General features: G+C 45.9%; 2 protein-coding genes across 2 annotated transcripts in view; both read left to right on the forward strand.

Moving 5' to 3' along the window:
- Positions 1-4,764: 4,764 nt before the first annotated feature.
- Positions 4,765-28,058, forward strand: LOC311204674 (nischarin-like; the record flags this gene model as incomplete). The annotated part of the gene is given in 19 exon segments (XM_084281067.1): positions 4,765-4,947; positions 9,255-9,303; positions 10,830-10,840; positions 10,844-11,002; positions 12,559-12,654; positions 14,160-14,255; positions 14,797-14,949; positions 15,523-15,591; positions 15,992-16,177; positions 16,378-16,506; positions 16,910-17,023; positions 17,827-17,935; positions 21,534-21,562; positions 21,564-21,656; positions 22,509-22,567; positions 23,795-25,120; positions 25,519-25,693; positions 27,489-27,642; positions 28,045-28,058. Coding segments are annotated over 19 exon segments (3,204 nt in total), but the record flags the coding sequence as incomplete, so codon positions are not given.
- Positions 28,059-55,251: 27,193 nt separating this feature from the next.
- LOC311204673 (hydrocephalus-inducing protein homolog) overlaps positions 55,252-70,595 on the forward strand; it is a gene marked incomplete at both ends in the record, with an annotated part of 64,825 nt that continues 49,481 nt past the window's right edge. Inside the window, 12 exons of the mRNA XM_084281066.1 lie at positions 55,252-55,350; positions 56,872-56,991; positions 57,808-57,942; positions 59,737-59,936; positions 62,830-62,954; positions 63,369-63,556; positions 64,886-64,955; positions 65,025-65,262; positions 65,773-65,884; positions 68,466-68,565; positions 69,607-69,725; positions 70,011-70,234. Of these exons, the coding sequence (XP_084137192.1) occupies positions 55,252-55,350; positions 56,872-56,991; positions 57,808-57,942; positions 59,737-59,936; positions 62,830-62,954; positions 63,369-63,556; positions 64,886-64,955; positions 65,025-65,262; positions 65,773-65,884; positions 68,466-68,565; positions 69,607-69,725; positions 70,011-70,234 (1,730 nt within the window). The remainder of the gene's footprint in view (positions 55,351-56,871; positions 56,992-57,807; positions 57,943-59,736; positions 59,937-62,829; positions 62,955-63,368; positions 63,557-64,885; positions 64,956-65,024; positions 65,263-65,772; positions 65,885-68,465; positions 68,566-69,606; positions 69,726-70,010; positions 70,235-70,595) is intronic.

The raw sequence follows: 70,595 nt of genomic DNA on the forward strand, positions 1-70,595 counted from the left end.
AAAGAGACTTGCAGGTGCCATGAATAAAATTTGGATCATCCAGATGATTGACATTTCCCCTTTCAATGGTTTTGATCTCTGGTAAAAGCATCCTGAGTTTAGCAACACAAGTCAGCTTTTATCCTGGAAACTAACAGCCACTGCAGTTCTTAGTAAGACATCTTGAGTACAGGGCATTACTATATGCACGTGGCTTCCAAAAGGGATCTTGCATACATCTGGCTGAGTAGAGGCTTGGTGTTTGTGACTAGGCATTCTAGACTCCAGTAGAGTTAGATCATGGTACCTTGGTACAACAAGGTGCTTTGAGTAAAAGGATAACGTCACTTTATCTGACAAATAGGAAAATATTTTCATTAGGCTTTGAAATTGCTGATGTTGAATCTTATCATGGTTCTCTTTCAATTCCCTCTTTCTGAAGTTACTCTGCTCTTACACAAGTTCTTCATGTTTCCGAATTGTTTATCAAGATGAGAACCATCCCCCAGAACCATATTATGACCTTTAACATATACAGAAATTTACCATTTATCACAGGTTTTGTTTTCCCTCCCTTAGTCAATTTTTTCATGAGATTGTGTCGTGGAATTCTCACAAAGGTCTCAATTAGTTTAAATGGAAAAAAAAAATAAATTGCTTCCATGAAATAGATTTTGAGCACAGAAACAGTCACAGTCCTCCTGTTAGAGATCCTCCTACTATATTGTCAGATGTTTACAGGCAGAGGGAAGCTTCAGAAATACCCCCCCTGAAAAACAAGTTGCACAGGTATGACTAAGGAGCACCCAGTAATTGTATAAAGAAGGCTTTTGTTTTTTAAAATACAGTAATTGCCCATTCACGGGTGATGATTAGTCAGGAGAGACAGGTGCTGGGGAATTAGAGGAGATGCATGACTTTTGAGGCATGACAACTGTATGGAGGGACTAAGATCTCTAATATCTTAAAAAACCACTAAGTACTAGTCAGTGTTCTTGACTTATAGAAAATACATTTTAGGACCTTTACCAAAAAAACCCCATATATCTTTTCTTTACAATCCTGTAAAAACAAAAAATCTGTAACTGTGGGTGCATGGTGATTTTATCTTGAAGTCTTTCAACTGATGAAGAAAGAATTACAAGTACAATTAAAATAAACATTACTATCTGAAAAACTATGATATTTTAGGAAAAACTAAAATTTCCTAGAACCTCTTACAATTACAATATGGTCAGCTGATACAATCCACAAAACATTTCATTTTCATCTACACTCAAATATTTTCGATAATGCCCTGTGATTAAAATGATAAAAAACACCCCCAGACAGTCTGAAGACTATCTGAGTGACAGCAGGTCAAGTCAGGTGGCCACAATCAGAAGCAACATGGCAAAGACAGATTATGAAACAGTAAAGAAATCTTGACTCCAATATAATTTAAGTTAACTTTTTGGAGGTCTCATGGTTGTTTGTATATTTTATCTTATAAATTTGAGGCATGAAGTTCAAAGTCATTTATATAATATTGAGGCCTGAGTTGAATATTGGATATTAGCGGAATTATATGGTTAATAAAACCCCTAAATACTATGTGGTCTTCTAACCAAAACATCAAATAAGGTCTTGCTCATTATTTTTTTTTCAAATTAGTGAAAACATTTCCTTCATTGCTGCCTACTGCAAGCATCACTGGGGTTTGTGTAATTTTTGTCCTTGCCATTGCTAGATTCAGGGACAAAGAAATACATTTTTTATCTGGGGATAAAAAAATGGATAAAATGGATAAAACCCAAAAAATATTTCAAAGTAATTACTCTGAGCTAATCAGATTTGATCTGTAATCTGGAATACTGTCTACTTGTTACAGATATTCTCCTCTCATTGAGCTAACTCTACCACAGTGAAAAAGTTATGAAAACTAGGTTAACACTAAGGACAAAATGGCTTCAACCCTGAATAGCAGCTAAACTTTCAGCCATACATCAGATTGGATACTATCAGCAAAATAATTATTTAATTAAAAGAATTTGTGTAGCTTTTAACAGCAACTGAAAACCCCAAGTTTCACACTGCCTGAAATAAAGGCAACAAAATAAAGTGCCTAGTTTCTAGTAACGAGAGTATTCTGTCACTGACACAATGCATTTCAGTAACTTTTAGGGCTTAACCTTCACCCTATACTGTACCACAGCGTAGTGAAACACAGAGATATACAGAAATGTGGCTAGCTGAGAAAAAACAAACCCTTTTCCAGAAAACTAAGCTTTAAATAGCTTCTTACCCTAGAAGCTACAGAAATGCATGAATCAGACTAATATATGCATAATGGACTAAAATTCATGTGAATTCATTCTGCAGAGTTACATTGTGTGTACCTAAACAGTCTTTGAGACAGAAGTATCAATGTAATTTAAGGAAGTTTCCCATTTACTGTGTTTTGTTTTGCATTGTGAAGACTTCCTAGAAAGTTTAAACTGGATTTTTGTAACAGGGGTTTTTTATATTAAACTGAAGTAGAAGATGGAATCACGTAATGCACTCCAGCTGCAAACAGGCATTGGGTCTTTGGAACCAGGCTACAGGGAGTCTGAATTTAAACAAAATAAAATTTTATGTGTATTGTGTGAAGACCATACGTGTAAGTATGAATTTTAGGAACATCTTGAGAAACCTAAAAAAAGTTAGCGATACTGTCATATTAAGGTCTAATATTTGAACTAGTCTGAAGCCAAGTGTAACTACTGCATTCCCAATGTCATAAAACAATTTTTGAAGTTGATAGTTCACAAAATGTCAGATCTTGAGGTTTTTTATTAACCTATGAGTAAATGTTCTCTCTTGTATCCCTGCCCAATGTCATTGAGAGCAGAGGATTCCAGTTAGGGAAGGAATATGCCAAGGTGATGGCTTAATCAAATTATAATTATTTAAAAACTGCTCAGAAGCTTGAAATTGTAGGAAACATTTCTATGGAATTACTGAACACAATTCATATAAGACAAAATGAGTGATAAATACTTCTCAATTAACTAAAAGAACAAGTCCTTATCATTTGTGCAACAAATATATATGTAAATATATTTACATTTAAAGATACCAAACTGGATACATTAAAATGGTTAAAAGATTTGATTCCGTCTCAGTTCTTACCTATGTGGGTATTTGTTTTTCTTAATGGCTATGAAAGAAAATATTGGAACTGAGTTCATATATGATAAATTAGATTCTAAATAAATAAGAACTGGGTTTAAACTTCTATCTGATTTCCTGAATTCTTGAGGAAAATGAAACATTAATTGTGCATTATTGATTCAACAAGGAAGTGCAATCATTCAAAATCTATAGACCTGCATATATCCAGTGAAGTATCTTGCTCACTACCTTCAAAAGGAAATGAATGAATATAGAGTAGTTTCTAAACCTCAGACTAATTCTATGAATGAATGTCCAGAAGTTAAGCCAGTCTACACCGGAGAGTCTAAACATCTTCCTACAAACACACAAGAGGGCATGAATGTTCATGAAGCAAACACTCAAATAAGAAAGGGATATTTAACAGTGCTTGGGATTCTTCTGAGATTCATGCATTCACTTCCAGATCTCCCTGTGTTTTCTCTGGAAGTCTCTTTATGTTGGAGAAATATGTAGTTGATAGCTAAGGGAAGGTCTTACTGCAGGCATGTCTTTCATGTCTGAGAATGAAATGAGTACAGAGACTGGAAAATATGTAATCTCTCTAGATAGTGCAAAAGAAGGGGGGGAAAAAAAGTCCTTGACTTCAAGAGCCTTAGTAAATGATCACTTGCAAAGCAAGATATGCGTACAAGATAGCTCAAAAGAAATTGGTTATTGGTAAGTGTGGAAAGTGCTAAGAAATGTTGCTTTTGCAAACTGAAAAATGTTATTGTATTATTTACTGGCTTAAAGGATTTAGGAAAATAAGGGGGAATATTGTTCTCAAGGGTTCAATTTGAGTACATAGCTCTGCTAAAAGATGGAGATGATCCTGGATAATGAGATAAGGGGTTAAATCGTGACTGAGGACATGGGCTGGAATTTAAGGAAATCAGGCTCAACGAACAGGCTTCAATCATGTTGATTGTACATCAAGTCAAACAGGAAAAACGATGTGGGGTCTCGATAAATCTAATAATTTTGATCAGGAGTGAACAAACCTTTCACAAAATTAACATGTGCAATCTGAAACCTGTATGGAGCTTTGACTTCCTTCAGCCCAGGGCCATGTCAGTTGCCGGGAAAGTTAAGATAAGGACAACTACTTGCCAGTAAGCAGTTGTCCCAGACAAAAGGACTCATACATTTTAATTTACTTCACCAATGGAAGTGGGAATGTCCCAGACATGCCATGTGTATTATACTGTGTAGTGCTGTGGATGGGGCGCCTGGGTTGAGCCTGTAAAATCCATAGTCAAACAGAGGAAGGAGGTGAAAGGTTCAACCTGAGGAAGACTCGGAGCCTTCATCGCTGAGACCCCCGACGACCACTACCACAGGACAACGCGCAGACGCAATTGGGAGGAGTTTATGGAAACCACCTCTTTGAACTCATCTTAATACGAAGCGGGACAGGTGATGAATATGTATAGATGTATGGTATAAAAAGGCTGCAGGCACTGACCAAAAGTGTCCTACTTTGTTGGGTCACCCGTTCTTGCAAGAATGTATAATAAATTACTGCTTCACTACTTGTCTACCTTAAGTTCTGTTTTTAGGACCTTTTGTCATTTCTAACAGGTCGTAACTCTGGTCTTTGTCTTTCAGCTTGTTTCAGAAAAGAAAATAGATAAAAATCTCCTACCTCCCAAGAAGATTATTGGGAAAAATTCCAAAAGCCTGGTGGAGAAAAGGCAAAAGGAGTTGGAGGTCTACCTGCAAACTCTGCTAGTCAAGTTCCCTGTCACTGCTCCGAAAGTTTTGTCACACTTCCTACACTTTCATTTCTATGTAAGTTATGTTTTTAGCATATAAAAACGGAGGCCTGAGGGTCTTGCTTGGAGAGACCTGTGTGGAATCTTCACAAAGTAGCTGGAGCTGCTCTTTTTCTGCCTTTTGCACGATGCAACAAAGCATACTTTTCAGATTTTTGACAGCACTTTTTGTTGCAGTAGGTGCTGTGCTGACAAGTAGTGTGGGTAGGGACTCAAAGAGGAGGAAATAAATGCTGGCAGGGTAGCTGGAAGCTGTGAATAAATCTGCAGCTGAATTGGTTGTTAGGCTGAAGTCAGTAGTGCTGGCTCTCTGAAGGAGCATTGCAGAAGCGATCCACATGCACCCCTACTTAGTGGTTACTGCTTAGATCTGTGGTTCATTCTTGGAACAGTTTCCAGTAGCCTGAATGAAGAAAAATGGTGCTTCTCCATGAGAAGCTCACTGATGGAGTGGCCTCTAGAGAAACAGCTCCAGCCAGCAGACAGAATGTTAGGGTAAAGGAAAATAAGCAGTGGCTTGCTTTTGTGTTCAGATTGTGATTTGTTCATTCATCTCTTGTGGATAATTGGGCTTTTTTACAGTATGGCATCGTGTTGTAAGGGGGAGATTGAACTTCATGAAGAGGAAAATGCACTGGAGAACTCTGTGGAAAGGAGGACCAGTAATTGCTTCAAGGTGGGATGTGCTGAGATGGCTCTTCATGGTTTCATATAAAGGCTTCAGAAGTAGTGGGTCATTAGATGCGTTGATAAAGCTTTAGCAACAAAGAAGAACCTGCTTTTGTTGTATTCCATGAATGTAATTCCCCTGCTGAGGCCTGAGTTTGACTTGCATAAACTGTTCATGGTGCTGCTATTGCCCTGCAGATGTGAGCAAGGAGGACTAGTTTGTCATGAGGGAGCTTTTGTAAGTTGATTGGTGGTTTTAAATCTGTTAAATGTGTGTGATAACATAGGGAGAATTCTGTTAAGATGGAGCAAACTTCCGGATCACCAGGAAGTTTCTCTCTTAAATGGTGTCTGTTTCATTAACGTTTTGGTCCAGTAACTTCAACAAAGATTTTTATGCAGGCAGAAATTCTTCCAGTCATTCTCACTTTTCAGTTGGATGATTTCTTTCTTGCTGTAATGTTCATCCCTTTTCACTTCTTCAAAGCACTGCTGTTACTTGCATATGAATGCTTCCATGCTTGTGTATTGTGTTTGTGTATTATCATAGAATGACAGAATCCAAGACTGGTCTGGGTTGGAAGGGACCTCAAGGGTCACAGAGCTCCAACCCCCTGCCACAGGCAGGGACACCAACCTCCAGGCCTGGAGCTACACAAGTTGCCCAGAGCCCCATTCAACCTGGCCTTGAACATCCCCAGGGATGGGGCACCCACCCCCTCTCTGGGCAGCCTGTTCCAGCCCCTCACCACTCTCTCTGTAAAAAGCTTCCCTCTAATATCTAATCTAAACCTTCCTTCCTTTAGTTTTAATCCATAAATGAGTGAAGCTGTTGTTTAATCTGCATTTCTTTGTTTAGGGGAGTCTGGCTTGAGGTAGAAATGCAATTGTTTGGGACTTGAGAGTACTTTTTAAATATTTACCAAAAGTAGTTAGCTATTCAGCAGAAAAGCTAAATATTTGCCACAGGAATTCAACTGGGGAATAATCTTCCTGCAGAACTTTGGTCTTCTAAAATATCTTTACAATATTAGCCCATGTGCATGCTTGAGGCTTCATAATGCCTGATACTGCCTCCTTAGTTTATATAGGAAGGCTGGTGATGGCACCAAGCTGTGTGACACGCTGGAGGGAAGGGATGCTGTCCAGAGGGACCTTGACAGGCTTGAGAGTTGGGCCTGTCCTGAAGGTCAACAAGGCCAAGTGCAAGGTCCTACCCGTGGGTCATGGCAATGCCGAGCACAGCTCCAGGCTGGGTGGAGAACAGATGGAGAGCAGTCCTGAGGAGGAGGACTTGGGGATGTTGGGGGATGAGGAGCTCATAGTGAGCTGGCAGTGTGCACTTAGAGCCCAGAAAGCCAACTGTGTCCTGGGCTGCTTCACAAGAAGTGTGACCAGCAGGTCAAGGGAGGGGATTCTGCCCCTCTGATCTGGAGTGACGCCCCCTGCAATGCTGCATCCAGCTCAGTGGTCCCCAGCACAAGACAGGCGTGGAGCCCTTGGAGCAAGGCCAGAGAAGGCTGGAGCACCTCTGCTATGGAGGCAGGCTGAGAGAGTTGGGCTGGTTCAGCCTGCAGAAGAGAAGGCTCTGGGGAGACCTTATAGCGGCCTTCCAGTCCCTGAAGGGGCTACAGGGAAGCTGGAGAGGGACTGGTGACAAGGGCAGGGAGGGACAGGACAAGGGAGAATGTTCTTAAGCTGGAGGAGGGGAGAGTTAAATTGGGTATTAGGGGAAAAAAATCATCTTCCCAGGGACAGTGATGAGGCCCTGGCACAGGGTGCCCAGAGAAGCTGGGGCTGCCCCTGGATCCCTGGCAGGGTTCAAGGCCGGGTTGGATGGGGCTTTGGGCACCCTGGGCTGGTGGGGGGTGTCCCTGCCCATGGCAAGGGGTTAGAACCAGATGGGCTTTAAGGTCCTTTCCAGCCCAAAGCTGCCTGGGATTCTGTGATTATTTTTTTTCTTGTCTATTCTTATTTGTAGCATTTCCAGTAGGGATTATTTAATCTTATTCCCTAGGTTAATGGAACTAAACTGGTGTAGAAATAACCACAGTAAATACACTACAAGTGCTTTGCAGCCTTTGTGTTCCAGGGGAAAGCTGTGTCTGGCTTGGCAAAGAGCAGCAGTTGGATGTGACAGCAGTGTACAACCTTATTGTTGCTTTGGTGTTGAACAGGGGTGTGCAGTGATATGGGGGTGCTTACTTCCTTGCAGTGTCTTATACTTTGTCATCTTAGATTTGGTTTCTTAACTTCCAGATAGAAGCTTTTAAAAGAAAATAATTGAGTACCCAGAAGCTGCTGTTCAGAGACACCTGCAAACAATGGATTTCTGTGGGATTGGTGCATATAAGAGAGCGAAGACAGAGGCCTCTTGTAGGTCTGACAGAGGACTAGAGCTCCTTTTCTGTGGGCTACAATACTCCACGTCATGACCTTGTTTCGATTATAAAGGTAGGAAAATTCTGCTGTGTCCCCCAGATGATGAAGGGAACACAGAGCCTGGGTTTCAGTCAGATCTCTGCATGCCAGGTGAGTGTAACTGGCTTTATCCAATAACAGAACTGTTGAATTTTGTTCGGAATGCAGCTTCGAGCTGCTTCTCCAAACTGTTCATCCTCAGTGAGTGGGGTTTCAGTTATACTAAGAATGTGCTTGTCTGAAATGTTTGCCTCATCAGATGAGCTGAACTGTGCTGCAGATGGCCCATGGATTTATTTCCTTGTCATGAATCATGAGGGGTTTGTCAGTGAAGTAAACTCCTCAAATACTCATTTCATGATGATCTGTAATGCCTGTTTGTCCTTTGCAGCTACCTTAAAATGAGATGTGTGTGCCTAAACTATCACAGGTAGTTTTTTGTTCTTCTCGTGAGCCTTAGAGAGAGCTCTTGGAAGAGCTCAGAACTATTTCTGGACTTCTACAGAGCATTTGCTTTTTGTGAAGTATGGGAAATACCTATACCAACCTTTGTGCTCCTTTAGATTTTAAAAGAACAAATTCCCACAGGGAGAATTTTCCAGACTTTTTCTTTTCCTCCTGGAGCTGTCAGTGTGTAGAAAGGGGGTTGAGCACTGTGAAGGGCAGAGAAGATAGAGGATGGTGAACAGGGACTTTGAATTCTTCTTCAGCAAGGAGGTTAAGTCCAGAAGACTAATTTTTACAGATCTCTTCTTCCCTGTAGACTTGTTAATCTAAAGTTATCATTGTATTAGTGATGCTCTAAAGGAAATGTTGAGTGCTTAATTGTCCTGGTTTTGGCCAGGACATTCATGCATTAGGTTAGTCTAATGTTAAAATTTGAAGAAAACTGTACTGGTAATAGTTTCTTTAAAACCAGGCTTTGTTTGGCATTGGGCTGATGATGGTCAGTAAGAATTGCTCTAGTTGCTGTTGCCCTTTTTGAAAACATGCAGCGTGTGATTATTTAAATGTAGTTCAGTATCTTCCATCTTGGAAATGAAGAACCTATGAAATGAAATAATTTGATGAAGTATTTTCAAGTTACAAAGAGAATCTATAAGATGTGATGAGAGTTGATTTCTATTTTTAAAAGTCCTGTACCACAGCAAAAAAGGGAGACTTATTTTGGCCAAGGATACACTTTGAACTGTAAGTATGTAACACTTCATTGCAATGGTTTAATCTTTGCAGGAGATCAATGGGATCACTGCTGCACTGGCTGAAGAGCTCTTCCACAAAGGTAAAGAACCTGTAAGAATTTAACTGGGGATGGTTCCCTCCATGTGCATGCGTGTGTATACCTGTGAGATTTAATCTCCAGACCATGAGATCTGAGTCTTTCACATCAGACTGAGCCTTGTTCTTCCTCTTCACCTGTTTCTTGCTGTTTGTGCTTTGATCCAAGCTGTATTTGAGGAGGAACTGTCACAGAAGCACAGCTGCTTTTGGAAATAAATCAGAAATTGATGAATTCCTTGGTATGTTTTAGTGCAACCAGTCAGGAAGTTTGTGTCATTTCAGTGAGCCTTGATAGAGTGTGTTGAATGCATCACTTCACCTGTCTTAATGTTGTTCTTCCAGAATTCAGGAAACATGAGACCTTCTGGTCAGTTAATGAAAGGATGTGCTTTTCTGAGGCTGAGAGCTGAAAATGAAATGCACTACTGCAACATCTCTAAGTGGCTCCCCAGGAGCAGGAGGCGTGTGAAATGATTAACCCATGTTGAGGGACAGGCTGAATGCTGTGCTGTGATTCTGGCTGGCTGAGGTGATAGGTGAAGCGTGGTTCAGATTGTTCTGGCACAAAATTAACTTTAGGTGAAGCCACTTCAGAGGGGGCACTCAGCAAATTGTGGAACACTTTAAGGAAGGTCCTGAAGAACTGTTCCCTGACTCTGTAGTGCCTGTAGCCTCACTAGTGCCAAAATCATTGATGTCTGACCGCTGTATGTGAGTGGAACCTTGTGGTGATGTGCAGCTGGACTCTGGGACTTGCTCCCACTGAAGCCAAAGGGAGTTTTAGTCTTTGGAGAACTCTGCTTATCAGGAAAGCCGATGCTCTCCTGTCTGTCAGGTCAAACTGGTGTCCTTAAAAGGAAGAGGAGGAAGATGTTAATTCCACGTGTGCATGTATTCTGACTGCTGTAATCCACATTTGCTCTTGGGATGCTGTCAGAGGAGGCTTTTGGATGCTGTTTCCTAGTGTTCCTGGAAAGAAATGGGATTGTAAAAATATTGCCAGAGAATGCATTTCCTGCCCAGGGAGCTTGCTCTGGTGGTAGTGTGGTGAAAGTCCTCAGACTGTCCAAGAAGATGCTGCAGCTTTGCACATCAGCAGCTTAGCAAAGGATGTCAGGTCTATCTGTTAGATGGTAGGTGCTGCTTTTTCTGGTTAGAATAAGTCTGAGCTGCTATTGAACTTAGGGATATCTCAAAGTTTAGCAATTTGTATGTTATATAAATGAACTTTGTCTGGTTCCAGCCCTGTTAAGAGGGAAATTTGCCATTAGTTGCGTTGGGAGCTTAAGGCTTGAATGCAGAGAGTGCCTGTTTGAACACTTGGGTTATTCTGGTGTTAAAGAAAATTTATCTGAATTCAGTGCTTCTAGTTTAGAAGCAGAAAAGACATTGTCTTGGTGCCTTAATCATGAGCTTAGAATATAAATGACAGAGATGAAATCGCTGACATTAGGTTTTGCAGGTACCATTTGCTCTTTGGTAACTGGGGCAGCGTTGTGTTCGATACCATCATCCTGTGTTTTTCAGGAGAGCAGCTCTGAATGGCTGGAGAAGTCTTCAACATCAGCAACATCAGACCCTTGCAGCCATATGCTGTCACTCAACAGTTGCTGCAGGGGAAGCCTACGTGTGCTAATGGAGATGCCAAAACTGATCTAGGTCATATTCTAGATTTTACCTGTCGACTCCAGTATTTCAAGGTGAGCCATGTTTGCACAAGTACTGTTGGTGTTTCTGCCAGAGTGATGGGATTCTTGGCATGCTTCTGGAGCCAGGTTTGAATGCACAAGATCTTTACTGGCAGTAAACACCTGTAAGCATTTAGAGCTGGGTGTTAAACAGGTGCTTATTCTACCAACCTTCAACATAGTTCTCTAAGAAAGATGTTGATTCTGCCATGTGATGTCATCTCTTCAGCGGTGCCCTCTAGGGTTTCTGTGACAGAGCCTTACTGGGTGCTAATAGGCATGGGGAAGCAGGAAATATTCATTTCAACCTTGCATTCTTTGACAACACTATGGCTAGGCCAGTGTATAGAGATGCATACATGCATGTGTGTGTAAGTCCTGTCCCCTTTCTCACCTTTAACTGTATTGGAAAGTTTAAAAAACCCCCAAACCAAACTAACAAAACCATCAGTTTTAGAGATGAATGGCCCAGAATTTCTAGGACAAATGCCATTACAGAACAAATGTAAAATGGCCTCAGATAATTTTTTGTCTGGAACCAGTTTGATATTTTGTTCTTCTACCAAATCAGTGAATTACAAAGACTTTTGCTGAGTAGCTTTTTTAACACTGCTTGCTACAGGTCAGTGTCTTTTCAGCCCTTTTATTACATGAAGAATTTCCTTGTAACTGTGTGGTATGTTCAAAGATGAAATGAAGTAGTGGTTTGGGGAAGGTGCACTGGAGGGCTTGGGAAGTTTAGAAAGCAAAACCACAGCTCTACTGTTATTCCTGTGGATCTTCAGTTGCCTTTGCCATCCTCTGTGTGTAGAACCTGTTGTTCAGAGGATTCTCTGGCTGGAGAAGAACATATAATTTAGAAAAATATTATATACAGCATATTATTTAGAAAAATACTTGAGAGTTTCTGGCCCTTCTGAAAGCTTGTGAGTGGGAGCCTTCAGAGTTTATAAGATATACGTAAGACCAAAAAAAAACCCAAACCTTAAGAGATTTCTCCCAAAATTTTATTCACAGCAACCAGAACTGCAACCACCTGCCTTTTGCACTGGTGCCATGTGCTCTGGCCAGAATGCTATGGGCACGTGGGAAAACTAGATGCCTTTTTATGAGATGGTCTAATGCTTTCTTCAAGCCCATCTTGTCAGTGCCTCGGACTTCATCCCCTGGGCTGGAATTGAAGACAGTTCTGTCCTGGAGGATCCAGGTGTTTCAGGGAAGCTGGTTTTAGTGAGTGCCACTCTGGCTTGATCAGCTGTGGATGAAGCCTTGCTCAGTCTTGTCTGTGGGATTTGAGTGCCCCATGTGCTACAAAATACAAGCACCAGGTGGCAGCTTAAGTTCAGTGCCTCAAGTTCAGAGCACTTAGCTGGAGTGTAACTGATGGTTTGGGTTTTTTCTGCTGAAGAGTTAATCTGCGAGTTTCCTGTATCATCCCGTGTTTGACAAAGGGGTTGGAGCTGTGGCTGTCCCAGCTGCTGTACTTGTGCTCTTGCCCGTGCACAGCTGTCTGAAGTGAGCACAGGTTGGGTTGTGTACACTGACTGTTCTTCCTTGTTGATGACCAGGTCACTGGAACAGGGGGACCTTTTGGAACCAGTACCATTCAGGAGCATCTGTTGCCGTTTGACCTGTCAATTTTCAGATCTCTTCATCAAACAGAGGTACAACTAAGCTACTGCCTGTAATTTGAGGGGCTCTGTAAATGCCAGGTCTGGTGCATGGCTCTCAGGCTTGGCAATTGCTTTGCTTTGGTGCTGGGGTTGGGGCATGCAGTGTTCAGGAGGAGTGTTTTATTTGGGAAACAGTGTGGGGTTTTTCTCTGGACTTGGCAATACGGATGCCAGATGTAAATATTCAGAAGAGCTTGTGCATGTCTTCCCAAGGGATGTGTGTCATTTCCAGTGTATGCAGAAGCTACCCCAGGGTGGCTTTCTGTCCCTGTGAAGCTCCAACAGATGGGTGCTAATGGGAGCTCTTATTACAAAGTACTTCTTGTTTGGGAAGCAGCAGGGATTTCTGAATTGATGTGAATTTGCTTGAGAAGGTTCACTTGAGTGCAGCGCTTCTGGCTTGAGAATTTGCGGCATTTTTTCGTTGCTCTGCTCTCAGTGTGGATCACAGGGCTTCCACTGGGAGTGTTCAAAACCTCTTTCATCCCTTTCAGATCTTTCCAGAGTGGGAATGCCTGGTTGTGTCACACAGCCCTTACCCTGTGTTCCCTTCTGTTGGGTTCAGGACCTTTTGTTGGACATGCCTGCTGTCTCACTGATAGGAGAGGCTGTGCTGGTTCAGAGCTGCAGTGCAGTCCCCAAGTCAGGGACTTCCTGACATCTCAGCGTGGGAAGGAAACTTCAGTGGGCTGGTGTTGGGAGTGTGTCTAGCATGGATAATTTCAGGAGTAGCTTTGCTTAGTGTGGGGAGAATAAAAAAGGGGTTTGTTTTGAAGACTTCTGTGCCTGTGGGTTCCTGAAACGTTCTGCATGGGCTGGCAGCAGACCTGCATTTTCATCTCGTCGTAACTGCTGCCCAAAACCAAACAGTGGTGATCTGGAGAGGTGCTTCCAGGGGCAGCAGGAGTTCTCTGGGAACTGGTTGTTGTTGCACAGTGTGCCCAGAGAAGGACCCATTTGCTAGACAGAGCTTGAGTCACACTGAACTGCAGAAAAGACTTTTATAATGTCAAACTTAGTCTGTGTAATGAGCTCATTGGTGTATGAACTGCTGAGCTGGGCATCTTCCCTTCCCCGGACGGTTCTTGTTTATTCTTTGTAGTAAAGAAGGTGGGATACAGCAGTAACTGTGTTTGCAGGTCGAGCTGCACAGCTTGAGGTACCCACCTCTGCGGTTGGTGACAGTCAAACACTGCGCCCTGTCCAACTGCCTGGGCGGTTGAACCTGGGGGAATGCCCTGGGAAGGTAGAAAGTGCCTAGAGAAGATGTTTTGTGCAAAGAAATATTTGGGAATTAGTTTTTCTGTAGTTGTGTCCCTAATTTCTTGCTGTAGCTTTACCAAATGTTGGGCTGTCTGACCTGATAGTCCCAGATTTGAAGGCAATGCTGTAACTACTTTCCGGACTGGGAGGGAATCCGTTCTTGAAGCTTTCAGTTGCCTCTGCTGTGTCCCGTGTTTGTTCTGCCATTTCTGACTGTCATGTTTTTCCAATAGATCAGTCATTGTGGGGGGAAGCTTCTCAAAGGGCTGACCTCATCCAAACATGCTCTGGCCACAATGAGTGTTCGGTTTTCGGCAACATGGATGAAGGTGAGAGGGAGTTTCTGATGGGCGTTCGAAGCGTGTGCAAGAATCACGCCTGTGGTGGGGGAATCCCCATTTGGAGCCCTGGTCCTTTTCTGTCCTGCCTGTTGCAGGTTCTGCTCTTAAAGCTGGGAAGCAGAAAGGGTTTACTGGCCTCTAAGAACAGACTTGAAGTGATGAGATGTGTCCCTTCACAGGGATGTTTCTGATGCTTTGATTGGAATGTGCTTCTGTTACTCCTCGAGAGCTGAATGCGTGTGGCTTCTTCTCTGGGCTGTGATTTGGCAAGGCTGTAAGGAGCGTACCTTTCACAGTCCCTCTCTTCCTTCCCATTCTCCAGCCTGGGTTGGCTGCCAGTGTTTGGGACTCCCTCCCTGTGGATCTAAAATAATTCTGACACACTCAGCTCCTGCTTTAAGACCTTTAATCTGGGTGATGATAAGGCTTAGGGATCTTTTTTCTATAAGGTCATTTGGATTGCTTGTGAAACAATGGGCTTTCACCGAAGATGCAGGTACCATATTTTTAGGGTGCTTGTCTTTAACAGGAAATCCTGGTGCCAGAGGCCTCTGAGTTTGATCAGTGGGAGCCAGAGGATGCAACTTCAAGCTGTCCAGTGACAGCAGTTATCCCAACTTGGAGAACATTAACAACCTTGGATATGAGTCACAACAGCATCTCTCAAATTGATGATTCAGTGGTAAGAAATCTTCCTTCATTTGTGTGTGGGGGGAAAGGATGGCTGGTCTTCTGTGGCACATGACTCAGCAGGGATTTTGCAATTTCTTCATGTATCTCTCTTCTGAAAGATTTCCCCTTGCACTGTCCGTGCTTGAGCTCCACAAGGTAATGCTGTGGAGATCAATGCACTGCTCAACTTACTCTGGTTTTTGCTTCTGTAATCTTTATCCAGGGTTCTGTGTAATACAGACAGGCCTGTTTGATGAGCTGGAAAGGCCTCTTAATGAGTTTGATCTGTAGTTAGTGGGGCTAAACTGGGGGCAACTTGCTTGTCATCAGTGAGAACACAGGTTTCAAATGCAAACGTGACCGTGCTCATCAGAGTAATCTGGTTCTCTCACGAGCAGGTGTCTGCACTCTGGCTGCACTAGAATGGGTGCAGAACGCTTTTTACTGCTGAAAGCTGAGAAGAGGGTCTGTGCCTTGGAGAGTTCCTGCCCTTTGCCTGTTAGTTGTTAGTTGGTTGGTGAAGGAAGTACAGCCAGGTTTCTAAGCTAAAACGCATTTAACATGTGCACCTGTTCCCTTCTAGAAATTAATTCCCAAGATTGAGTTCCTGGACCTGAGTCACAATGGGGTGTCTCTGGTAGAAAACTTACAGGTAAGGGATGCTTTTGAAGGTGATGTTTGCCAGGCTGCCCAGGACCTTCCAAGACAGAATCCTTTTGCTAAAGGATTTTGCCACTCATCTTGCAGAGAAGAGTTTAAGCCCAAATAGCTTCCTAGCATCAAGCCCTCGTAAGGGTGCATTTCTTACTTGCCAACACTGACATGCAACATGTAGTTCTTGACTAAATTCAGTCGTTGCTGGCTGTGTCAATGGCTTGGGAAAAATAGAGTGGAGGAAGTTCCCTTTCCTGCAGGCTTAATCCTGTGTAATGAGCAAGTTCGTGTTGTGTTTGTCAGCTGGGCAGCATCCAGCATGAGCAAATGGACAAGCCTTTGATATTGTTTAATTTTAGCAAATTGGTGTGTGACCTGGATTTTCTGTGCTCTCGTAGCATCTTTACAACCTTGTTCACCTGGACTTATCCTACAACAAGCTGACATCGCTGGAAGGTGTTCACACAAGACTGGGAAACATCAAAACTCTGAATCTAGCAGGAAATCAGCTGGAAAGGCTGTGTGGTCTTAACAAGCTGTACTCTTTAGTCAACTTGGATCTGAGCAACAACAAAATCGAACAGGTAACTACTGATTTTAGTGTCAGATTGCTTTAGAACACAAGTGATTCCTGTTAGAGGGTGAAAGTGCAAATAAAGTGGCTGGAGAGAATTTTTTTTCCTGGTTACTGTTTGTATGTAATTTAGTCAAGAAATGCTTAGACTGTGGTGGTGTTCTCATTTAGCCAATATGTGTATTCATCCTTTTACTGAAAAACTTTCAGATTGATGAAGTAAAAAATATAGGAAACCTCCCGTGCTTAGAAAAGGTGGTGTTATCCAGCAACCCACTGAGCATCTTCCCTGACTATGGGACCAAAGTACTGGCTCAGTTTGGGGACAGGGCTTCAGAGGTATGTAAGAACAGCTTTTTCTTTCTAAAGCCTGGTAAGGAAAGTTGTGTGAATGCTCTACAAGCCTGAGGAGTTTTTAGTGGGGGTTGGAGTACATCTGTAGGGAATGGAACCATGTATACGCTGCTGGGCGTGCTCCTCAGATCTAAGGGAGAGCTTGCCCTGCTTTCATTGGGTAACAGGGTGTTCCTGTTGGAAGGTGCCTGTGCCAGTGGGGTGTGGAGCTTCCCAAGCCCTTCTGAGTTTGCATTCAAGTCATGAGGTCTGACGTGGTCATTACCTTGTTTACAGGGTTACAGACATGCACAGCATCTGCATCAAACTATTTATTTATGACATAAGTAACAATAAGTTACAGAGCTGCCTTGTTTTCTGTATTTCTGGATGTTTTTAACATTTTTAGGTCTGTCTGGATAACACTATCACCACAGAAAAGGAACCAGACACAGTGGAAGTGCTGAAAGCCATTCAGAAAGCCAAGGAGGTGAAACACAAACTGAGCAGCTCTGATAAAAAGGTGAGTTGGGTGCTGTGAGAGCAGAACGTGCTGTGTACAAAAGAAGCCTGTGAGTCCTCTCCAGATTGGCTTTGAGCAGAATTCCTTAAACTCACTTGTCATGGAAGTGAGTGCAGTGTTTGTGCTTTACTGCAGTGTGAAGTTTGAACATCACCTCTTTCTCCTATTTAGATTTCAATGCAATTTCAGGATGTTCCTTTTTCTGCTGGCTTGGGATAGAGGAAGTGGGAGGAAAAGAGAAAATGGCCTAATGGTACACACAATAAATATGCAGCTGACCTCAACAGCCGTATTTTCCATCTTATACAGAGAGTGCTGAGGTGTGAGATCAGTGCTTGTGTTGCAGAGGACTGAAATGATTTTCCCAGACTTTCTTCTTGCGAGTATTGAGCAATGGGAAAGGATCAGAAGTCTGAATTGTCCTGTTCTCCTGTCTGCTGTGCAGTGGGTTAATCTTGTTCTGGAAATAAGTTGTATTATCAGGAGCTGTGATGCCCCTGCAGCCTAAGAATCCTGTTGTCGTTGTGGTTTGTGAAACTTGCTGCTGGTTTTGTCAGTGCAGGGATCAGTGATCAGAATGACTTCTCTAAACGAATTCTTAGTGGAGTTCTGCTTAGTGGGAAATGGGAACTTGAGAGGATGTGAGCACCACCGTGTGCCACCCCTCAGAAACCCAACACATTTGGTACTAACGTTCTTTTTACTCCAACTGGGAAATCTTTGTAGACTTAGTGCAGTTCAGGTTCTGATGTGTCCCGTGTGTTTAGGATTTTTCTTTAATTATTGCCTACTTTCTTTATTAGATCAGTGAGGACTCCAGGCTCACCGCTGCCAGCTCCAAACCAAACTGTTCTTCTGTTCCTGTTCGTCCTTCCTCTCCCTCTCTGCCTCGTCCTGTCAGCTCCAGCCAAGGTAATCATGTATCGTGCTGCTGGGCTGAGCCTCTGGGTTCTGCGTCTCTGGGCTGCACTGATGTACCTGGATGTTCTGTGAAGGGATATGGGGCTTATCAAGTCAGAGCAGACAGACCCGGCAGCTTTGGCGTAGTGCAAGTGACATGTGACCTGGCAAAGCTGCCCTGATGTTCACTGTGGTGTTAATTAACTCGAACAGAAGTTGGGGCACGGGGCTGCTTTTACTGCAGAAAGCAGCAGCAGAGGACTGTATCTCTCTTGCTAGTCTAGATACATGCCTTCAAGGGAACTGTGGCATCTGTAGGCACGTTCTAAAACTGCTTCTCTGCTTGTTGGTCTGCACAAGGGGAGCTGGAGCATCTGTTCCATTACTGCTGTTGGCAAGGGCTGTGTTTCTGTCAGGCCAGAATGGAGGTCGGAAAAGGAGATGAGTAAGAGGCAGTTCTGGAGTTTGGGTTCAGACTGAGCCTGTGATTTCAGCACACTGTTGTGTTCCACAGCACCTGCTGACCTTACCTGAAAATCCCATTTCACTGGATGCTTCAACCAAGGGTACCCACTGCATTAGAACGTAGAACAGTGGCGTGTCCTGCATCTTCTGCAGGGGCCCGTGGGACTGACTGACTGGGAAATTCATGTGTGTCTGAGAAGAGATAAAGATGCTTTTGCTTTTGCCTGAATGAAAGCTTAAAATGCAGTAGGGTGTATCTGGTTGGGGACGACTTTGTAACCACTTAGAAAAGTGATGACAGTCTCCATAATTTGGGGCGAAACAGCTTACTCTTAGCAGTGAATTGGTGGGTGGGGGAAGAGGTCTTTGGAAAGAGTCTGTTCCTGGCATTTCTGCAGAATCAGTAGAGGTCTCAGATCACTCAGTAAAAATGAAGTGACGGCGTTTAAATTAAAGGAGAAGCAATTTAGATGCAGGTTTAGTTGCTATTTATGTGCTTGATTTGCCTTTGGAGCCCTTCTGGATAACTTTTCACCTCCAGGTGAAATGCCAGGTTCTCCCAAATTAAGCCAACGCTGGCTTTAAAGCATCAAGCATTGAAGTTGCAGGAGTGAGACAGCTTGGCTATAGGGCAGCCTGGGGTTTTATGCAGGGCTAGCTGTAAAGATGCATGCTAGCAGTGGCTGTGACTGTTTAGGTGTTACTTATTGGTCAAGCATCTTTTTCCATTATTGCAAATGTTTAAGGAGCACATGAGTCTTGGAAAAAATACCAAGATCTTTCTGAACTACTTGGGAATTTTATAGGAAAACTGGTGTAAGACTGGGGTTACTGACTGTGGTCCTTTTCCATAAGATTCCTGTAGTAGAGTCTTGAGGAAGGGCTTTTATATTTATAAAAATAAATATAAAAGTGGGATATAAATATATAGTGGGATATTTATAAATATATTAATATATAGTGGGATAGCAAGGAGTAGGACAGGATTAGGACATTCCTCAGCTTTAACAACAGAAATGAATTCTTTGCTACATACCTAGCTATCAAGGGTTGTTTTCAAAATACTGATTTTGAGAAGTCTATTTTTTAAAAAATGGAACTATGCTGGGCAATTTATTTCATTGTTAGACCTGAAATCAGGAATAATGGAATTCATTTTCTGATGCACTATTTCTGTGAATTGTTTTCTCTGCACTTTCTCTAGACACCATCTGTTTCACTAGCATTTTATTCAACTTAAACATGGCTTCCAAATGGCTTATGGCAAAGATTAAACATATATAGAGAAGAGAAATCCAGCAATAATGCTGCCCTGTTCTGGTTTTCTTGTCAATTTGAGTTTCCTTCTGGCTAACATGGTTGCTGTGTTCAAGCAGTAAATCTCTCTTGTGCTTCCTCTGCCTGAGAGATGGTTTGGTGTCATCTACTAAACTTTGCCATCAATCCAGAAAGATACAGGCAGGAGTTCTTATGCCCGAGGAAGCAGCTCACATGCATTGTCAGCATGAGCCAGCAGTGGCTCCTGCAGCTTGGAAGGCCAATGGTATCCTGGTCTCCCATCAGAAAAGGGTTGGCAGCAGGGACAGGGAGGGGATTGTCCCTCTCTGCTCTGCCCTGGGGAGGCCCCAGCTGGAGTCCTGTGTCCAGAGCTGGGGCCCCAGGACAAGAAAGATGTGGGACTGGTGGAGAGGGGTCAGAGGAGCCACGGAGATGATCAGAGGGCTGGAGCAGCTCCCCTACGGAGAGAGGCTGAGGGAGCTGGGCTGGTTCAGCCTGGAGAAGAGAAGGCTGTGGGGGGACCTCATTGCAGCCTCCCAGTCCCTGAAGGGAGCAGAGGAACAGGAGGGAATCAGCTTTTTGAAAGGGCAGGCAATGGCAGGACAAGGGGGATGGATTGAAGCTAAAGGAAGGAAGGTTTAGGACAGATATTGGGGGGAAGTTCTTTCCAGAGAGAGTGGTGAGGGGCTGGAAGGGGCTGCCCAGAGAGGGGGTGGGTGCCCCATCCCTGGGGGTGTTCAAGGCCAGGTTGGCTGGGGCCCTGGGCAACCTTGTGTAGCTCCAGGCCTGGAGGTTGGTGTCCCTGCCTGTGGCAGGGGGGTTGGAGCTCTGTGATCCTTGGGTCCCTTCCAGCCCAGCCCAGGCTGGGATTCTGTGATTGGGATTCTGTTGTTTATTTGCACGTACGTTGTACACGCGTGAGCGGGCCGGCTCTGTGCTGATGCTGAGAACTGGAGTGCTGGGTTGCATTCCTGCCAGGCTGTGAATATCAAACAGGCAAAAAGCCCAATGTCCCTGAGAATATTTCAGTATACTGCATTCCTGATCAGTTTGTAATGACGAGTCAGGCTGGGATCCTTCAGAAAGGTTCTGATCGAGGTAAGATCATTTCCTTGAGTGGCATTTGAGGGACAGGACCTCCTGAGCCAGGTTAAAGGTTTTACAGATCTGCTTGTTTGCTTGACAATGGGAGTGAATGCTGTGAAGCTCACAAACTGCTCTGCTGTGGCTTTGCCAGCCTGGCAATGCTGTGGTAACACTCAGGGCAAGTTTCAAGGAAATGGACCGGTTCTGTTAAAACTAAATCACATGGAGAATTCTCACACAAGATGTTGAGATTTAAATTGGTGGTTAGCTTAAAAAATGAGCTTTAGCAGTCTTCAGTGCACCTCTCAGTTCACTTAAGGATATTAAAATTGTGCCTGGTTTTGTTCTGTCCTGCCCCTTTTCAGTGGTCTGTGGGGACAGGACTAGGGGCAATGGCTGTAAGCTGGAGCATAGGAAGTTCCGCACCAACATGCGGAAGAACTTTTTCACAGTGAGGGTGACGGAGCAGTGGAATAGGCTGCCCAGGGAGGTGGTTGAGTCTCCTTCTCTGGAGATATTCAAGTCTCGTCTGGATGCCTGTCTGTGTAATGTGAGATAGGGAGCTGCTTTGGCAGGGGGGTTGGACCCGATGATCTCTTGAGGTCCCTTCCAACCCCTAAGATTCTGTGATTCTGTGATTCTGTGAAGAGACCCTGCAGCTTTAATGACTGATGGTCACATTTTGATGATACAATCTTAATTCTAGTTGTTTGACAGACACTGTTAGACGTTCATTTTGGTTTTACTTCAGCATTTTAAAAGGTCTTTGTATTTCTTCTAGAAATAATTTGTGAAGAAACAGTCCTAGCCCAGCAGTCTTTTGCAATCCGGTAGTTTGACTCCTACAGACTATACAGTTCCCCAGAGATGTTTTGAAATACCAGACTCTGGATATAGAAATCAGGTAATTGCTACACTTGTGTTTATTTTATGGCATTTTTAATGTGGTAGGGTTGGGGTTTTTTTTGCAAGCTAATTTCTGATATTAAACTTGTGTTGTTATAGTAATCCACAGCAAAGTTACTTTCATTCTCTGAGCTGTTATAATTGAGAAAGGAGGTAGCCCCAAATTTGAGTGGTGGGTTTGGTCCACCTTGTAAAGTGAGTGCATGATCTGAATTCACCAGAGTTGCAGAGAATTGTCGCTGTCAGGACTGAGATGTTTACCTGGCATTAGTGTCTCATTCAGTGTGCTCTGAGATGCTGAACTGCTCTCTGAACTGAGCAGTTCAGCACTTTTTGGAAGACAGGTCTCTTCCTCAGAGAGTGGAAGAACCTTCTCTCTGGCAATAGGTGTTGGCCTAATTGGTCTCCTTCAAACTCCAGCTGTTTAACTTCTGCGTTGTGGTGTCATTTTTTAGATAGGAAATGCCCTTCATATGCCTGGCTTCAGGGCATGAGACAGCCAGCCCTGAGGGACTCTGCCTCTGCTGCCAGCGTGGCTGGGCTTTCTCCAGGGCCTTTGCCTTTTCGCCTGGCTGTGCGCTGCTGCTGAAGTCTGTAGTGTGCTGAAAGGCCTACAGGTCACATCTGTTCTCACTGCGTTCCTGGCTGCCTCAGAGTGCCCAGCCTGAACTAAAAACCTGGTGTGTCAGCATCCTCACAGGTCAGCTGCTCAGCTGCCCACGGGTACAGCAGTCAGGACTCAGCAGGGAGCTGCTGGCCTTAAAAAGCAGGAGCCAACGTTGACTTTGCTTTTCACTTCTGCTGAAATCTGGCAGCAGCTGCCACTGCCTGATGGTTCTTTGTTCCGTAGGCACCTGCCTCTCTGTTGGATTCCTGTAAAGCACATGGAAGTGACCCCAGATGTGGTAAGTGAGACTCCTGAGCTCTGGCTTAAACCCCCATCAGCTTTTTGAGTCCCAATAGTGGATGGTGCATTTCAAACCCGGCTTTAAGGCAAACCAGTGTGTCTGGTTGCACGCTGCCTCTAGTTGTTTTCAAGCGAAATCAGTGGTAAGAGTATAAAGTCTTTGTAACCTTTGAACCCTGGAATAAAGTCAGTGGCTTCAAGCCAGTGATTTGCAAAGTGCCTGTTGGGTTTGGGAAATGGAAGATGAGCTGAACACTTTATTTTTAACTTCTGATAAATTGCACACTCCCAGCCTCTCAACCAGTGGCTGTGCACAGTATGAAGATCACAGAATCACAAGGTTGCAAAAGCTCTTTAAGATCATTAAGTCCAACTGTTCCTGTCCCAAGCTAAACCAGATCCCTGAGCACCTCATCTACCCTTTTTTATAAACCCATCCAGGGAAGGTGACTCAGCCTCTCCCTGGGCAGCCTGTGCACAGCCCCACAACTCTGCCAGGGAAGAACTTTGCCCTCCCATCTGCTCTGACCCTGCCCTGGCACAGCTTGAGCCCATTGCCTCTTGTCCCATCTCCTGTCCCCTGGCTGAAGAGACCATCTCCCACCTCTCTGCACCCTCCTGGCTGGGCAGTGGAGGTGGGGAGAAGGTCTCCCCTCAGCCTCCTCTTCTCCAAGCTGAACACCCCCAGCTCCCTCAGCTGCTTCTCAGAGGATTTGCCCTCCAGCCCCTTCCCCAGCCTGGTTGCCCTTCTCTGGACTTGCTCCAGGACCTCCATGTCCTGTGAGGAGCCCAGAACTGGACCCAGCACTCGAGCTGCAGCCTCACCAGCGCCCAGTACAGGGGCACAATCACCTCCCCAGACCTACTGGCCATGCTATTTTTGATCTAACAAATTAAATAGTTACTATGTACAGACAAAACAATGTATAGACACAAGATGATCTGAAAGCATCTTGAAAATTCAGTGGCAGGACAAAGGAATAATATGAATTAGGAATATTTCTATCAACTAAATGCTGTAAATGTATAAAAGAAATACAGAAATGAATACAACTGCAACCTATGCATTCTTGACTGTTTAAGATGTTTTATGAAATTAGGCTGATGTAACTGCAGTAACAAGATTATACCTCAAAGTTCAGAGCAGCAGCAGCAGCACCATGAGCTGTAGGTAGCTGTGACTGTTTTGAAACTCAGGCTCGTACTTTGCCTTGTTATCTCTTTTGCAGTTTGGATCCTTCAGAGGAAGAACAGCGTGCAGTGCCTGACCCCTGTAACACTGTCATCTTGCCTTTTCATTGTATGTCACACACTGCCACAAACCAAGATTTTACCCAGCACCTTTCTGCCTTGATAGTGCAGACTGTGCAGAGATCCCCCCCCTCCTGCTTTACAGAGGAGAAAGGGAGCCCTCTGGGTGACACCAAGACCACAGACAAAGAAGATGGCTCTTTTGAAATGGGGCTTCACGAAGGAGATGAGACTCCTGAGTTCAGCACTACTTCAGATCCTCGGCCCTCTGACCAGGGAGCAGTGGAGAGTGTTGCAATAGTCAAAATTCTCTGGAGTTTCTCTATTCGCATTCGTAAAGGCCTCAAGCAGTTTGCTTCCTGTTTGGTTTTGACTGAAGATCTGCCAGCTGTGTTTGAGATTCCTTGTCAGGAATTGAGAGGAAATTGCCAGCACATCCCTTCTGCCTTGAAGCTGGTGCTGTCTTTTCCATATACTGATCTTCTGGAACTTGGCTTTCTCCTGCCAGAAATCTGTTTAACCCTGAAGCTGACAAATGGTGACAACTGCTTGTTTGTTGTTTCAGACCCCCAGAACCTGCAAGACTTTTATTCCTGTTTACACATGCGTTGCTCTCAACAGTACCCGTCAGTGTTAGCAAGCTCCGTGTTGTACTGTGGACCAGCAAACCTCCCAGAGTTTCTCTGCCAGCTTAGGGAATTGAATTGCATTTCAGCAGATGATGTTGAAATAAAAGGTTGTTTCCCAACATACCTTGTTTATGGGAAGAAAACCTGTGTCCAGGAACTCCTGCACCAAGCAGAGTCAGCTGGTAGTAACAAAGACTGGTCAAAACCCGTTTTGTGTCCTGCACTTTATTCTTCAGTGTATAAGGCTTCTGCCCAGGGTCCCTGTGTGGTCCATCCCTGTTGGATATTTCTAACACTCCAGCATTTGTACCTAGTAAAGGTGGATTTCAGTTTGCTGCCAGGTAAATGGGGAGGCACAGAAGAGTGGAGAAGTGTATTTAAGCTGACTAGGATTCCGTTAGCATCACTGGTGCTGCATCCGACTCATGGCTCCATCCAGCAGAAGGGTTCCTTTCTGGATGGCCACGTGCTGGAGTTGCTTGTTGGATACAGATGTGTTAAAGCAGTGTTTGTTCTACCTCATGAGAAATTCCACTTCCTCAGAATCTACAGTCTTTTGCAGAGGCTCCTGCAGGATGTTAAGACTCTTATTGTTGTCAAAGCTTCAGGCAAAGCAGACGCTGTACGGAACCCCATGGTGGAGGCAGACAGGCATGGTCAGTCAGCAAGGGAACAGTTCCCACAGAAGCTCTGCTGAAGCCAGCGTGGCCTTGCTGGTGAGTTTGCAGCTGTCACTGGGAATGGGTTTGGGCCTGCAGTGTTGGCAACGTGCTTCATCATTCTGTTGGCCTGTGGTGTGTGTGGAGGGTTATCCTGGGCCGTAGCTGTCTGCTTTGTTTCTGGTTTGGTTTATAGTTGCAACATGTGTTTTCTTATGGAAGGAGACCTGCCTTTCCCATGGTCCCAGGCTGAGGTCATGCCAGATTGATAGATATGCTCAAGAGAAACCATTTAGAGCAAACTATTCAGAGTAGAAGCTGCCCATTCCTGATTTCTGAATGAAAGTATTAATTTTTGTAGGGGAAGGGCTGTGTAGTTCCTTAAATTTTGTGTGTTTTCTGGATCTCTTCCAGCTTTTGCAAGCCTCATCTGATGCTGTCATCTTTCTATCCATCTGAATTTCTCCTGCAGAAGATGACAGAAGATAACCAGATTGCTGTTCACCTTCCTGTTTCTGTGTCTCTGCAGCACGTGGCTGGGCTGAAAGGAAATGCCCTGCTGGAGTTTTTCCATGGCAGCGTAGCAGAGGTACTACCCCCAGCCCAGGTGTATAAAAAGATGCCTTGTGGCCTCTCAGGGCTAGACAGTGTTTTTCAAAGGGCTGTCCCAAAGGGCTTAAACCCAAGGGTCAGGCTCTGCCAAACCTGGAAGGGTTTCTGTCACAAACTGGTTTGTGTGACTGCGTGCTGGGTTCCTCGCTGCAGCGACGGGGATCCCGCCGGGCACCTCTCAGGCTCCTCCAGGCAGAACAGGAAGGACATTAGTGTGTGTCCAGCAGGAATGATAACTCCACTTCCTTTTTTTTCCCCTTTCAAGGGTCAAAATGAAATAAAATTGTATCAGTACAGGCTGGGGGTGACCTGCTGGAGAGGAGCTCTGTGGAGAAGGACCTGGGGGTCCTGGTGGGTGACAGGGTGGCCATGAGCCAGCAGTGTGCCCTGGGGGCTGAGAGAGACAATGGGATCCTGGGGCGCATCAAGAGGAGTGTGGCCAGCAGGTCACAGGAGGGGATCCTCCACCTCTGCTCTGCCCTGGTCAGGCCCCACCTGGAGTACTGTGTCCAGTTCTGGGCTCCCTGGGATAAAATAAGCCAGGGATCTCCTGGAGAGAGTCCAGAGGAGGCTATGGAGATGATGAAGGGCCTGGAGCATCTCCCCTGTGAGGAAAGGCTGAGTGAGCTGGGGCAGTTCAGCCTGGAGAAGAGAAGACTAAGGGGGGACCTTATGAATGTTTATCAATAGCTGAAGGATGGGATGCAGGGGGAAATGGGCAGCCCCTTTTCAGTGTCTGTGGGAACAGGACAAGGGGCAATGGCTGCAAGTTGGAGCACAGGAAGTTCCACAGCAACATGGGGAAGAACTTTTCCCCAGTGAGGGTGAGGGAGCCCTGGGACAGGCTGCCCAGGGGTGTGGAGTCTCCATCTCTGGAGAGATTCCAGCCCTGTCTGGACGCCGCCCTGTGCAATATGAGCTGGGGAGCTGCTTTGGCAGGGGGTTGGACCCCATGGGCTCTGGGGGTCCCTTCCAGCCCCTGTGATGCTGTGAAAATGACTGGAGTGGAATTACTTTGTGATGGGATCTCACTAAATCAGTAGGTGGCGCCTTTGTGCAGTATAGATGTACGAGTATGTACTTGGCTGTAGGAACTCTAGAAACAGGAGGAGATAAACCTAACTTGATGTACAGTCTGTGTGGGGAACACCAAATTTAAAAATACAAATAATACCCTAAGCTCAGAGTGTGGCACTTTGATAAATCATTGTGCTCTGAGTACAAATCTCAATTGAAAAGCAACTTGAGAGAGACACTCTGTTCACATCCCTCACTTCCAAATCTTCAGTGAGCACAAATGGTAAGCTGTGCTTCTCTTTTGACATCAAGGGATGCTGATAAAGAAAGGTGCCTCACTTGAGGATTCACAGTAAACTCATCAAGCTGGGCAGATGCCTCCCTGGACAGCAGCTGTAACAGCAAGAGGTGCTGTTGCTGTCTCTTAAGGTCTCTTAAGGTCATTAAATCCAGCCCCTCGGTAGCATCTGAAGGCTCAGCAGACTTGTTGGACCTGCTCACTGATCAATTTTGTCTGCAGTGTCTTTTGTGCCAAGTCTTTACTGTGTGCTAGCTCCTACTTGTAGTTTTGGGCAGAAAATGAGGAAGAACTTGACCATGACAGGAAAATATGGTTTTACACAAACAGTGGAGTTCCATTGTGTGCACCTCAAAGCTGTGCTGCATTTAACTGTTTCTCTAGTAGCCTATGATGATAAAGCTGCCTGGATTATCAAAGTGTGCAAGTAACTTGCAGAATCTGCTTTCTGTCTTAGGTGGAAAATGAAGAGTTGAGACAGCTCATGTGGTCCTCAGTTCTGCTGTACAAGACTCCCAGTATGGAAGTGATGGCCTGTGTGCTTCTCTCAGCAAAAGCTATTCCCTTTCTGTTGGATGATTCATTTGTTCATGCTGATGAGCGTCAGTCAGGTAAGAGAGCTGGTTAATCCCTTACTAGGGTTACCAACCTGATCCCCGCCTCTGGGTTTGTCTTCAGTCTGACCTCAGTCCCGGGGAAGACCTTGGAGAGGGTCATCTTAGGAGCTGTCATGGAGCACATGCGTGATGCCCAGGGCTTCAGGCCCAGTCAATGACCTGGATGAAGGGATTGGATGCTCCCTCAGTCAGTTTGCAGATGACACTAAACTGGGAGGAAGTGTTGATCTGCCTGAGGGTAGGGAGGCTCTTCTATGAAACTGTTGCTACCCAATGCAGTGTCTCACCCAACCCACAGCTCAGGCCGAGCCTGACAATGAAAATATCTTTCTACAATCTAAGATGCCACGTTACTCAAGGGGTTACAGTGTACAGCTGGCTGTCTTTCTTACCCAGGTGTGTGCAGATGAGCCCAGTAATACCGTATCCGTAGGGAGGCAACAGCAACAGGCTACATCTTCACAGCTTTGCAGGCGCTGGACATGCTGCTGGCTGTAGGGGAAGTGGTGTGACAGCCGGTCACGGGGAGTCTGTATAATCCAGGTCGCTGGGTCCTGAGTGGCAGCCCAAGGAAACTTGCTTGAAACATCTCGCACACCCTGGTGTCTTTATAAATCTTTTAATTGCATAACGTCCTTCTGACTTTGTGGCTGTGGGTTTTTTTCTGTGCACTGTGGGCCTCTTTCCTGGGTTGCTCACAGGTCATTGTGGAGTCTGGTTTGATTTGTTACGAATGGGCTGGAGATAAAATCTTCCCGGCCACGATGCCATTTGTGTTGGGTTTAAAGAGGTTTGCTAGGGAGTTTGTTGGGAAAATGAATCTGGGCTTGATGATGCTTTGTTTCAGCTCTCTGTGCCTGGCCTCTTGTTCATTAGAGATGTGAATTTGTTCCTGGTTTAGTGCTTTGTCATGGTAAGGAAAGCCACCCCTAAGGTGGGACAACCTTTTGGATAGGAATGTTGTGGTTCAAAGTTCTGAAAGCTGACCCGAGGCTGTTTTACAATCCTGTAAAAACAAAAAAATCTGTAACTGTGGGTGCATGGTGATTTTGTCTTGAAGTCTTTCCACTGATGAAGAAAGAATTACAAGTACAATTAAAATAAACATTACTATCTGAAAAACTATGATATTTTAGGAAAAACTAAAATTTCCTAGAACCTCTTACAATTACAATATGGTCAGCTGATACAATCCACAAAACATTTCATTTTCATCTACACTCAAATATTTTCGATAATGCCCTGTGATTAAAATGATAAAAAACACCCCCAGACAGTCTGAAGACTGTCTGAGTGACAGCAGGTCAAGTCGGTGGCCACAATCAGAAGCAACATGGCAAAGACAGATTATGAAACAGTAAAGAAATCTTGACTCCAATATAATTTGAGTTAACTTTTTGGAGGTCTCATGGTTGTTTGTATATTTTATCTTATAAATTGGAGGCATGAAGTTCAAAGTCATTTATATAATATTGAGGCCTGAGTTGAATATTGGATATTAGCGGAATTATATGGTTAATAAACCCCTAAATACTATGTGGTCTTCTAACCAAAACATCAAATAAGGTCTTGCTCATTATTTTATTTTCAAATTAGTGAAAACATTTCCTTCGTTGCTGCCTACTGCAAGCAACACTGGGGTTTGTGTAATTTTTGTCCTTGCCATTGCTAGATTCAGGGACAAAGAAATACATTTTTTATCTGAGGCTTATTATCATACATAGGAAAAAACCATAAATATGCTTTGTTCTTGCTACTGCCATGTGGACAAAGATGAATGCATTTTTTGGCTAGCTTTGCTGCTGTTGCCAAGAAGAGATGAATATTATCTTATCTTTTTTGTTTTGCTGAACAAAATCCTGCCCCAAGATGAAGGCAAGGCCAAGGGCAGACAAATATTTCATATGGAAAAGGAAGATAAGTAAATATTCACCACAGGGATGTTTGCTCCTGCATGGAAATGCTAGTGAGAATCATGTGAAGAAGAGAAGCATGTTTACATCTTTTTGATTCACTCTTTAACATAGCATTCTCCTTAGGAGCTTTGGAACCGTTTTCCACTATCTGGAAACATCCTGCAAAGCATTCCTGCTCTGTGCTGTGATAGTGCCACTGCCCTTTGTGCACAAAGACTGCTTAAAATACTGGCTACATTATGCCAGATACAAGAACTTCATTAAATTATTGAGGAAAAAGGAAAACAGTTAATATTGTGTTCAAAGGAATATTATATCTTTCCCACTGAGCTTAGCAGTCCAAAAGTTCACGTTTTAGGAGTCCAAAGCTGCAGCCTTTGTTCATCCAAATGACTTAAATGGAGAGCAAAATTGCTTTTAACTGGACTTGAAGATGAAATTCTTATCAGCTCCTTGATAAGAATGATACAAAGATAGTTTTCAAAAACTGTTACATGGACAGAAAAGGTCAAATTCAGAACTGCATCTGAATTTTTTGTTTCTGGTGCTTGGTTTGTGTTTGTTAGTGAAGAGAACGTTTGCAAGGACTTAAAATGCTGTCAGAGTTTATCTCAGGATTTTATGCCACTGCTGGTCCAAATTCTGCAATATACCTGTGGTCCTTCCAGTGCAAATCAGTCTGTACATGTATATGTATACGTGTCTGTATATAGAATATGCATTGTATCTCTGTGCCTGTGTTCCCCTTCAATGGGCCCTCAGATGTTTATCAGAATGGGTTCCAGAACTGCTCAAACATGACTTGACTTCTCTTTGTAAGGACTTTGCTTTGAGGCGATTCGACATCCCCTCTCTGACCATGACTTTTACGTAAACCACCTCCGCTAGACCATCACCGCTCTGATTGATGAGTTTGACTTTAGGTCTTTTCTGATTGTTTGTTTTGGTACATAAAGCTTTCCAAATGTACCTGAGGCTTTGTTACTGTGATTTTAAGTTACAATTTATCAACATCCCAAACAGCAGGCTAAGACTTAGAATTCCTACTTACCAATTTAGTAAAGATCCTGTCTTTAAAAAGAACCTTTTTCGATCTTATATTTATTACGGCTGCAAAACTAGCCAATTGCAAGCAGTTTATAGAACTTCTATTCAGCTTCAGTAACAGTAGTGTTAAAATAACACCTTGATAACAAATAACTTCTATAATTCCCTTATAAGTAAGAAGTGAGAAAACCAAGCTGTTACAAGCCATTATTGTCAAACATATTTTCAGAATATACTTAGCTCACCCAGTTATTTGAATTCTTTACACCTAAATGTTAAGGGCTCTGCTTTGAAAACAGTGCACGTTGCTTATTTAAAATAAATAAATATATAAATAGACTGAGAATGCATCTGATGGTATTTACAGCTACATTATGACAATCACTGCTGGCAGCTTAACTTAGATTTATGCAAAGTTTATGCACAGTGTCTAGACAGTGTAGTTGTACTATGACCTGTTTTACTGTTCCAAACGAGGGAATCTCCTGTAACTGAACTCTATTTAATCTCACTAAAGCTCTGTAAAATCCCTGAAGTCTGCTCATATGTTACCAAATGATAGGTGGATACTGTGCAAACACTCAACAGATGAAAACTGACATCTTAATGACACCATCAGGCATATGAAAATTTACACCAGCAGGAAATAGTGAAACATCAACTATTCTTTACTAATTGTGTATGAATAACACAACACTGTCTCAAAAAGTAGAATTACAGGAAAATCTCACATAGTTTCACAAGGCAAATCTTATTTCCATTATCAGTATTTTCAGGTAAAGAAAACACAAAAGTAATAAACCTGTAAATTTCATCAATATCGTTTCCTAGAGGACTTTGCATTATGGGAAAGCCTGTTTGAATTTCTTCTTTTTTATTTCTTTTTTATTTCTTCCAAAGATGATATGTCAGGAGGACAGAAATTTATTAAAGTAGTTCTGGAAGATAAACTTACTAAAGAAAGTTTTCATAGTTGTGAAGCTCTTTTTAGCCTTTCTTGGGGTCATTTATATATTTTTGGTTAACTTTTATATAAATTTGATTTAAACTTAGAATTTCAATTGGCTAAACCCAAGAAATTTCAATAGTGATTTGAACACTTTTGTTTGTTAAGTTTCACATAAATGACAGTAAACCCAGAGATTTTTTCCCAAAACTGAAACATTTCAACTCTGCAAGCACAGAAAAATGTTCCTTAGTTCTTGTTAATTTTTAGTGGAAGTAGAGCCCTCATTCCTTGTCGAATCGATCTATCACCGCTATTCCTTTCCTTTTGTGAAAGCCAAGTTATTCTGAGAAATTAGCAGGTTTTCTTTTTGTTTAATATTGCATTAAATGCTTAACATATATTTAAAAAGAAAATTGTTAGGTGATGCTTCTACCTGGCTTCTACTCCTAAGTTCTGAATCAATCACTGTATAGGATGTGAGATGTTCTGGGGCATCTCAAATGGCAAGAGAAGGGTGTCGGTGGCCAACTGAATCAAGTACTGAAGTCTCAGAAACATTTAAAATTTAAGATAAATTCTGAGAACATAAGTCAATTTTTTATGTCATTGTAAATGAAAGGAATGCACACAATATTTAATGAAATTAATTTTCAAATAATGGGGGTAGGGTGGAAAAAAAGCGATGCTGCCAATCACTGACAAAGGAAGTGCAGTGAGCACTTCCAATAAATTATTAGATCTTCCAGTTTAGATTTTAGTCTTAAGCAAAGCCTGTTTCAAGTAAACCCATCTTTTTTCTATTTATGAATAATAAGTCTAAATCAAAGGAAAACCTGTTCCAAATGGATAAAACCCAAAAAATATTTCAAAGTAATTACTCTGAGCTAATCAGATTTGATCTGTAATCTGGAATACTGTCTACTTGTCACAGATATTCTCCTCTCATTGAGCTAACTCTACCACAGTGAAAAAATTATGAAAACTAGGTTAACACTAAGGACAAAATGGCTTTCAACCCTGAATAGCAGCTAAACTTTCAGCCATACATCAGATTGGATACTATCAGCAAAATAATTATTTAATCAAAAGAATTTGTGTAGCTTTTAACAGCAACTCAAAACCCCAAGTTTCACACTGCCTGAAATAAAGGCAACAAAATAAAGTGCCTAGTTTCTAGTAACGAGAGTATTCTGTCACTGACACAATGCATTTCAGTAACTTTTAGGGCTTAACCTTCACCCTATACTGTACCACAGCGTAGTGAAACACAGAGATACAGAGAAATGTGGCTAGCTGAGAAAAAACAAACCCTTTTCCAGAAAACTAAGCTTTAAATAGCTTCTTACCCTAGAAGCTACAGAAATGCATGAATCAGACTAATATATGCATAATGGACTAAAATTCATGTGAATTCATTCTGCAGAGTTACATTGTGTGTACCTAAACAGTCTTTGAGACAGAAGTATCAATGTAATTTAAGGAAGTTTCCCATTTACTGTGTTTTGTTTGGCATTGTGAAGACTTCCTAGAAAGTTTAAACTGGATTTTTGTAACAGGGGTTTTTTATATTAAACTGAAGTAGAAGATGGAATCACGTAATGCACTCCAGCTGCAAACAGGCATTGGGTCTTTGGAACCAGGCTACAGGGAGTCTGAATTTAAACAAAATAAAATTTTATGTGTATTGTGTGAAGACCATACGTGTAAGTATGAATTTTAGGAACATCTTGAGAAACCTAAAAAAAGTTAGCAATACTGTCATATTAAGGTCTAATATTTGAACTAGTCTGAAGCCAAGTGTAACTACTGCATTCCCAATGTCATAAAACAATTTTTGAAGTTGATAGTTCACAAAATGTCAGATCATGAGGTTTTTTATTAACCTATGAGTAAATGTTCTCTCTTGTATCCCTGCCCAATGTCATTGAGAGCAGAGGATTCCAGTTAGGGAAGGAATATGCCAAGGTGATGGCTTAATCAAATTATAATTATTTAAAAACTGCTCAGAAGCTTGAAATTGTAGGAAACATTTCTATGGAATTACTGAACACAATTCATATAAGACAAAATGAGTGATAAATACTTCTCAATTAACTAAAAGAACAAGTCCTTATCATTTGTGCAACAAATATATATGTAAATATATTTACATTTAAAGATACCAAACTGGATACATTAAAATGGTTAAAAGATTTGATTCCGTCTCAGTTCTTACCTATGTGGGTATTTGTTTTTCTTAATGGCTATGAAAGAAAATATTGGAACTGAGTTCATATATGATAAATTAGATTCTAAATAAATAAGAACTGGGTTTAAACTTCTATCTGATTTCCTGAATTCTTGAGGAACATGAAACATTAATTGTGCATTATTGATTCAACAAGGAAGTGCAATCATTCAAAATCTATAGACCTGCATATATCCAGTGAAGTATCTTGCTCACTACCTTCAAAAGGAAATGAATGAATATCAGCACTCAGGAGAGTAGTTTCTAAACCCCAGACTAATTCTATGAATGAATGTCCAGAAGTTAAGCCAGTCTTCACCGGAGAGTCTAAACATCTTCCTACAAACACACAAGAGTGCATGAATGTTCATGAAGCAAACACTCACATAAGAAAGGGATATTTAACAGTGCTTGGGATTCTTCTGAGATTCATGCATTCACTTCCAGATCTCCCTGTGTTTTCTCTGGAAGTCTCTTTATGTTGGAGAAACATGTAGTTGATAGCTAAGGGAAGGTCTTACTGCAGGCATGTCTTTCATGTCTGAGAATGAAATGAGTACAGAGACTGGAAAATATGTAATCTCTCTAGATAGTGCAAAAGAAGGGGGGGAAAAAAAGTCCTTGACTTCAAGAGCCTTAGTAAATGATCACTTGCAAAGCAAGATATGCGTACAAGATAGCTCAAAAGAAATTGGTTATTGGTAAGTAACTTTCCCTTTCTTTGTTATCAGTGCACTTTTCAACTGGGAATAACCACGACGAGATGCTGACTCTAGCTATATTGCTTTAGCATTCTTTTAGTACTGATGTAGTGTCACTTTTGAAGTCATTCCAGGCTAAAATAAGCACCCAACTTCTCTGGCTTGGAAAAACTGGCTCCACCATCTTCATCTTGTACCTGAGCTGGGATTTATGTAGCTTTTGGCAAGCACAAACGAGGCTTCTCACCCAAATACCTGAACATATATTTAAGCCAATCACATGCACACATACACACATATTTGCCAAATACCATTGATTTTACTGGCTCATTGTACAACAAGATATATAAAATTTGGTTTCATACCATTTTACTTCTTTTCATGCTGTGTGTATAAAAATCCACTATTTAAAAATATTTCTCACTTCAGAATATATTCTTCATGACATTTATGCTTGTCCACCTCTCCTCAGATATAATATAAACATGATAAATTTCCCATATCCATTATTTGCAAACCTGTATAACTTGTACTAATCTTATACACTTAGCTAAAAAGTTCTGATTGAGAAAGTTGAGGTTTCTTGGGAATTGTTTTACTGCTGACCTATTGCCTAGTGAGAATCTATGCTAAGGGGTACCAGAGTGACCATCCATTTTTTGTTCATGCTGATTCAAACACTTTAATGTGCATTATTTTACTTCTAGAGCTCACTGGGGTTCAACTACCACTGTTGAACATCTAATCTGCACACTTGATGATTTCATTATCACTAATTTGTACACAACTATGACCTTCAGTTTTACATCAGTATTTTCTAATGATTAATTTTTAAAATACATTTTGTAGTTTCTAGAAGATTCTGGGAAGCAGTGATCAAAAAGGGAGTGTAAATGCTCCCATAGAAAGGCTCATCTGCTACAGCCTTTCAAAACAGTATCTCCTCCAAGTCCACAGTGTACCTACTACAGGTGCTACACTTTGAAACTGGGAAAACATAGGTAAAATTCAGTGTATAATACATGATATTTTAAAATATTAAGCAAATCTATACTTCTTTAAGATTAAGATTTGAACATAAATGATGTCTGCAATACATTACGCATATTTGTGAGTTCTAAATGACATGTTAACAAGGCCTGAAGAACATATATATACTTATATGTGTTGGTGTAAACTACTGTGAGCAAGCAGAAATCTCTACATTGTTGACGATAACCAATCAAAACTGATCAATTCAGAGCAGAAACTGTGGTTCTGATGAAGGGATTGTCGTGGTTTCACCCCGGCTGAGAGCTGAGATCCACGCAGCTGCCTGCTCTTTAAAGGAAAAGAGGAGGGGGAGAGGTGTGTGGTGGGGGTGAGGAAAGGGAAGGGAGAAGGAAGGGGCAAATAACAACCCAAAACCAAGAAACCAAAAGCCCGTGGGTTGGGATAAGGAGAGTTTACTAGAATAGCAGAAAGGTAAAATATAACAAAGCTAACAGGACTTTAGAGCAAAATTATATGAAGCTGTTGATACCCAATGCAGTGTCTCACCCAACCCACAGCTCAGGCCGTGCCACCCAGAGCCGTCCCGGAACCTGATCATCCCCCAAAACCGCGCATCCTGGAGCCGCCCCGCTCCTCCTCCCATCAGCCCCCCTTTATACTGAGCAGGACGTAATTGTCATGGAATACTCTCTTTGGCCAATTTGGGGCACCTGTCCTGGCTTTGTCCCCTCCTTCCTCATTAATAGAGAAATATGAAGAGCTGAGAAAGTCCTTGACTGCTTGACCGCAACTAAAAACATCAGGGTGTTATCAGCACTGTTTTCATTTTAACTCTCAAACACAGCATTCCATCCGCTGCTACAAATGAAGTGAACTCCATCCTGACTGAAACCAGGACAGGGATTTAAAAAATGGGAAATTTTAACTACAAAACTGTAGAATTTTTATATCACAGATTGTACCAGGAAGCATTGGGACAATCCAAAGGACCTGAATTTCCCTGCATGGAAATCATAAATGTCTTAAAGAATTGGGTAAAACTTGGATAGAAAAAAGGTAAAGATAAATTAATGAAGTTTAGGTGATGTCCATGTGGACATTTAGGATGGGTGACAGGTTTCTCAGACCAAACACCTCGCTTAGTATACATGAAAGCATTCCCCAAAATCTATTCTGCATTTATTCTCATTATTCTTTTATTCAAATGCCTGAATTGGAAACAGACACTCCACAGCTCTGTGCAGTAATCACTTGCAAAAACAATCATCAGAATTGCAAGAAAATGCATTTCTCCTCCAGTAACAGCTGTGGGAGAGATCAAGGATTATCCTCCTAGATTTAGACCATGTCCACACCAGCACTAGTGTGTTACTAGTTACCCAGCCCCAGCTAGGCAAGCGTTTGTGCATCTGGAGATGGCAGACTAACGCAGAGCTCAGAGTGTCAATTTATCCTGTGTGAAATGACCGGGGGAGGGAGACATAATGAACAGCTGCATTGAGCTGAGAAGCGTAGGAGAAGGTGAATGAGAAATAGGAAGATAAGGAATAAAGTGAGAAATAAGAAAGGACAGAAAATGAAAGGACTGTATTCATATGTAGAAAATGTGTGCAAAGTCACTTTCCATTAAACACAGTAAAAATGAGAAGGGATGTCATTGTCCATCTGACTCCATTTATCTGATAATCAACACTTTTTATACTCGTAATCCTGAACTCTCGTTTTAAACCCACATTAATGAGATGATCAGGCATTTTTACAACTGCCTTATGAACCTTGCCAAAGAGAACTCATTTTCTCAGATCATTTGCTGCAGTATCAGTCCATCGTCTCATCCTGGCCAGACTGTCTCACCTGTTAGTATAAAATTATGCAGACATAGAAATTAAAGTGCTTTGACATTCCACTACTCTTTTTCTTTTTTTTTTTTTTTTTTTGGCTGAGGAATCTTTGGTCAGTAACCAAATCAGCAGTTTCAAAATATTAGCATTTACCCATTTTAACACACCTAAATTTTCTTTAACCAATCACATAGTTTCATATGTACCCAGGTGTGACTTGTTATGCTCTTCAACATCTTCTCATTCTGAAAATTTTTATTTGTACCTGGAAATCAATACATTTCCTGTTACCATCTACTTTTTAAGCAAGCACAATGAGGTTCATTTTGACCTTTTAACTCAATGAGAGTTATGCCAGGAGCAGCAGTCTTGCATGACATTTCTGGGGAGGCTTGTGTTTCAGGCATACAGGGTTTGCTACTGTTAAGCCTCAGACTTCTGGTCTCCATCTCAAGTTTTAAAGCACATTACAGTAGGCTACGTGTGCCGACCCTAGCTAAAACTATGCCAGCATTTCCATAATAAAAGCTCTTATTTCCAGAGGTCCCAGCTGTACATTCAGCTGTAAAAATGCGCTAGGCTAAAATTGGATGTACAGGATTCAATGTGGAATTAATAGAAATTAAAAAAACATTCCACTTGACTATTTCTGAGCTATAGCTTCTGAAAAAGTAACGGTTTGTGAGATTCCTTTTTGGCCTCTCATCTTGTAAATCAAAAAGTAATTTAACTTTTTCAAAATAATGATGTTATTACGTGATGAGACCAGTTCTGCTTCCACAGGAAGGATTCCTCTATACCTTAGACACGGGGATTTATTTTCATGTATACAAGAGGGCAGCATATGTAGTTGTTTACCAAGAATTCAAAAATGACACACTGTCATCCTGCCTACACAGTTCACTGCTACTGATGTTTTATGCTCATCAGAATCCTACTCCTGCAAAAGCAAGGATGTGTACATCAATATATAATTTTGGTTTCTTGGCAGGGGGCAGAACTCATAACGCACTCTGTCTTAAACTAGCTGTGGAAACCTTGTTGCTTTTACTTTATTCCTTGTGCTTTGTGCTGTTCTTTTACTTCATTTAGAATAAAGGTAGAAATAATACTAAATACTAAATTAAATTCTGACAGGTCTTCCTATTTCTCCCTAGTTTTATCTCTTTAATTCCATGAAGCTCTCCTAGGCCCATTCTTAACGATCCCATGTAACATGCCTTGCCTGTGTCTTCTACAACCTTGAAGCATACAGTTCTCTTCCAGTCAAGCAGATTGTAAGGGCTCAGAGGACGTGTCTGTGTGCTCTTTTGCAGACTGGCATGATTGATCTGTCTCAAATACAAGCTGTGTGACAGCACCCCAGTAGTACTTACCAGCTTGAGCCTACTGATTTGTGGCTGATTCAGGGAGCCTCTCACCTCTATCTACCAAGTATCTCATCATCATAACCGGATTGGCATGGAGATGGATGTTCCTTTTGCATCTTGAAAGCCTCCAGTTATGAGGACTCTGACACGTCCCTGGGAAGGTTGGTCAAGTAAATCACTGTAAAAAAATGTATTTCTTGCATTGAACTAAAACATCTCTTGGTGTAACTTCCACCTCCATGTGACTGCTTGTGAAGAGAGAGCCTGCATCCTATTTTCAGTCACCTGTTAAGTACTTTCCTGAGAATGAAAGGTCCATCAAGCTAAAGTATGATATCTAAGCTCGGGATCAGCGCAACACTGACAGGAAGGAACCTCAACTTTCACCCATGGATGAGTGATTTTCACTAGCAGATTGTCAGATTTGTCAAGTCTCAGAAATCTTAAAATCTTATTTACGTGAACATGCAAATCATGTTAAAGAAAAAGCAGTTTGGGGTGTTCTCATGTACTAATACCCTTATGTAAGATCTATACCAATATGATTGTAGAAGGAATCTGATGTGTAGCTTCTGAAATCACTTTTAGGGCAGGGCTGACACTGACATTAAAAAATTGCCTTTCAGCATAGTATTATGCATAAACAGTAGGCATGTCCTTGTGTGCACTTAGATAGAACTCTCTTTGTAATGCCAAAAAAAGTAATTGCTGTATAGTACTGAGTTCAACTCTAATTTGCATTAATTAGGAACATGAATCCTGTGTGTGAGAAAGGAAGATCCTGTTAAATTAGAGTTCTGTCTTAATACTTTCTTGTTAAGCTCTTCTTCAACTTTAAAAGCTGCTCCTCTGCCACCGTGAGAGTCAGCAAATTACAACCGGTCTTGCTCTGCATCCTTGGAGAAGGCTATGAAGACATCAGTCCTTTTGAATCTGTCATCCTTTGTGATTCCTCCTCTTGTCTAATGTGTTATTCATCTTCACAATTATCTTTCATTCCCTTAAATGAGGTTTTTCCATATGATCTTTTCTTTAAATATGAACTATAATCATTGACTGGACATTGTGCTTTTGGGAGATTTCTTTTTTCCCAACTTGTTCCTTTCCACATTTTTTAATATAGAGAAAACATGGATTTGCCTCTCTCTGAAAAGAAATCAACAGGACCTTAGGAAACATTAAAGCCAAAACCAGAGTACTAATTGCCAAAAATGGACTGCTATAAAATTGCAGTGTTGCCACATTTAGGTAAAGGATATTTGTTGCTAAAAACCAAGAACATTACTGTAGTGCAGGGGGCCAAATGCTTGGGATGATTTATCCAAGTCTACTTCATTATATTACATTTTAAGTTCATGTCTATGTGTAATCCTGGTTTTAGTTCTGGAAAAGCAAAGCGTCACTGAAGCTTAATATAGAGGCTTACTCCATAGCATATGCTAATGCCATTTGTGCATCTCTACTTTGAACAATGGTATAAGCTTGTGTATTAGGTAACTGTTACTATTTTAGTAAAGTGGCATTTATTATTATAGGTTAACGACATTAAAGAACAATGGTAAATTTATTTCATATATCCCAATTTTAATATCATATACTCAATGAGTTCTATTATTTCTATTTTGAGGTGCAATGTATTGCTTTTGCTTCCTTTCAGCTTTGTTGTATTGATATCATTCAGTATAATCTTACTTGTTTATAGAAAACTGATATAGCTCGATGTCAGAGAAGGTGGAGTATCTGTACTTTGGATCTGAAAATGTTGTGAAATTTAATACATGTATAGATGAACTTGATTGTGAATACATAAGAAGGCAACTGAACTTTGGTTCCCATCTGTAGCCTACAAGGATGCATCATCACATAAAGGAGATGCATGACTTGGCAGAGTGATGCTGTACCAGATCTCACATAAACCTGGTACCACATGTCAAGGCATTATCATACCATCCTGCTTACCTTGGGAGAGTTCTCAATCCAGTGCAAAATAAAATCAGATGATTTGCATGTTCCATTACAAATTCAGTTCTCACACTTGCACTAGCTCCAGTCCTCCTATATACAATTTTACTGAAATGTTCAGGACAGTTGAGTTCAGACAAATCCATATCCATAGAGAGGCTTCCTTTGTCCTGAACTACCATAGTCCCATGAACCTCAACAGGCTTGAAATATTTAAAGCCACTACAATTTCCATCAATGGAAAAAAAAAGTCAAAGAAGGTCTTAAGGTGTGCTGACCCAGTCCTGTAAAATAGTGTTCCAATAGACTGGATTAGAGTCCAGTTTGGACTGTACTCTTGGAGAGAGATGGAGACAAAGAATCCTTCATTTGCTGTTATTTCAAGAAGTGCACCAGAGAGTAGACCAGTTTCATTCCTCTTTAATTGCCCAGGTATTAGGATTGACTAGCCCATCAGATAAAGAGCATTTCAAAAATGTATATTGGGGTACATTACTGCTGCACTCCCAAATCCTCTGGAAGCTGCCTTGAGCTTTCAAGCAGAATAACTCAGACCACCAAAATCAGCTCTCTGTTACTCACAGTCTATAACAGACTTCACTTCCCTCATAAGCCACCTTTATTCATCTCATTGTAATACTCAAAAGCATATTAATCTATTGCCATTTTCCAAATTAATAGCATATTTTTAGTGTAAAACAATCCTAGATTGTTTCCTTTCTCTCTTTTGTGGAAAAACAAGCACAACAAAAATATCCCAGCAAACAAACAGCCCAAAACAAAACAGAACCCAAAACAAACAGACCCCTTCCCTGCTCACCCCCCCCCCAAAATAAACACTCCAAAACCTCCAGGGGTTTTCAAAATACTTTTTAAAATCTATTCTGACTCTTCAGACAGAAGTTCTTAGTTAAATTCTGAAGACCAAAACCAGCAAGAAATCTCATATCAATTATAAATCAGCCCTCTGACCTTTTCAGTTTAATGTATCAGCTTTGCTGTGACTTTAATTTCACTGCCTTATATCTGACTCAACTTTAGATCAGAGGGACATGTTACAGAGCCCTACACAGTATATACCTATAAAATAAAAATATGGTTTATTTCTATATATAAAATATTTAATTACCTGGTAGCATCTGATTGTTGGGGAGTTGGGACCTGTCATTTTATAGCTATTGGATTGTTTCCTATAGGTTTTTCTCCTGGTTTTGGTATCTTCTTGTTAACATTTAAATGTTGAGGCCCTTTCAAGCACAAACTTTTCCTCCTCCCTTACATTTTAGTCATTCCTTCCTCTCTACAGTCAGCTCTTTTTAGAGACAGATTGAGTTTTATGTTTCTGATTTGACCAGGCACCAAATTAAGATCAGCACATGGCTTGGGGTTCAGGGAGAGGCATCAGGTATTGAATCGTCTGTATGACTGGCAGGTAAAGTCACTCCCCCAAAAGGCAACCTGTCTTCCCCAGAGGGTGGGTCAAAGCTTTCATTACAAAATATTGGCCATTTTCTTCTGTTACTTAAATGATCATCTCCCCTCCCACATATACTCTGAAAGATAATTTCCAGAGGTCTAGTTATTTCAAATCTGTTTAAAATTCTCAGGAGAAAACAATGCCTGCCATACTTAAAGCAAATACACATCCTGAAAAGCTGCTGCAACCAGTCCAGTGGGTTTTTTCATAATTTTATTTATTTGAAATATGTTGATACATACATAAATATGCATGAATTAATATTAATCCATATATTTTGAGTAGATTTTTCATTACAGAATATTAAAAAAAAAAAATCATATTCTTAGTACCACACTAGTCTCATTTCCCAGTTAAGAGAACAACAACAAACTTGCCAAAGCTAGGAAAAGTTTCTAAATGAGCTAGGAATCAAATTTTGCAGTTTTACTTCTGGTAGCTGAAGCATGTCACAATTTTCTCCAAAACCAGCACTTACCAGGGCTGTTCCACAGGTCAGATATGCTATATGGTACAGTTCAATCTGACCCCTATTAATATGGGAGTGATGGCAAAGGGGCAGGGGGGTGTTAGCCACCTCCTCCTGTCCATCACTTTAGGCAGTAGATACCTGTAGCTAATGAGAGATTGCCAAGGGCTAAGAATAGCTTTGTTGCCTTTACAGCCATAGGAATTCCCACTCTTCCCAGAAAGAGAATTATCATTACAGGGATCTGTTAATACACCAATCCCACAAGCATCCCTGAACCATGATGTTTCCCTCATAGATATTTCAGGGAAGTATAATTCAGCTTTTACCCCACTCAGGATGACTACTGGGCCGACTGCAGCTTCACTGTTACAAGGCAGGCATAGGGATTTCAAGAAGCTGCTCAGATTTATTGCAAAGATTTCAAACCATGGGGGGAAAAAACCAAAGGAGCATCATCACACAAAACTATTGCTAGTGATTGGTTCATACTTAATTTTCAAGATTGTTCAAGCTTTATTTTTTTAATGTATGAAAAAAAATACTATTAAAGACTTTTTAAAAATATCCATATCATTGGTATCACCATCTTCAAACTACCATGACCAGTCACATAAGCATGCTTCTGTTTCTTTAGGTGCAAAATTCTGCTGCAAAGTTGGGCTAAAAGGTTAATTTCTCCAATGCCTTAGTATTTGATTCTACATGGGATTAAGCAGGAGCGAAAAAAAAAAGGAGAATAAAATTGTTTCCCTTTTTTTTTTCTCCTATGTAAGCAGGTTTTGCAAGTAATTTAGAGAAATATTATTAACAAGAGAACAGGGGGTCCCTGAGATAGTACTTTTTAGTTAATTGCAGTCCACATGGAAAAAAAAAATCTTTGGGAACTATTATGCTAAACTGTTATATTAGTTAAGGGCCAGGACAATTTTTTCAAACCTAGAGCCACAAATACCTGTGAAGTAGTCAACTGACAATGAGGGTGCATCTGTCATCACATAAGGTACTTGAACTTTTTTTGCACTAGGGCTATATGAGAGTACATATATATCAGAAATACTAAATTTATCTCAATCCAAGATAACTAGACATTTCAGAAATGGTACATCCATTCATAGGATAGGAGCACGAGTGTCTTTTCTTAACTTCATGTGTCAGTACAGTTTTGGATGGTGATTTCTGGCCTTACAGAGGCAGAGATATATTTTTTTACCGTGTCAGAAAGTAGAAACCCAGCTGTGCCCCAGAAGAGATACCCAGCAAACTGCACAAGCATTAGCAGGTGTCCATGCTAACAAGGAGTTAACCTGCAACCAGGACACAACAGTATAGCAAACAAGAAGCCAAAGCTGTCAACAACTTCATGGTTCTGTTCATCCACAGGCCTGTTTCAGAATCATCCAACATCTAAATATTTAGTAAAAGCTGCTAAAAATATCAACTGTCCTGTACAAAAATGTGTGGAAAGTGTGTCCTAATTAGCCAACATTTCTGTTATTTTACTCCCTTCTTGATGAAGGATTATAAAAATCAATGTTTAAGCGTATTGTGACTACAGCTATAAAATTACTAGTGTAATCTTGAAGGTTAGTTCTCCAATTAACATGAAAGCTTCAAAGGAATGGAGCTGATGTGAAGACTGCCATCCCCATATTTTAGATGCTCCAAATCTGTGTTGATGATTTAGCTTTATTAATAAATTATTGTTGTTTCACTCATATATTTATGCATTTGTGATCGCCAAAATGTGGCAAAATCAGTTTCATTAAAAACTGAAGAAGGAGGTAGTGAATGGGAGGACCATAAAGAAGGATTTCCTGGCTACCAGTCACATCTCTTTAGGTTTTTTTTTTCCTTTAATTTGAAAACTCTTTGTGCAGCATTTGAAACAATGAAATCAATATTCATATTCATTGAAATAGCTAACTAGTAAGAGATACATATTGTTTGTGTACTTTTTTTTTGCATGAGGTCAATAGGTTAATTACACAAGTAAAAACTCTAAATCCTCTAGAGACTACTGAAGTGTGTAAATAAACAGAGTATTCTGCAAAGTGTATTTAACGTCCATGCAATTTATTCCTTTCCATTCGGTGGTATTGCTGAAAGAGCAGTGGGGATTTTAGTAGCAATTTTCTGTGCTTTCTGCTTGAGAAAGTCTGCAGCCTCAGTCATTTGCATTTGAAGTTGATTAGAATGAAGTTAGAGTGCTCACATTTTTTTTTAACAGCTTCTGAGAGTGTTTAGCTCTGGGGCAGGAAGAAGAAAAACAAATATTCTTTACAAATATTTTGTCTTGAAAGCATTTCCCTAAAAGTACAGCTCTGTGTGTGTGGTCAAATGGAAAAGGCATACTCAGGACTACTGACAGAGGTATCTTCAGACATGCGGTAGTTAATGAATGCAGCCCTTGATAGAAGCTGTTCTGATCTAAACATCACTTAATAAGTCTACCTGTGAATTGGAAAGGGTAGAAGCTTGCTGAGAAATAGAGATGTCAACTGTATGATGAGAAACCAAGTTTAAAAACCATATTAAAACATGACTGATTTCCAGGGGATATTTGTCCATTTAAACCAAATGTATTCTCAAAGTACAGTGTAACACAGGCTGTATTTTCTTACTGATAACAGCAATGGTGCTTAAAATATGCTGGCACTGACATTCATTGTAGTTTCAGTTTGCCCTAGGAAGCACCTACACTAAACTTAGGTCTTCTGTGTTGTCAGGAGAGTGTTAGTAAGGTAATACTTCAAACTTAATTAATTTGCTGTACAGGAAGCCCACAGTTAAGCAAGTGCTCATTCAACAAATGCCATATTTCGGGTTTTTTTCTTTGAAAAGATCCCACATAGAAACACAAATGTTTTCAGGTGAAAGAACATAAACCCATACAAGGAATTTACAGACTTCTAGATTAACATACTATGCAGGCCAAAGTAGCAAGGGCTCTCTGCGGAGAGAAACTCAAGAAAATTCAGCTTCTCTCCAGTTAATTCCTTTAGCACTAGGCATGTTCAAAGCATCTCAGCTGACAAAGATATTTTCAGTAGTAAGAAATGTAGATAATCATTACTTATAGAGGTTAGATTTGTTATTGTAAGTGCTTTAATTCTGAAAATTTCCCCCTCCCCTTTTTTTTATCCTGTGGGATGACATTGCAAATCAGAGCTTTATCTTTTCCCTGGCATTTATTCTGACTCCTGTGTCACAAGAGTAAACACCAGTCATCGCTGGAATTGTTACTGCAGTTATCTTAGTAAATTTTACCTTATCAGAAAGACAAAAAGTGAAATTTCATGTTTTAAAAGGATCTGAGCACTGGTAATGTGGTGCCCTGCAAGTATAGTATCTCACTTTTTTAGGCATCAAATATGGAATAACACTATTTCACAAATTACCTTCTGAGGAACACTGAATCACTCTTGGTATACTAAAGTATAACCTACCACTACAAGAGACTTCCCTCCATTATAAATTTCTTTTATCTGTATGAATTTATCATAAAGCATTTGCATTTTCTGCATTCGATACATTTTCAGCCATCAGACACCTATCATGACTGATTCCTGTGCAATTTGGAAGGTTTAGTGTTTATGAAAGCAAAACCTAGGTAGTCCTTTGCAATGTTTTGTGGCAACACAAGCCAGCAGAAGAGGCAACTTCTGGGTCTTCTGACAGCGTGAGCACAATGATACCAAATACCGTATTTTTCACACATGCGCTATGAACAGAACTGCAGCAGAATGACCCCTGGAAATCTGAACATACTCAACTGATGTATTGGAAGTGGTCACATTTCAAAACAAATGACACTCAAGGATTCCTAAATTTTCACTTTCCTGGTTTAAAATTAAGTTTCATTCATTACTCAAACAAGGGACTTTTGTTAATTACTGTGATATATGCAGATTGGCACCAGCCGCGTGCGCATGTTCCCCAGCTTCTCACGGGCATTTATGGTTCTATGGCTACTAATTGCACAGCTGTCACTCTCTTTTATGGTCTGAGCCATATTGTTTGTGTTCTTTATATCAAGTAAGCATATTGTCTTGTCCAAAGGGAAAGAGTGAAATCTTTTGTGTTAAGATACCACGTCTTCAAATCTCTGTGTTTGCACAGGGAAATTATCCAAAGCAGGACTATGGTGATTACGGCCAATACTTGGAGTCCTGCTTCTTTGCAGGTATGGAACTCCTCCATCTTGAGCAAGTCCATAGATTTCTTTAACATGAACCCTATTTGGGTCCTGGGATTCCTCAGGTGCATTTAACAAGTGACTTGTAAAACATTTTACAGATGTGAAATTGTCCTGAGTTCAATCAAAGTGGTAGATGATTGAAACTGAAACCAGGAAGATTGTGTGTACCTTTTGATTGCTTAGGAGTGAAAACTCTTCCCATGAGAAACCAGAAGTAAGGGTGTCTCTTGGTCTGAAGTTTTATTTCCTGCAACGTTAGCAGGACAGAGCTATTTCAGTTCACCTCTTGAATCTTGGAAAATGGACAGTTTGATCTGATCAAAGTTACTGAAATGACTTTTAAAAATATATAGAGTATAAAATAAGTTTTTACTTTGAAAAATTAAAATAAGCAGCTAAAAATAGATTTTACTTTATATGTTACAACTGACCAGTTCTTCAAAAGGATATTTTTTTACTTCTAAGGTGTTTGCATGTTGAAAGTTGAAATTGAATCGATATTTGGTTTTGGCTTTCTTATAAAACTGAATTCATCTTTAAATAATTAATAATACCTGTGCTATCGGAACACAGCAATTGACTTCTGAAATCCTGTATTATCATCATAACAGTGTTATTGAACATGTGCAATACCTTGAAAAATATATCATAATTTCTATTCAGTAAAATAACAGTGAATTTATTAAATAAAAAGAAGGGTAGACTAAGTTTTTCTGGCAGCAGGATCAAGTCTTTTAGTCAGATCTATTAAAAAAACCAGAAGACTCCTGATTAAAGGACAAGTAATGATACTAGGCACAATTTAGCATTTGGCTAGTACCAAATAAAGCAAACTGAACTGCTGCTTCTTTGTCACTCTACTAAAAAAAATAATTATTGCAATTGTTGATCTTTTAAAATGTTCTTAAAAGAGGCCCAGCATACTTAAATCTCTGCTAAAGGAACCAGAAATCAAATGAAGTTAATAATGATACCTTAAAGGCATCTATTTTTCCTCCGTGTGTACATGGCAAAGAATTGGATTGAGAGATGGATTCTGCTAAAAATATCCTTACACAGAGTGAGCCCAATTCCTACAGAATCAGTTCACCCATCCTTTTAAAATCCCCCTCTGTAAAACCTGCAGGAAGCACAAGCAAAAGAGAAGCTGAGGAGGGAAATACTAAAGCCTTGAGAAACAGCTGTATCGTGTTCTGGTGTGAGGACACCGTTGGTTTGAAGGCACAGGGGCTGGGCTGAACTTGCTGACAGCACTGGCATCCTGAAACTGCTCTGGGCATCATCAGTGGGGCTGCTGCACGTCAGGAGTTGCGTGTATGGAGCTGAAGTTTCTGAGCCCATCAGCTCAGAAGAGGTTCCCTAGAACTGACACAGTGAAATGATGAGACTGCAAATAAGACAAAGCACATTCCTGGCCAGCTTCTAAGCCCTCCTCCTGGGGAGGCCAGACCCCTTTTGCCAGGGACCTGATGAAAAGGCTGAGCTTTTTGAAGTGCTCCTGTGGAGCTGTCTGTGTAACCCAGGAGTGGCTCTTCAAACCCTTCTGCACGAGGCAGCTGCATTAGGAAGGGAATCAATACCATCCCTCTGCTGTCTCAGGAGACTGGGTTTCCATGAGACATGAACACTGAAACCCAAATGCTCTTTTAAATTCCATGTTTTTAAGGATGTCATTCCTAACCAGCTTTGCAGAAAGAGTTCACTGTACAGCTGGGGAAGGGCTGAAGTGCTGTGGGAAAGGACTCAGGTTCCAGAGCTGGTGCAGGACTGTCTGCCGTGGGTGCCCCTTCCCCCGCTGCACCCACGTAATGTGGGAGGGTGGGCAGGGGCCGCTTCAGCACACGCTTGCTGTGCCAGCCGAGCCCCCGGCCCAAAGCATCTCCCCCGCGCCCGTGCCGCCGGTTTCCCCGGTCCCGGGTCAGGAGCGAGCGGGTAGTAACTCCCCGCCGAGGTGCGGCGCTTGGTCAGCTCTGCCCGGGGCTGGCCGGGCGCTGCCGCACGGGCCTCGCTCGCGTCCCGCCGTTGCCACGGGAACGTTTGTGTCCGGTGCTTCATTGCCAGCGGCAGCAGCCCGGCTGGTGGCCGCGCTCCAGCGTGTGAGTGTCCCTGCGGGCCCCGGGAGCGGGAGGGGGGGGATAGCGGTGCCCAACGCCGTGTTTTTGGGGCGGGGGCCGCATTCCGGAGGTGCGGCCTCGGGAGGGGCGGGGGCGGGCGGAGCGCCGGGGCTGGGGGCTGGAGCGGTTCGGGTGCCTGGCACAGCGTGCCCGGGGTGGGGGTGTGGGGTGTGAGCTGGGTCCCGCCCGAACTGTGTCAGGCCCTGGTGCTCACCCTGCTGCCGGGGAGGCTTCCCTGCAAGGAGGCGCTGTGTTTGGGAGGGAGGGAGGGCGGGATTTCAGGGGAGGGGCTGCCTAAGGAGCCAAGGGGGGGCTCTGGTGCCGGGCTAGAGGAGGCGGCAGCATTTTGTGTCGGGGCCTGTCCCCTCCAGCTGTCCCGCTGTGCTCCCCATCAGAGCAGACTTCCCAGGCCAAGGTCTGCCCCGCCATGGGATGCAGCTGTGGCCGCATCCAGGCCCTGGAGCAGGAGTGGAGGGGATGGAGGCTGATAGCAGAGCTCTGTGGGTGACAGCAGTGGTCAGGATGTGGACACAGCACAGCTGTGCACGGTGAATTGATGCCACAGAAGCTGGGATGTGGTTCAGAAAGGGAGAGAGGATGGCTTTCAGGGGTGCTGGCAGTGCCCCATGTTCCAGCTTGGGTGTGTGGTTCAAGGGTAGATGACCAAATCCTTGTGTGGCAGCAGAGCCGTGGCTGCTGTGCACATGCCTGAAGCCCCTGGGCAGCGCGGACTTGTCACCTCGTGCTTTTAGCTGCAGGCTGCTGTGGGTCCAAGCGTTTGCTTTGGGTAGGGTGAGATACTGCCCGTGGAAACAGCCTGATAGCCTGTGTCTGCCTATGAGTTCCATGAGCTTTGGCTCAGATCCTGACAGGATCCACTACAGAATGGCAGCGCTTCGCTAACGTGCTCCTCGGCCCGGCAGAGGCAGCTCTGACCCCGCTCAGGCCACTTGCTCCCGACCTGGGGACCCGGTAATAGTCCTTTTGGCTCCTGCTTTTCCACCCCGAGGTCTCTCTCTGTGTGGAAGCTCTGATGTGTTGCCAACCACAATGAAACGTGGTCCCGATGCAGGAAAAAGAGTAAATCGTGGGGGGAAGGGTTGATGCAAGTTGGGAAGCCCAAGATAGCAGAGATGAGGTGCTGGGGGAGGGAAAATAGTGCTCTAAGTGCTGACGGCAGGAGCTGTGGCTGTAAATTCACAGCACGTGGAGCTCTGGCAGGCCCTTGGAAGGGAGCCTGGTCCGCCTTGCCCACCTCACCGCCAGCTGAGAGCTTGAGTTTATGAAAAGCAGGAAGGGGAAGGTGTAACACGAGGCTCCTGTTAATTATCTCTGCCGTGGTGGAGCTTTTACAATAAATTGTGGGATGGCAGTACCGAAGTGATAAAAAGACAAGAGGGGCTGGAATATAAAGGTGCCAGGTGAGGCTTCCTGGGGAGCAAGGCTTGATTTAGAAAGCTCTCAGCCACTTAGTGGCGGGCTGGAGAGGCAATAGATTAGTCCTGGAAAATCTCCTTTCCTGGCTCCCGTGAGATGCTGTTTATATGGTAATTACAGCTAAGCAGGTGATTTCTAAGCAAGAAACGTGGTCCTGCTACTTAAGCCTGAACAGGGCAAGATGATTTAGGTGAAGAAAAGTGTTCAGGAGCATCCTGGTTCTCCCAGCAAAGTGTAATAGAAAGGCAAATGAACCGGTTACTCTGGAGAGAGGTGCCTTATAGCTGCTGAAGGAGGAGGATTTCCTGTGTATAGTGAAGCACGATTCAGCCACCTGTCCGCGCTCCTGCTAGAGGAGCTGCTTGCAGTGCACGGTGGGGCAGGCAGGAGGCACTTGAGGCTCTAACATCGCTCGGAGGGTGCTGGAGCTGGTGGGAAGCAGAACGTGGGGAGCGCCGAGTGTCAGAGCCTGTGGCTTGTCGTTTGCATGTGGGTGCCAGGCTGTGCGGAGAGCCGGGCCGGGGGTCAGGAGACGCCGGCAAGGCAGTGAGCTGGTTGAACTGGGCTCTGAGCTATCACCAAGCGGCATCTCCCCCACGCCCGTGCCGCCGGTTTCCCCGGTGCCGGGTCAGGAGTGAGCGGGTAGTAACTCCCCGGCGAGGTGCGGCGCTGGGTCAGCTCTGCCCGGGGCTGTCCGGGCGCTGCCGCACGGGCCTCGCTCGCGTCCCGCCGTTGCCACGGGAACGTGTGTGTCCGGTGCTTCATTGCCAACGGCAGCAGCCCGGCTGGCAGCCACGCTCCGGCGTGTGAGTATCCCCACGCCCCCCGGGAGCGGGAGGGGGGAGATTCCGGTGCCAAGCCCGTGTTTTTGGGGCGGTGGCCGCGTTCCGGAGGTGCGGCCTCGAGAGGGGCGGGGGCGGGCGGAGCGCCGGGGCTGGGGGCGCTGACGGCAGGAGCTGTGGCTGTAAATTCACAGCACGTGGAGCTCTGGCAGGCCCTTGGAAGGGAGCCTGGTCCGCCTTGCCCGCCTCGCCGCCAGCTGAGAGCTTGAGTTTATGAAAAGCAGGAAGGGGAAGGTGTAACACGAGGCTCCTGTTAATTATCTCTGCCGTGGTGGAGCTTTTACAATAAATTGTGGGATGGCAGTACTGAAGTGATAAAAAGACGAGAGGGGCTGGAGTATAAAGGTGCCAGGTGAGGCTTCCTGGGGAGCAAGGCTTGATTTAGAAAGCTCTCAGCCACTTAGTGGTGGGCTGAAGGGGCAAGAGTTTAGTCCTGGGAATTCTGCTTCTCCTTTCCTGGCTCCCGTGAGATGCTGTTTATATGGTAATTGCAGCTAAGCAGGTGATTTCTAAGGAAGAAACGTGATCCTGCTACTTAAGCCTGAAGAGGGCAAGATGATTTAGGTGAAGAAAAGTGTTCAGGAGCATCCTGATTCTCCCTTTTAGCAGATCTCCTCTCTGGCTCTCCCAGCAAAGTGTAATAGAAAGGCAAATGAACCGGTTACTCTGGAGAGAGGTGCCTTATTGCTGCTGAAGGGGGAGCATTTAGTGTGTTCAGTGAAGCACGATTCAGCCACCCGTCTGCGCTCCTGCAAGAGGAGTTGCTTGCAGTGTACGGTGTGGCAGGCAGGAGGCACTTGAGGCTCTAACATCACTTGGAGGGAGCTGGAGCTGCTGGGAAGCAGAACGTGGGGAGCGCTGAGTGTCAGAGCCCGTTGCTTGTGGTTTGCATGTGGGTGCCAGGCTGTGCGGAGAGCCGGGCTGGGGGTCAGGAGATGCCGGCCAGGCAGCGAGCTGGTTGAACTGGGCTCTGAGCTGTCACCAAGCGGCATCTCCCCCGCCCCCGTGCCGCCGGTTTCCCCGGTCCCGGGTCAGGAGCGAGCGGGTAGTAACTCCCCGGCGAGGTGCGGCGCTGGGTCAGCTCTGCCCGGGGCTGTCCGGGCGCTGCCGCACGGGCCTCGCTCGCGTCCCGCCGTTGCCACGGGAACGTGTGTGTCCGGTGCTTCATTGCCAGCGGCAGCAGCCCGGCTGGCAGCCACGCTCCGGCGTGTGAGTGTCCCCAGCCCCCCCCGGGAGCGGGAGGGGGGGATAGCGGTGCCCAAGCCCGTGTTTTTGGGGCGGGGGCCGCGTTCCGGAGGTGCGGCCTCGGGAGGGGCGGGAGCGGGCGGAGCGCCGGGGCTGGGGGCTGGAGCGGTTCGGGTGCCTGGCACAGCGTGCCCGGTGGGGGGGTGTTGGGTGTGAGCTGCGTCCCGCCCGAACTGTGTCAGGCCCTGGTGCTCACCCTCCTGCCGGGGAGGCTTCCCTGCAAGGAGGCGCTGTGTTTGGGAGGGAGGGAGGGCGGGATTTCAGGGGAGGGGCTGCCTAAGGAGCGAAGGGGGGGCTCTGGTGCCGGGCTAGAGGAGGCGGCAGCGTTTTGTGTCGGGGCCTGTCCCCTCCAGCTGTCCCGCTGTGCTCCCCATCAGAGCAGACTTCCCAGGCCAAGGTCTGCCCCCCCATGGGATGCAGCTGTGGCCGCATCCAGGCCCTGGGGCAGGAGTGGAGGGGATGGAGGCTGATAGCAGAGCTCTGTGGGTGACAGCAGTGGTCAGGATGTGGACACAGCACAGCTGTGCACGGTGAATTGATGCCGCAGAAGCTGGGATGTGGTTCAGAAAGGGAGAGAGGATGGCTTTTAGGGGTGCTGGCAGTGCCCCATGTTCCAGCTTGGGTGTGTGGTTCAAGGGTAGATGACCAAATCCTTGTGTGGCAGCAGAGCCGTGGCTGCTGTGCACATGCCTGAAGCCCCTGGGCAGCACGGACTTGTTCGCCTCGTGCTTTTAGCTGCAGGCTGCTGTGGGTCCAAGCGTTTGCTTTGGGTAGGGTATGATACTGCCCATGGAAACAGCCTGATAGCCTGTGTCTGCCTATGAGTTCCATGAGCTTTGGCTCAGATCTTGACAGGAGCCACTACAGAATGGCAGCGCTTCGCTGTGTGTGATGGAGATGGAGAGGTGGTTGTCAGGCTGGCGACTGGGCCATGGACCTAAAAGCCGGCCATGGAGCGGTCAACCCGCATTCCTTGTGGGGGGGGGTGCTGGAGAAGAACTGCTGTTAGGATCAAGTCTTTAGCAGCCCTGCCTGCACAGACGTGGTGTTCATGTTTGAGCTCATTGCTGTTGTTCCTTTAATGGCTTCATGGTTTTCTTTCTGCTGTTACAGCCTCGAATGCCTGTAGAGAGCCTCGAGTGTGAGTGTTAATAGGTGAAAATTAGGGCCCTTGTTCTCCCGGGAGAAATGCTCTTGGGGGCTGTGGGAATTTCATGCCTGGAAGGAGTCACATTTGCTGGATAATTTCTGTAGCTCAAACCAACCGACTGAGCCTGGAGACTCTAGTTCTTCATCAGAGCATTGAACTCTGTGCTGCGTTAGTTAGAAACACAGCAAAGCTCCTGGCACGGAGGGTGGGCGTTGGGCTGGCGAAGTGGGAAGGGATCTGGTCTGATCTTGTTCACGCTCGGGGCAGCCGCGGTCCCTGGGCTGGAGGTTGGTGTAATAACCCTGAGCAGGTGATAAGGTCGGGCACAAAGTCGCCTGGGGTCAGCTCCTCTTCCTGGATTTTCAAAGTCCCATTGTTGCTCCTTCCAGATTAGCTGAGACATGGCTACCAAAAACGTTCGTCGATCTAGTGAGCTTTCTACAATATTACAACGGAGAGTAGTAACAGCTCCAAAGAAGAAGTATGTAAATGTAAGTACCTGCTGTGGCCAGATAGGAGCTGTGGTAAGGCTGGAAACCTGCCCTGTGTCCCTCCTCTGCCTGCCCCTCCTGTTTAGCCACACTGTGAAGGTACACACCACCACCCCATCTCTTTGCTGCCATACTTGTGTTGGAGGTGGCCATCAAGGTGCAGTGGGAGATGGAATGTGGGCTGAAAGTCCAGAGTCTTGTCTGAATGTGCTGCTGGAACCCAGTTAATGGGATGTCCTGGGCAGTGCACTGGAGTAGCTGAAGCATTGGGGTGCTTCTACCCATCCTCTTGGTGAGGGCAGCAGTATCTTCTGTCACGGAAGCATCCTTGCAGGCGCTGCTCTGACCATCCCTGCCCTCCCAGCAGCTGGGGATGTGGTGGGGCTGCTCAGACTCTGCCTGAAGACTTGAGAGACGTGTCCAGTCCCAGCTAGAATGGGGTCCAAACCAGTTCTGTCATGAGTGTCATCCTGGGTTGAGCGCAGATCCAGCCCTTGAAGCAGCTGTGGAGTTGGGGCAGTTCCTCCTCCCCATCCATGAACGTGGGGCAGTTCCTCCTCCCCATCCATGAATGTGCCTTTTGCTGGCCAAGGCTCCCTTTACTGGAGATAACCTCATGGAGGAGGTATCTCTGTATGCTTCTGTGGAGAGGGCTGTGAGGCCAGAACAGAGAGAAAACAAGGGCTAATTAAAAAGATAACTAAAGCTTGGACCCAGCACAGCGCTACTTTTCTGCTCTCCTGCGATTCAGCCGGCAGTGACATCTCCACACGCCGGCTGGTTGTGAGCATTGTGCGAGGATGGAGTTAGGGGGTTTCTGATGACTCCTCCCCACTCCTTTCAAAGGTCACTGCCTGAATCCTGCAAAGCTAAAGGGGAAACAAATGCCCAAAGAGCAGAAATCCTCAAACGTGTCACATGAGAGGACGAAGGAGAAGCGCAGGGGACAGAGCCGCTTGGTTAGAGCGCGTGTTCCGCTCTCCATCATTCATTGACTGATGTTAAATATTTCAGCGGGGAACTTTGGGGACTTCTAGGACTGTCCTAGTGGCTGTGGTGACAAATGGTTTATCAGTGGTGCTTGAACAAGAAAAGCCTTTCTGAAGAGAGGTGTTTCTGCAGCTCTTGTTGGTGTTTTGTGTTTCAGGGGACACCCTCTGCCTTCCTGGAGATGTCTGTCCCCAAGGCAGAGAGGCTGGCCAGCACCCGGGAGATGAGGCGGCCCCGGATTCTGCCGCCTCTAGACACGAGTGAAATCTCCCGTCATGAGGTAGACCTTTTCCTGCCCTTTTCCTTGCCGTTTGATGTGATGTTTGAAGGAGGTGTGTGCTGGTGGCAGGCTTGCCCCCAGCTTCTCTAAATACCTCGGTGACAAGGTCCTGCTGTCCTTTGAAACGGCTGCTGCTGGTCGAGTTCCTTCTGTTGGGGAAAAGGGAAAACATATTTCCCCCCGGGACGATGTTGAAGCAACATCTGGTGCTAAGCCAGGATTAATAACCCCCGACCAAGTTCTGCTGGAGTTGAGTTGCTATCACCAAAGGGATGGTACTGGGGGAAGGCTGGGGTGGGACACAAGGGCAGGAGCTTGCCATTTTCCATCCTCCCTCTGAACTAACCTCCTGCTTCCTTGCTTGGTGTAGTCACAGCAAACCCTCAGGGCCGTGACACCCTCAGCAGTGGCAGAGTCGACCTTGGAAGGCCGTAGACCCTGTGGTACCTGCTCAGGGCTTAATGAAGCCGATTTGTTAATGCTTTGGCTTGGAAGGAGGAGCGTGAGCCTTCAGAAGGGTGTGAGGGCTGCAGGCTTCAGGGTCTTGCCAGGGAAGTCCCCCTGGGCAGAGTGGGGGGGATGTGTTTTATCTGGAGTAACACTTGCTTGGATGGGTGCTTAAAGCTGCTGCTTCTGCAGGACCACTGGGTATGACACCGCCCAGACAGGGGGTTACTGGGGGGGACAGTGAGAGACCCTTAAGGAACGGGTGAGGGATTGCCTGGGACAGCACGGGAGGTTGGGAACGTGTCAGATGAGTGCAGGCAGAACTGGCAGTGAGCTGCAGCTACCAGCTGCAGTGTCACCATGGTGTCTGGGGGCAAGTGGGAGACCTGCCTCTGTCTTTCGGGTGGGCACAGTGCAGCTGGAAGAGGGGAGACAAGGCTGGGGAGGACTTATCTCTGAGGAATGCCTCTGCTCCCTGAGGGTTTGCGGCTGGTGCCTGTTGTCAGCCATGCTTCTGCAGCAGGATTAAATAACACTGCACTAGCAGAATAGGGTAAAGAATCTGTTTAAAGCTCATGGGAGAAGGAAATACCCAGTGGAGTCTTGCTCAAGGTGCTCAGTAATGCTGAGAACGAAGCAGAACCTCGTCACCACCCAGCGCTCGCAACACTTGGCTCTTCTCTAGCTGCTGTGTTGCTTTCCTTTCGGCCTTACCTCCTCCGGTGCTGCTGTTCTCGCTGGTTTCTAGGCTCTGCATCGAAGATGATGTTTGGGGATGTGTGGGACACAGAGTAAAGATCATCCCAGAATTGTTTCCTGCGGTGTCTCGTGTAAATTCTCAGGTTTCCCTTGCTCTGTGGGTGCTGGTGGCTCTCACAGAGCGTGCTCTGGAGCTGTGTGACCACACCAGCCACAGGGTTCTGCTGCAGATCAGCACTGCCTTGCGTTTTAGAGAAGGAAACCTGGAGAAAGACCCAAAAGAGCTTCTTAGCTTGAGCCTGTTCAGCGTGGGGCTCTCATCTGTGAATCTTTGTCCCAGCCCCTGAATCTCTCTCTCCTCTCTTTCATCTCCAGTCCTCAGCAGTGGACGTGGACCAGAGCTTAATTCGGCCTTTCCCATCAGAGGTGGTGTTTAAGAACTACACCCCCCATGAGGTCTGCAAAGCGACGCTGGTTCTGAGGAACTGTGACAAGGTGAGCGCTGGGACACGGAGCTTTAGGACTGTGCTGGAAGATACCAGTGTAATTCCTGTGGTGTACAGCAGAGCGGGTTAGGCAGCACACCCAGAATCAGATGTCTCACCACCTTGGTTTTACAAGATGGTGGAAACCTTCCCATTCCTCCCCAGAGTCTGATGGGACCTGACTCAAAGGAGCTTTCCTAGTCAGCATCCTTCCTCTTGGGAGCTCCAGACTGGTGGCTGTATGGTCCTTACCTTGCAGACCTCAGGGTGGACAATGTCCTGGTGGGTCCTTGGTTACCCTTGGTTTCTGTCTGGGCACCTCCACCTCTTGTAGCCTGTTTGGCTGCCTCTGTGCAGCTTGCTGTCAAAGCGCAGGGGCTGAGGCTTCTCTGCTTGATGCCTGAATAAGTTACAGTTAGCAGCGTTAGCACTCCAGGAAAGGGGCTTTGAAACAGCAGCAGAAAGCCACTGGCTTAGCAGAAGCAGTGGGAGACCTTTAGGTGCTGCTTGAAGCTCCTGCAAAGCTTAATTGGGTTCCGCTCGGGGTCTCCTCGGACGACGTGACGCTCTGCGTTCCCTTTGGAGAGCCCCAGCGCATCCAGAGTTAGGTGCTCCTGAAGGTCTCTGCCTTTCCTTGGATACAAACCCCAACCTGGCATCGGGGGGTGATTTCCCCAGGAAGTTGGGAAGGGAAAAGTGGAGAAGTGTAGGAGCTCAAGGTGCTTTGGAAAGGTGGTTAAGGAAGGATGTCAGCAGGGCACGGCCAAGGCTGCTCTTCTCGTGTTTCCACAAGTGCCAAGATGGCAGTTTCATGTCTTTCCCACAGGTTCCTCGGCTGGTGAAGGTCACTCTGGAGGACTCACCTTATTTCAAGTTGGTCAAGCCCAAGGGTGTGTCCTGCACTGTAGCAGTTGGACTGGCTTTGACCTACCGTGTCCTTTTTACCCCTGAGGAGAACAAGGTGAGACTGGAGGTCCCAGGAGGTTGGTGCCTTCAGGGGAACGTACAGGGCTAGGTTCAGAACAGGGCATCGGGTGGGGGTTTGGAGGAACTGTTGGTTTCACAGGGTTGTGCCGGATCTAGAACTGTGGGAAGTGTTTTTTTCCCATGGGGAAGGTCATAGGCTGTAGGCTCTTAGACAATTCAGACTGTTTTTATCCTTCAGTGTTGGCATGTTTAACGTCTGCTGACTTCAGAGACAAAAGAATCTACTTCTTGTGGTGGGTTGGCCGCTCAAGGTGTTGGTTTCTAGTATCTGCCCATTGCTGTGTAATTACAGGTTTGCTCCAGTAACTAGAAATACAAAAGTCTGTTTAAAAGCAGCCTGTTATTCAGAGGATCTGAGACAAGGACCTTTGAAACCTGGTGTCACCTTTGTGTGTGTCATGTTGGACACAGTAGTGAGACAGCTGAACATCACCTCTAAAGCTCCTCCAGTGCTCTAGGCTGTGGTCAGGCAGTCTGCAGCTACTCACAGCGTGGTACTTCTGTAGATGACAGAGACATCAGCCTGAAAGAGCGTGTGCAGGCAAGGTTAGGGCATCTAACTCCACCGTCCATCTGGAGATGGAGCTGTTCAACCTGGCAGTGAAATGATTTTGGTGGCTTAATTCACCTTCCTGCTGCTGCCCCCCAGCCGGCCGGGGGCGGGGGACAGGGCAATGGCTGTCTGGCTCCTTGCTGAAGCAGCCCAGGGCTGGGAATAACATGCTTGGCTCTGGTGGGGCTGTCCCCATGCCTCCCGCTTGAGGGCCTGAGAGCACCAGCTTCAGGAAGGCACCCAGTCACTTCTAGAAACTTCAGAGGCGTTAGCAAGGCATCGTCTGTGCCACAGTGTGCAGCAGAGAGAGCAGAGCTGTCCCCTGCCTCCCCCAGGGTTGGGCTGAGGTGAAAGGGAAGTCAGAGGTTAGATGTGCAGCGAGAGCTCTCAGGGCCTGGGAGGAGCTGGAAGAGGCTGCGCCGAGGGCAGGGCTGGAATTGTTGGTGCCCTTCAGTACCTGTCAGGAATCTCTCAGGAATAGCTTGGGTATGGAGCAGAGCCGGCTCGGCGCTGGGGAGGTGGATCAGCTTTCGGAGGGTGGGTGTCCCCAGCCTTGTCCTTGAGATGCTGTGGAAAGGGATGGGAAATCTCTGCCTCCCCTGATGTTAAAACAGTCATCTTGGTAAGGAGTTGTGAGGGCCTGGGACAGGCTGCCAGGGAGGGGCTTGAGTCACGGTCCCTGGGTGTGTTTGAAAAAAGGGCAGATCAGGTACTTAGGGATATGGTTTAGCACAGGACAGGAAGAGTTGGACTCGATGATCTTAAAGGTCTTCTCCAACCTTGTGATTCTGTGATTTCACCAATGGCTGGTGGACAAGTCCATCCAACAGTGTACCTGAGCATCCCCCACCAAGCTTCAAGTGGGGTCACTGGGATGGAGTTGGTGCCGCGGCATAACCGGGTGCGGAGCGGTGCTGGAAGCAGGTCCTTGATCTGCTGCAATCCCTTCCGTGGGATTACTCTGTTCTGGTGCTTCGGCATCAAGCTATCAGGTGACTTGGTCTGGTTCTGCCAGCTCACTGAGGAGGCAGCTGGATCAGCAGGGGGGTTTCCTCTCTGCAGGGTACCAGCCCTGTCCCAGTGGTGCTGCTGGAGGGAAAGGTCGTTACAGAAAGAAGTGCTGTTCCATTCCCAAAGGCTCCTGTTAGTGGTGGGAAGCAGCGGTTTTCCTTCCGCCGGGGACTGAACGTACCGTGATTTGTTCCTTCCCCTCAGGATTACTCCCACCAGATCACCTGTGTCACAAACAGGGGACAGTTCATTGTGCCGATCCGAGCTATTGGTGCCCGGGCGGTCCTGGACTTCCCCCTCCACCTGAACTTCTCCACCTGTCCAGTCAAGTACAGCAGCCAGAAGACTCTGCTGGTTCGTAATGTTGGTAACCGGGAGGCCCGCTACTCCATCAGCACTCAGAGGTAAGGGACCTCACTTCATTTGCCCAACAAAAGGTGTGTGTGGGGTTTTCTTCTAGAGCTCTAGAGCAGCAAGTTTCACTGCCAGGAGCTTGCTCTGACATGGGCTTCCCCCAGAGTCACAGTGTCCTTCAGGTGTCTCCAGGCACTCCAGCGTGGGGTCCTCCACAGCTATAGATGGGATCTCTGCTCCCTGCCATCCATGAGCTGCAGGGGGACAGCCTGCTTCAGCATGGTCTTCTCCACAGGCTGCAGGGGAATCTTTCTCTGTGGTGCCTGAAACACCTCATCATCCCTCCCTGCTCCTTCTTCCCTGGCCTTGGTGTCTGCACAGTTCCTCACATCTTCTCACTCCTGTCTCTGGGGGCAAAAAGCAGCTTCTTGGTGTTTTTTTTCCCTCTGTGATTCTGAGGCACTGTGACCATCCCTGATGGGCTTGGCCTTGGTCAGCAGCGACTCCAGACTTGAGCTGGCTGGTGTTTGCTCTGTGGGGCTTTAGAGAGCTTCTGGCTGCTTCTTGCAGAAGCCACCCCTGCAGATCTCCCCCTTCTCCACCAGAACCCAGCCATGCAAAGCCACAACACAGGTACAGGCACATGTGAGAGAGGAGGAGGACAGCAGTGGGGTAGAAGGGAATGAGAGATGCGTCTGAGCATGTAGAGGCCAGCTGATGGGCCTGTATCCTCTATGTTTTATCTGTGCAGGTTGAACTTCTGGTTTAGTTGATGCAACTTCTCTTTTCTGGCCTGAGCAAACTCAGGCTCTTGCCCATTCACAAACCAGCTCAGGTGCCACCGTTCCCCAATCTGCTGTCCTGCTTGTGCCACTTGTCTTTGCCTCCCCTCTCTGGGTTCCCTTCCCTGGCACCAAGCGTAGAACTTTCTGCTCTCCCCATTAGGGTGCTTTTGCAGCCCATCTCCCATCCTTAACTGTTCCTCACAGTACTGAGAGCTCAGCTCGTGCATCTGGTCACATCCTGGTGATGTTCCCTGCCCGGTCGTTTGTGCGAGGACTTGGCTGTTTTCTGTTCTGCTTTTTGCTCCAGAGAGGAGCTCGTAAGTGAATCTGTGGGGCCAATTCAGCATCTTCGATAGCTTCCAGAAAACGTGGTCGCATTTTGGCCATGATTTGACTGCTTTTTCATGAAAAAACCCAGCCAGCCACCTCAGCACTGCCCATGCTTCAGTGTGCTCTGTGCCTGCCCTCCCTGAGCAGGGCCGTGCCCAGCCCCTAACCGCAGCACTTGGGAATAAAAATTCCAAGAGGATAAATCCAGTAAGTCTCTTCCCATTGCTCTTGTGGTTCAGGCAGGAGAATGAGTTTCTTCTCCGTGACATTGGCAGAGAGAAATGTCATTCCAATAGGTTTAAGATGAAAATGGTGTCTGGGAGCAGACAAGGCGCAGCGCTGCCTTTTCCTGCGGCGATGGACGTTGTGCTCTGCCGTGCTCCAGGGACAGAGAGGGTCGGTCTGGGATTAGATCCCTCTAGGAGTGTCCCCACCCAGCTCGGAAAGCTCGGGAGATGATCCTCCAAGGCAGAGCGCTCAGGGATCCCCTGTGGTACCCATACACTACAGGGAGGTGTGGGGATGCACAAAGACCACCCGAGGTTCTGAAATTAGGGCTGAGGTGCAGGAAAAGGGGGGAAGGGAAGGTTGGGCTTGGGAGGTGCTGGGTGTACCTGGGATTTTTCAGTGCAGTCTGGGATGCTTTGTCCTGAGGGACTGGGTTTGCTGGGATGGTTATGCTGCTTGACTTTGGCTGTTCTACTGCTGCCAAAAAGTAGCATGTGCAAAGGTTAAGCCTTTGGGTTTGGTGGGGTTTTCCCTGCTGTAGGTCTGGGTGGACAGGGTGGGGCATTTCAGTCCCCAGTAACTTTGCTGTCTGCCTTGGGGCTGGAGGTAGCTTTTAATGCACTAGGTTCTCCCAAAGTCAACTGGTTTTATGATGCCAATTAAGGCAGCAGTAGACCAAAGAAAGCTTGGCTGTTAGAAGATGAAGGTAGCCCGGGACTCGCAGTATAGTGCAGCCTCCTTGCACGCTGCGTTTACTGAGCATGTGGGTGCAGGAGAGAAGCCACTGTGGTGCTTTGAGGGCCTGTGTCACAGCCTTGCCAGCTTCTGTCACTTGTCAGCTGCCTTTCTGCATTATGTCAGGAGTATGCTGGCCCTTGGTATCCTCGTGGGACATAACTTGAGCCCAACTCTGTCAAGATGGGGAAGCTTGACCCCTGGTGAGAGTAAGCAAGCCCTAAATAGCAAGGTAGATAATTATCAGAGTGCTTACAGGTCTAGTGTTGCTCTCTTGCTGAAGGGCCGTAATGGGCAAGATCTCAGCAGGTCCTGGTGTGAAGGGGACTCCTGGGTTGGTGTGCCTAGATGAGGGTATAGGAGCTGGGGACTGCAAGGTGCCGCTGGGAGATCAGGACCTGCAAAACTTCAGACATTGTGCAACAAAGCAAGCGGAGAGCTGGATGTAGTAAAAGCATGCCAGAAGAAAAGGAGCTATTAACCCCCCCTCCAAACCTTCTCTCCTGTCTTTCAGGAGTAGCAGGTTTCTAGGTGGCAGAAAAAACCCTGATTCCCAGGGACATCAGGGTCAAGCTGTGCATGCAAACACCTCTTACCAGCTCTGGGCTCTTCAAAACCCATTCTCTGATGGTATGGTCCGGACTGGAGCCTGGCTGCAGAATCTGGGGGGCATGAAGTCATTTCATACCCTCGGGTCTTCGGAGAGCGAGGGTCACCAGCTGTGTTTCTGACCCCCTGTGTTCTGGGTTGCTGCTGCCAGCTGCTTGTTTGCTCCTCACACAAGCGAGCTGCCGGGAACTAGACTGCAAAAGAGCCCCCAGAGCTCCCACCACAGTCCTGATGAGTGTGTGTGTCTCTGTTGCAGCCCTTTCTCTGTTGATCGCTCCATCGGTACACTCGGCATCGGTGAGGCCATGCAAGTAACAGTGGACTTCCACCCGCTGAAGACTGGCAATCATTCTGGTTCCCTGCTAGTTCACTATGACACAGGTGAGTGTCCTATCTGCAGGTCTGCGTCCTTCAAAGCAGAACAAGGCTGAACTTCCTTTGCAATCTACTTGGATTTGGTCCTGTAAGCGTAACGTGTGTGTGTGTGGGGGGAAGCTCTTGTCTGCATCGCATCCTGCCATGGGCTGTTGCTTTGCTCCTTCCTGTGCCACCTTCTTTTCTGGCCCACACCCTGCAGGCATCTTTGGGGGGGATCAGTGAGAGACTGGGAGAGACTTGACACTTGTGGTGGGCCTGGAGGAGACGCCGTGTGAGCTGTGGCTGAGGTGGGACTCCCCTGGGAATGAGGGGTAATAAAAGCTGTAGCCCTTTCTTCTGTGACCTGAGGCTCGCTGCGTTCTTCGTACTTCCATCGGCAAGTGAGAGGAGTAAAGAGTCCCCTTTGCTTTCTTCCAGGTGAAAACATGAAAACAAACCTTTATGGAGTGGCTGTAGACGTCAACATCCGGCTGGATGAGGAGCCTGTGAGCATTGAGAAGACCTACCTCACGCTGTCGAAGCGCAGATGCGTGGCCATCCACAACCGCAGTGACATCATCGCCCGCTTCCAGTGGAAGGCTTGTGGCACGCAGGAGGAGGAGGATCAGCGGGAGAGAAGGTCCGTTTCAAAGATGCCTTTGGTTAGGTACCCTGCCCAAGGGGAACGCTACCGTCTGGCCTCGAGGGGGGTTGGTGCTTTTAGGACAAGTCAGCCATCCACAGCATCAGGGTGGGTGTCCCTGGGCTTTAGGGTGATGGAGCTCGGTGCTTCCCATCCCAGTTCCATCCACCCTCTGGCTGAGGGTGATGTTTTGGGGAGGAAAGCTTGATTGCAGTGAGTGGATTTCCTCTGAGAGCGAGCTCTGGTGTTTGTGGGAGCTGCAGACTGCTGAGAGCCAGTGGCTCCTGGGCTGCAGAGAGTCTGTGAAGCTTCATTGGCCCAGGAGGATGAGGCCATCTCCTGAATAGGTTCGGGCTGTCCAGGTTTCCAGCACGGGGTGTTTCTGCCCTTCCTTCGAGCCTGGGGAGAGTTTGGAGGTGGAAGGGTCTGCAGAGAAGGAAGGTAGGGCAGCATGGGACTTGGAAGTGCATTTGGGCTTCAGAACCCTCTGTCTTCATGGTGGTGAGAGATGGGGCTGGATCTTCAAAGGATGTCTTTGGGGAAGCTTTGAAAGGCCTCTCTCAGGTGGCAGAGACACACTCAGAGCCCGGGAGGTGGAATGAGGGGTGGGAGATTGCACTTGAAAGCTTGGGTGATTTGGGAATCCTTGTGTGACTTCTCAGAGTGGGGTGGATGTAGGAGGTAGCGTGACCGTGGAGCTGATGAGGAAACTGCCACAAACTGGAGGCTTTGTGAGGGCTTCTGAGCAAATAAAAATAAAGGTCAAGGGAATTAGGTCAGAAATGCCTTGAAGGCCAAAAGTAGTTTTCCACTGTTACCTATTTTTAATTGCGCAGTGTGTGACTTGTGTGTGAGCTCAGTGTGTTAAAAGAAAACCTCATGACCTCCTTTTGGTAAAGGAATAGTCCAGGGAAGTGCCACCTCTCCCCACCTGCCTGTCTCAGACTGGGCCCTGAGTGATGCTCTGCCCCTCAGAAGCCTTATTTTTCCCCAATTACGTTTGATCTCCTGCCAGCTTGTGTCCTAGACACTTCCCAGGATGTTTGGGGATGGTCGTAGCTCCAGGGCCGCTGAGCTGCTGTCAGAGGAGCTGTTGAGGTCTTGGATCAGGGAGGATGTTTTCATGGGAGAAAGCAACACAGGACCCCAGTTTGTGCCCCAAGAAGACCTGGGTCATTGGAAACTCTATCCAGGGGGTTGTCCTGCAGGACTCTCTGGGGTGTAAGGGTGGAATTACTGTCTGCTGATGGAGGTTGAGTTGAGGGTCGCTCATCTCGGGCTGGCAGCCCCCGCTAAACGCGCAGCGTTGCAGGTCAGCCGTGGAGGAACGTCTGCCCTTGCGCTCTACGGGGAGCTGGCCAACGCAAGGAGTTTTGGTGCTGGTGAGGGCACTCGCCCCAGGCTCTGTCTGTGTGCAGCCAGGAACGGCCAGGACTGTGTTTCCTTTCCAGTTGTGTTTGAATTGAGCCGGGTGACGATCGCCGTGTGGTTTCTACCCCGCGGCCTCGATGTGCTGCATACGGAGCCGTCTGCTTCCCCCCTCCCTGAGTTGTCAGCTGCTGGTTCCTCGTGGCTGTGGGACTGGAGCGTGAAGGGGGACAGCAGTGCACCCGCTCGGAAGTTCTGCTCCCTTCCCATCTCTGGCTTGTCATCCTTCAACTCCGGGATGATTTTGGCAACTACTCCCAAGTGAGGGAGAGATTAACTGTGTCAGAGCTCTGAGGAGAAGGGGAAACGGAAAAAACCAGGTGGTTCAGGGCCAGGCTGAAGGGTTTGGGCTCAGAGGTGCCAGTCCTGACGTCTTCATCAGGGGATGTTAGGCTTCCTTTCTCATGGTCTCTGTATTTCTGCTCCTACCCACTGATTTCACTGGGATGCTGTGGTGCCTGAATCCCGGAGCCCTGGGATCCTCTGGTGGAGGCGGGGTGGGGAGCAGAGGGGATGTGGTTGTTCCTTACACCTGTGGGTCTGAAAGGGAAGAGAAGACAGTGATGCTGGGAACCTGCAGCCCAGACCAGGGAGCTGCTGCCCTGCCTGGTGATGCGCTGCCCTGGTGCTTCTCATCCTCCTCTGCCTCCCCTGAGCATCCTGGGGGTAGGAGAAGCCAGTTGAGGATGGAGGTGGATTCCCCATCAGTTGTGGGAGCAGCTTTGAGCTAGGTCGCTCTCCTGAGGGCTGCTCACTTGTGTAAGAGCCCAGGATGCAAGATCACCTTTCCCGCCTCCTCTCCCGCAGCATCCCCGACCAGAGTGCCAAGGTGCAAGGAGAATCCCTGCTTTTCTCCGACGGGATCTTCAGCATTGAGCCAGCGGTAAGTGACAGCTTTGAAAGCTCCCTTTCTCTTCTTCCTCCTCCTCTTCCTCCCTGAATGAGGTCACTCAGCAGATCCCTGCTTGATGTGCTTGGAGGAAACATTGGGTTTCTGGTGGGGCCGGGAGAGCTGGTGGCAAAAAGCGTTTCCCAACTCGTGATGGGCACCGAGAGCCTAAAGCTGGGCTTTGCTCCCAGGGCTATAAATGAAGAGCTGCCTAAGTGTCCTGAGCACGTTCAGAGGGATGTAGCCTTATATGTAAAGGCACACCTTGCACAGGGTTAACGCAGGGTGTGGGACCGTGTCAGTTGGGATGCTGACCCGAAGAGCGAAGCGCTCCTCTGTGGGAAGGAGGGCAAATTCAGCCCCTGTTTAATCACAGAAATACCAGTCCTCACCTACCCTGGGCTTGTGCCAGCCCTGAACCTCTGTTCTGGTGCCATCAGGAGCTTGCACGTGAGACCAGCAGGTTCAGGCAGGCTTTTTGACCTCTGTCACACCTAGGTACAGCAGCGTGCTTAGTTATCTTGCTCTTCCATTTAAGCGAGCCAAAGCTCGTGGTTTAATCCCCCCCGAGCCCCAACTCCGAGGGTGTGCCTGGTCTGGCATGAGAAAAGGTGAAGCTGCTTTGTTTTAGGGAGGGGGATGGTGTTTTCTTATCACCCGTGTAAGGTTGGGAGTCACCAATGCAGAGCTGCAGTTTCACACCAGTGCAGCTGGGGGCAGCATGATGTGACCAAGAGATCATGTCAGAGCAGTAGGGAGCTTGTAGAGAGTGGGACCTGATCAGCCGGGCGTTTGGAGCATCCTGCGCTGCACCAGAGCTGGTTGTGGGGTGTCACCCAGGGCTCCTGCTTAGTGACAGTAGGACTAGGCCTCCACAACGGGCTTAACGCGCTCCTGAGGGGCATTAAGGTGAGGCCCAGAAATCCATCTGCCCACAGAACCGAGTCCTGGTACTTCCCATAGTGACGAGTGGATGTGAAGAGTAGCCAGGTCCTTTGGAGTGGACACCTCTCCTAGACATCTGCACTGATGTTACGGAGTTTGCTCCAGGGCTGACTACAAGTGGGCTACTACCTGATTGTCCCCCCTTGTGTCTCTGCCAGCATCAGCAACCTTTTGATTTCCATGAATTCTGTTCTTTATGGAACAATCAATTTTGCTCCAGAGTTTTGCTCGTGTCTGTCTGCTCCCCCGACATGGGGCTGTCTGGATGTCAAACCATAGTAAAGATTTTCTCCTTTATCAACTGGAGAATCTAAAATTCCACTGACTTCCATTAGCCTTCTCTCTGGTGATGAGCCTTTAGCTCAGGCAGAGACACTTCTTGCTACCTGAATGTGCTGGAGAGGCTCCCTAAAAGCTGGGATAGACCTTTCAGGCCAAAAGTGGCTTCTCTCTTCCCACCTGTCGCCCATGGTGCCTGAGAGCACCCTGCAGAAATAATCAACCCCTTGTGACAAGTGGCTAGAGGAAATCCTTGCTTGCAGGAGTTAGGAAGCTGATGGAGGGCTGGTAGTCTGGGAAAGGCTTTGTGGGGTTTGGGCAGGCATCTAGGGAAGAACAACCCCAGGTAGCAGTATAGGTTTGGGACTGGCCTGTTGAGGAGCTGCGTAGGTGAGAGGGACCTGGGGGTCCTGGGGGACAGCAATATGAGCATGACCAGCAATGTGCCCTCGTGGCTAAGAAGGCCAATGGCATCCTGGGGTGTATTAGAAGGGGGGTGGTTAGGAGGTCAAGAGAGGTCCTTCTCTCCCTCTACTCTGCCCTGGTGATACCATGCCTGGAATGTTGTGTCCAGTTCTGGGCTCCTCAGCTCAAGAAGGAGATAGAACTCCTTGGAAGAGCCCAGCACAGGGCTACAGAGATGATGAAGTGGAACCCCTTCCTTATGAGGAGAGGCTGAGGAAGCTGGGCCTCTGTAGCCTGGAGAAGAGGAGACTGAGGGGTGACCTCATTAGTGTCTATAAATATGCAAAGGGCGAGAGTCAGGAGGCTGGAGCCAGGCTCTGCTCAGGGATGGCAGTGACAGGACAAGGGGCAGCGGGTGCAGCTGGAGCAGAGGAAGTTCCATGGGAATGTCAGGAGGAACTTTGTCACTGTGAGGGTGATGGAGCCCTGGGACAGGCTGCCCAGAGAGGCTGGGGAGTCTCCTTCTCTAGAGACACTGAAGCCCCCCTGGATGCGTTCCTGTGGGATTGACTCTGGGTGAGCCTGCTCTGGCAGGGGGTGGGACTGGATGAGCTTTCGAGGTCCCTTCCAGCTCCTGACGGTCTGTGAGTCCGTGACTGGCCGGCACCTCTGAAGCGATCCTGCTGGACTCGCTGGAGTGTGAGCCGGGCTGGTTGCTCCGTTATAGCCCAAATTTAACAAAATGCCTCTCCCAGGTGCCAGTAAAGGTCAGGGACTGGGAAAGTTTTTCATAGCTGCTTCCAAACTCCCTTATAAATATTGTTGATCAGTGTTACTGGCTCTTTGCTCTTCCCTGGTGCTCTGAATATCGGCTCGTGGGGCCACGGATGGAACGAAGGGATGTGACGTTTGAAGATAAATGGTTTGCTGTCTGCTTCTGTTTTAGGAGGGAGAGATTTGGCCAAATTGTTCGGCTGAAATCAGTGTGACCTTTAAGCCTCGAGAAGCCAGAGTCTATCAACAAAAGTTCTACTGCGACATCTCAGGTACGGCTCCTCTCCCCTCCTGCTCTTTCCCGTGGTGGGGAGGAGCCTGGCTGAGGTATCATGGTGGGAATTTGGGGAGTTGCTTCTCCCTAGACATCCTAAAGCCCTGTGGTGGTTAGATGCTGCTGCAGGTGGCGAGCCCTGGAGCACCCAGGTGTGGAGCTGTATGTTGGGTGCAGGTGGTGCTGAGCTGCATCAGTATAAACAGCAGATTTTTGTCTTGGGTTGTGTTTTCCTGAGCTTTACACCTTCCTTGAGTGGATTTCAAAGCTCATCTTAGCACATGGGACGAGATTCAGAGGTGGCGTTGGAAACTCAGCATCACCCCAAATCCTGTGTTCAGTTTGGGCACCTGACTCCAAGAAGGACATGGAGGTCCTGGAGCATGTCTAGAGAAGGGCAGTGGGGCTGGGGAAGGGGCTGGAGGGCAAATCCTCTGAGGAGCGGCTGAGGGAGCTGGGGGCGTTCAGCCTGGAGAAGAGGAGGCTGAGGGGAGACGTTATTGCTCTCTCTAGCTCCCTGAAAGGAGGCTGTGGGGAGCTGGGGCTCAGCCTCTTCTCACAGCTAAGTAGCGACAGGACGAGAGGGAATGGCTGCAAGTTGTGCCAGGGGAGGTTCGGGTTAGAAAGGAGGAGAAATTTCTTCTCCGAAAGAGCGGTTGGGCATTGGAAGGGGCTGCCCAGGGAGGTGGTGGAGTCACCGTCCCTCAGGAAAGGTTGGATGAGGTCCTTAGGGACATGGTTTAGTGAGTAATAGAGGTGGTGGGGGGATGGTTGGGCTGGATGATCTTGGAGGTGTTTTCCAGCCTTAATGATTGTGTGATTGTTTCAGGGTGCAAAGTGATGGCTCAATTAGAAAGCAGCCCAAGGAGTTGGTCAGAAAGGAGAAAGCAGCCCAAAGGCATATCTGCCAAGGGAAGGGTCCTGTACCTTTCCCTGTATCTTCCTGGGCTGATCCTTGCCAGCCCCAAGTCAGAGGCTAGAGCCTGAAAAATTCGGGATCAGAGGGAATTGATGTTCTGACATTGAATTCTCTCCCCAGGCCGTGAGACCAGGCTGCCCCTGTGCATCCAAGGGGAAGGCATAGGGCCTCGGCTGCGCTCCAGCTTTGAGCATCTGGACATCGGGGATGTCTTCATGGGAGCGGCACACAAGTACGAGGTGAGCTGTGAGAGCTAGCAGGGCTTGGGCTGGAGCCTGGTGGCTCCTTGTGGGATTTCTGGCAGCTCAGCAGTTGTGAGCAGGGCAGCTCTGTGCCAGCTGGACAAAGGCAGAGGTTCTATGGAGTTATCACCGCTTTGCCTGGAAAAAACCCAAAGGCAGAACTTGTCCCGTTGTATTTCCTTTGACTTCTGCCTTCCAGGTGTTCATTGTTGAATTAGAAAGCAAATGGGTCCTCTCTAAAGGAAATGTCCTGCATTTCCATTTTGCCTTCTGCTGCTGCAGGTGGTGCTGTTTAACAAAGGACTCATCCGAGCTGTCTTCAGCTTGGTTCCTCCAGCTACAGCTCTGGGCTCCTGCTTCACCTTTCTCCCCAGCGAGGGGGAGATTTTGCCAGACAATCTCCAGGTCATCCAGATCTCCTTCAGTTCCACCATCCTGGGGCAGTTCACAGAAGAATTCAAGTTCAATGTGAATGGATCCCCAGATCCCGTGACCTTGACTATCAGGTGAGTGGGGAGGTTACAGGAGCTTGGTGGGCACATCTGGAGTTCTCTCTGGGTAGTCATCTCCCACGTGCCTCATTTTCTGGCGAAGCAGAGAGAAAAAGGTGTTGTGGGAGGTCTTGGCGTGGGGATGCTGGTTTAAGAGCTGAGACCCTTTAACCTTGGCTCCAGTTTGAACCTTGCAACCCAGGAGTGATGACCTTCCTTCCTTCCTACACCCTCAATATACCCTGTTTAACTCTGAAAGACTTGGGTGCCTGTGGGAAGCACCTTGGCCTTCTTGGTGGAGCTTTCCAGGACACTCTTGGCACGGAGTTTGGCAGCAACAGGTTCCTATCGTGACCCTTTAACACCCCAGTGTGAT

Source organism: Gallinula chloropus (genome assembly GCF_964237585.1).
Source record: "Gallinula chloropus genome assembly, contig: HAP1_SCAFFOLD_280, whole genome shotgun sequence".
NCBI classification, from domain to species: Eukaryota; Metazoa; Chordata; class Aves; order Gruiformes; family Rallidae; genus Gallinula; species Gallinula chloropus.